Source organism: Haliotis cracherodii, unplaced genomic scaffold (assembly GCF_022045235.1).
Source record: "Haliotis cracherodii isolate W230 unplaced genomic scaffold, xgHalCrac1.p SCAF_30, whole genome shotgun sequence".
Classification (NCBI taxonomy): domain Eukaryota; kingdom Metazoa; phylum Mollusca; class Gastropoda; order Lepetellida; family Haliotidae; genus Haliotis; species Haliotis cracherodii.
Genome location: NW_027266287.1, coordinates 2,709,191 through 2,781,279, shown reverse-complemented (window position 1 = coordinate 2,781,279; position 72,089 = coordinate 2,709,191). Strand labels below are relative to the sequence as shown.

General features: G+C 37.5%; 1 protein-coding gene, 1 long non-coding RNA gene and 1 pseudogene across 3 annotated transcripts; 1 reads left to right on the top strand and 2 right to left on the bottom strand.

Annotated features, from left to right (window-relative positions):
- Positions 1-26,968: 26,968 nt before the first annotated feature.
- Positions 26,969-28,542, bottom strand: LOC139476963 (uncharacterized; annotated as a pseudogene).
- Positions 28,382-48,563, bottom strand: LOC139477018 (glycoprotein 3-alpha-L-fucosyltransferase A-like). 2 transcript variants are annotated; one of them, XM_071259580.1, is made up of 3 exons: positions 48,510-48,563; positions 40,717-41,941; positions 28,382-28,463 (listed from the first exon to the last, which is right to left on the bottom strand). In XM_071259580.1, the coding sequence occupies exons 1-2, from the start codon at positions 48,518-48,520 to the stop codon at positions 40,765-40,767; spliced, it is 1,188 nt and encodes a 395-aa protein (XP_071115681.1). In that variant the 5' UTR covers positions 48,521-48,563; the 3' UTR covers positions 28,382-28,463; positions 40,717-40,764. The 2 variants fall into 2 exon arrangements, with proteins under 2 accessions (XP_071115681.1, XP_071115680.1); XM_071259579.1 differs by lacking the exon at positions 28,382-28,463 and having other exon boundaries at positions 40,065-41,941.
- Positions 28,686-33,840, top strand: LOC139477062 (uncharacterized). Its single transcript, XR_011654135.1, has 3 exons — positions 28,686-28,890; positions 29,152-29,233; positions 33,578-33,840. It is a non-coding gene; the product is annotated as an uncharacterized lncRNA (long non-coding RNA).
- Positions 48,564-72,089: the final 23,526 nt, after the last annotated feature.

Here is a 72,089-nt window from a genome sequence, read left to right as displayed (position 1 = left end):
GTCGGTTTGTTTATTTATTTGGTTTGCTAGCGTTGTGTCTATTTTGGGTATTTTGAGTTTAGGGGTGAAGATTGTATATTTTTTGCAGTTTTGTTTAAGATTTTGAGAGTGAGAGGAGGGTATCTTTGGAGGCTCCCAAGTTAGAGCCGGTGAGACATCTTAGTGTGTTAAGGTCTTTGCTGCATCTAGTTTTTGGGTTTTGGACGTGAGCCTCCCAGGTGAAGTGTTGATCGAAAATGAGTCCTAAGAATTTGGTTTGTTTTTGGAATTTGATTGTTTGGTTGTTTAGCTGGAGGATTGGGAAGGCAGGTTTCATGTTTTTATGTTTGAATACTACTCCTGTTGTTTTATCTGAGTTAAGGGAGAAGCCCCATTTGTCTGCCCATTGTTGTATTTTATTTAGAGATTTTTGGATTAAGTTTTCTGCCATGTTAATGCTTTTAGTGCGGATCCATAGGGCTTCGTCATCCGCGAATTTTGAAGTGTTTAGTTTAGGGGATAAGCCCTCGAATAGATCGTTTATCATTATATTGAAGAGGGTTGGGCTGAGGATGCTGCCCTGGGGAGTGCCATTTTCTAGGGGACACTGGTCCGATAGCGTATGGTCTATACCCACGGTTATTTTGCGATTGTTTAGGAAATCTTAGATGAAGTTTATTATTTGACCTTTTAGTCCTATTTTTTAAAGTTTTTGTACTAGCCCGTGGTGCCATACCACATCGAAAGCTTTAGAGAAGTCGAGGAATATGCCTATGGTGTATTGCTTGTTTAGCTGTCCTGTTTTTATATCCCGTTCTAGTCGGGCGAGGTTATCGAGAGTTGATCGGTCAGGAGTGAAGCCGCTTTGGTCGGGGTTTATGATGTTGTTTTGGTCTAGGTAGTGCTGTAGCCTATTTTTAGTCATAAGTTCCATTATTTGGCAGAGATTTGAGGTTAGAGAAATGGGCCTGTAGGAGTTAGCCTGATCTGCTGGTTTATTTGGTTTAGGTATTGGGATTACTAGAGCTTCCTTCCACGAGGATGGGACCTGTCCGTTTAGGTAGACTAGGTTGTATATTTTAAGTAAAGTTTGGAGTAGTTTGGTAGGTAAGTGTTTGATCATTTGGTAAGAGGTGATGTCTAAGCCAGGGGCTGTTCCTTTTTTTCTATTGTTTAGTACGTGATTTAGTTCTTCTATGGTGTAAGGTTGGTTTATTTCTAGGTTTTCTTGTCTGTTTTCTTTGGAGAGTTTCTTTTTTTAGTTTATCTTGGAATTTCTTACTGAAGTTACTGTTGCTACTAACTTTAGAGAAGTGTTTGGCTAGGTTGTTGGCCTTTTGGGTGGGGTTAGTTGAGTTGTTTATATTGGGACTTTTTTTTGCCGTTTGATGCCTCTGGTGGCGTGAAGTTTGCGCCATACCTTCCTAGCGTCGGTGTGGTGGTTTAGCTCCTCACAGATTTTTTTCCAGTTTTTGGTTTTAGCAGTTTTTGGACTTGGTGGGCTGTTTTGAGATGAGAGGGGTCTCGTTTAGCTCTGTTGAAAGCCGATTTGCGTTGTAGTCTAGTTAGCTCTATTTCCTCATTCCACCAAGGGACGGTGGGTTTTCCTGGGTTGGATGATTTGAAGGGGATTGCGGATTTGGCTGCGTTGATTATGAAGTTAGTTAGGTTTTGACAGAATGTTTCGGAGTCTTTTGTTTCTAAATCGTTTAGATTAGCTTGGTTGCATAATTCTTGGAATTTGTCCCAGTTGGCGTTTTTGTACTGAAATTTAGGTTCCTCTTAGGGGTTTGATTTGGTATTTTTAGATTTTCTAGAGCAGATATTGTTATACTGGAGTAGAGAAGCCTGTTATGTACACATAAGGGTAGTGATGGCAATCATCGGTGAAGTCAGTGACATAAACAAAGGATGAAGCCAGCAATATAAACAACGGGAGTAACAGTAAGTTTGACGCTTTGAATTTGAAAGTCGAAAACATGGCGACCGACTTGCACGTACAAATTGAGTATATCATGCAGGAGAACAGAATACTATTCCTGTTGTTTTTGGGGGGTTTTTTAACTCAGAAAAAACAACAGGAATAGTATTCAAACATAAAAACATGAAACCCGCCTCCCCAATGCTCCAGCTAAACAATCAAACAATCCAATTTAAAAAACAAACCAAATTCTTAGGACTTATTTTCGATGAACATCTCACCTGGAATGCTCACATCCAAAACCTAACAACTAAATGCAGTAAAGACCTAAAAACCCTAAGATGCCTAACTGGCTCTAACTGGGGAGCCTCCAAAGATACCCTCCTCTCTCTCTACATATCACTAATTAGATCAAAACTAGACTACGGCTGCGCCATATACAACACCCTAAATAACTCTCTATCTAAACAACTTGACTCAATACAATATCAGGCTCTCAAACACCTCCTACACTTCACTTCAGGCCTTAACAGGAGAAATGCCACTAAGTCTAAGCAGGGAACAGCTAAGCTTAATTTTCTGGGCCTCGTCCCAATCAAACCCTCTCATCCACAACTTAATAAACCAAAACATCAGCCCCAAAAACAAGCTCTAGCTCGTAAACACCCCTTACTTACCCCAATATCCCAAAGAATAACAAACTACCTAAATGAACACCAAATTAAAAATCTTAAACAAAACTGCAAACAATCAAATATCTTCACCCCTAAACTTAAAATATCCAAAATAGACACAACACTAGCTAGCCAAATAAATAAACAAACCGACCAAAACAGCTAAAACTACCACACTAGCATACATACACGAAAATTGGCCAACTTGGTGTCACATTTACACACAGGTTTTGGAGTCCATACCACACAACCAACTAAAACCACACAATCCTTCCGACTCCCAAGCAACCAATCAATATTCACAGCAGAACTAATGGGCATGGCCTCAGCCCTCCATAATCAAGAATAAAAAAACCCACAAAAAATCCTAATACTTACCGACTCCCTAAGTGGACTGCAAGCCCCCCAAAACAAAAATACCAAAAACCGACCTAAATTGATAAATCAAATACTTAAAAGCTCCAACGACCTAACTAAGGCAGACAAACAAATAACCTTCTTGTGGACACCCGCCCACGTAGGAATATACGGTAATGAAAACGCCGATAAAGCAGCTAAATTATCCCTCAAAATCCCAGAAATAAGCTTAAACTTACCCATCTCAAAATCAGAAATTAAAAGTGTAAAAAGCAAAAAATCACAAAAAATGGCTTAACCTATATCTAAAGTCAAATAGCCAAATCAAAAAAGTGCTCAGCAAACCACTAACCAAACCAAAAATTCTCCATCAATCAAAACAAATCGACAGAGTAATCACTAAACTCCAAACAGGACACACCAACCTAAATAACCACCTAAAAAAAATAAAAAAACACACTACAGGTAACTGCCCACACTGCAAACAACTAGAAACCCCAGAACACGCACTCATCCACTGCACACACTACCTCACACATCGAACCGCATTACATACCACCCTCAATCTAAACAAGGCTCTCACTCTAGAAGCAATACTAAACCCACAAAATATACTAGAAAACTTCAAAGCCTTAGGCGTATTCATAATCAAAACGGAACTAATAAAACGCATCTAAAAACACAATAACCTACCAAATCAAAATCACATAAACAAACAAACATCAACCATACCCAGCTCCCTTAGTTCTCCTCCCCAACCCCATCGGCATCTATTCCAAATCCCAAAATTCCCAAATTCTATATAAGCAACCCCTAAACCCCCCTCTTGGGTTGCATAGACCACTTTCGCCCCTTTCGGAAACACATTACATGGCCTGGCCGGGCCCGTGTGCGAAATACGCATCAGTGGGAAAGCACATGTTAAATCTTCAAAGTAAGTAAGTAAGTAAGTAAGTAGGAGAACAGACAAGTAAAATCCTCTCTCTCACGTTTTGGAAGGGTTTTGAGGCGCCTAGATGTTTCTCCTATGTAAGCTTGTCCACAATTGCATGGAATGTGGTACACTGCTCCTGGTGGTTCTGGCTTGTGGCTGGATGGTGGTTTCCCTGTGGCTTTAATTGTGTTCTGAATGGTATGACTTCACTGTGGCTAACTGAGGGGAGGCTGATCACAAAGGGTGCAGACTGTTGACGTCGGGATTTCTGAGATTTCTTGGTGGTGTTCTTTATCGTATGTTGTACCAGTTGCTCATGATAGAGGTTATACTGTGTAAATACTTGTTTGAGGTGGCTTAGTTCAGTAGTTAGAAATCCTCCCATCCCTAGACACCCTCCTAACAACTGACATCATCATCCGACTCATGCACTCCTGTATCAGCTCCTGTACCTGTAACATACTTTACCTGGAGAGATAACTTCTATCAACAAACCCACGGCCTCCCAATGGGATCCCCACTATCACCCTTGATCACCGAGATATTTATCGACAGTTCCCCTTGCAAGATGAGCTCACAACATCTGTTCCACGATGCAACATCTAACTACTGAACTAAGCCCCATCAAACAAGTAACATACTTTGTGAAAAGAAATATTGTACATATACAGTGGCATTTGTGCATGAATGTGAATTGCCGCACATAAAGGCGTGTGAATATTTGACAAGTACAAAATAACAACACATTCAAAATTTACCATCCTTTTATTTAATCCACAAAACACACATGCACGCTAAACATTATGTTCTTACCCAATGTGTTTGTCATCCAGTCGATGGTATACTTCGGAATTGGCAGGAACAAACAAGAAGCATGCAACGTCTTTTAGACGATCCAAGACACAAGGGTATGTAGATACTCCTTTTTCTCCAATTTTGTACAATATGATGATAGTAAAAAGTATATTTTTTTCGATTTGTTGTTTAGAAAGAACGGCTGAACACTGCATCCTGACGACGGCCTCATTGATTATAGGAAGGCACCGTTCAGGATACGGATCTCCACTGCCCTATATTTTACAAAAATAACATACAAAAATAATATACAAACACGATTAACGAACGCCGAATTATTAATAATCAAAACACATAAACACAATTCGCTATCGCAGTGCATATATTTATTTCTTAGATGATGATATAATTTATTTTGAAATTTATTCGTATTTAAAGTGTTGAATTTTACGATATCCAATATAGCTGAATTATTTCACTACCAAAATGTATTGGCAATAAAATTAAAAACAAAAACACAAATAAAAAATATATTTCTTCTAAAGGGTAGAGGGGAGCCTTTATAACCCTGAGCATTGTCGCAATTGCCACAATCATGAATCTCAGTCTATTTTCTCGACTGAACTCGGGCTGTAATGGAAAGCTAAAACATTTAAACAATAAACCATCCGAATTAGATATAGTATAATTTTTATCTAGTAATCATAAAATTTATTATCACTAAATATTAAAAGCTAGTGAGTTTCCAATGAAAGATCCCCTCGTCTGTCCACTGGGTAAAGGCAACTCGCAACTGGAAATACTGACAATTCACCTCGAATATTCTTATTTGAACGCCATCTTTGTTAACTTAAAAGTAAAACGCACCAAATTGTTAATTATGTATCTTCTTTTTCTTTTGTTTTTCGATGTAGATTAAGTACAACATTACCCTTTCATTTTTACGTCCAAATGATACCATAGAAACAACATTTTCGTCAGTGAATGTGCGAATATATTCAAACTACCGTGAACAAAATTTAAAAGTTGTATAGAAATACGATGCCATAAGTATCATATGTAGCCCGTTATTGTTAAATAATAAACGTATTAAACTAATCGTACTATTTACGTATTTGTATAATCACTGATCAATCATGACTTGTCTCATCTTAAACTGTTCACTCAGAGGTCTATCAGAGCTATGTGTGCAAACGATGGGAATGCCAAAAGTAGAATGTCACGGGTATAGTAGCAACAAGAGCATGCGTGAATCAGTTTTTGATAGGAAATCTCTGAAAGGAAAATCCCATCTATAGTACCTTTTTCACATTGGCAACTAATAAGATAAAAGCGACAAAACCCTGTCAAAATTGCTGAGTCCATTGTGCAAGTCCGACTATATCATGAGCATGTGTTTATGAATCCCTATCAAATAGTTATGATACCAGATGTTGGCGAAAGATTGAGCGTATCCTGCCAAACCGATGGCAACCCGTCACAAACACGCAAAGGCTAGTCATTTTGTTCACCTGACAGACAACAACACTGAAAGAGCTAATGATAAAGGTTTAATTCCATGGCAGAGAAGGTCCCCCTCCTTGCTGTGAGACTAAAATGGGGACAGCTTTGTTACAATGGTTGATATGGTACAACGTTCATACACCCCGATGGAAAATGCCTGATATCGAACCAAAGCTGTGTCAAACTTGTTGATCAGTCGATCTGCTTACCTTAAAAAGCCTCACGAAAATAACAAGTTGTGATTTCCGTAACGGCAATATATAATATGGATGCGCTTTACAGAACATTGACTGATACTATTATGGCTTCTATTGGTAGAGTAGGTTTATTAAGAAAGCCTAATGATGCCACTTTGGTACCAGATTTTTATTTTTTCAAATCGAAATTTCTCGTTATTTTAATTATTTTCTTGTTGCTTTGATTATGTTCTCGCTACTTCGAGTTTATTTCAAAAACTCAAAATTTGATTATTTTCTCGTTAGGTCGATTATTTTCTCATTATTTCAGTTACTTTCTCCTTACTTCGATTATTTTCTCGTTATTTCAATTATTTTCTTGAAATTTCGATTTTTATCTTCTTATTTCAAGTTTATTACAAAAACTCAAAATTCTGTTTGCTTTTTCGTTTCTTCAATAATTTTCTCGTCATTTCAAGTTATTTCAAAACCTCGAAATTTCGACTTGGCAAAACTTTGTAATGTTTGTTTTGACCGTCATAATGTAACATAAGGACAAAGCTTTTAAGTTTAGTTCTTGTTTGAAACGATCGAGACATTCTTGTTTCACAGGTGATAGCCTGAAATATTGAAATATTGTACGGGTCTGACAATGCCTGCGTTTCTTCATAATTATCTTTTCCCAACAAAACAATAACATTTAAATATTATAGCATTGTGTTTAGCAAAATGATTTGATTGATATAGCCTTGACTGGTGTTTGAAAAAACAACGATAATATTTTATGTTATTCCTCTTTAAAACATGGCCCTTTACAGGGCTTGTATACAAAACTATTTGATTGAACTATGACATAAACATACATTAAAATGATAATGAGTATAATTTGTATTCCATGACTGTTTCCTTTAACAACGTAGGGACAAAACAGTGTGTATTTGTTCACTATATTCGCATATATTTTGCAAGTTTGGTAAATTAAAACAATAAGTACAATAATTAGATTTTGTAACCCAAAATTGAGAAACCAGAGAATATCCATATGTATAAACAGTTAAAAAGATAAATAAAACCATGGATCACTGACGTACTGAAACTGACCTTATGAAATGCTAGTCGACAGTCATCATCACTAAACAGCATGTGCTCGTCATTAAGGGAAATATACGATAGCTGCACATACAACTGCCGTTAAACACTAACACACATCTCTTTCAAAGTTGAGCAGTCACGTTAGGAAACTGAAATTTGAAAGTCGCAGGGACGATAGAGGGGTGCTCACAGAATATATTCATTGCTACTCACAGAAGTAGGACAAGGTAATAAAGAACACCTTGTATGTTTGTCATCCCGATGTTAGCTTTGAGGCCTTTTCTGTGCAGATCCGGGCTTCAATGCATTTATTCAACGCACTAGCAAACAAAGCCAAAAGGAAAACTGTAACATGAATCAGTTGACGTAACCTAATTTAATTTTGTGTGTTATTCAAAACCCTGGACTAAACTTTTGCAACGAGGACAGAGGCAGCAAAGCTACATGTAATATATTGTAATGATATCTGATATGATTCTTGCAATGAAATTACTTCAAAATAGAGAAATGTTAACAAATGATCGGATCTGTTCTCGTTATAAGTTAAAATTATATTTATCCTTAATAAAAATGTTTCAACAAAGATAAACATAACATACGTTCAGTTCTCATTGTTAGTTAACTTAATATTATTCCTTAACAAACGATCGGATCTGTTCTCGTTATAAGTTAAAATAGTATTTATCCTTGATAAAAATGTTTCAACAAAGATGAACATAACATACGTTTAGTTCTCATTGTTTGTTAACTTAATGTTTTTAAGTTAACAAAGAAGATTGCGTTATGTCAACAAAGCACTTGTTCTATTCTTTTTGCTAGTTAACGCAACAACATCGTCATAAAACGTATAGGCTTTGGTCAGAGCTAGTTAACGTAACGACATCGTCAGAAAACAAAGAAGATTGCTTTATGTCAACAAAACACTTGTTCTATTCCTATTGCTAGTTAACGTAACAACATCGTTACAAAACGTGTAGGCTGTGGTCAGTGCTAATTGACGTAACAACATCGTCACAAAACGTGCAGGCTGTGGTCAGTGCTAGTTAACGTAACAAAATGTATAGGCTGTGGTCATTGCTAGTTAATATGATGTATTTTCTCAACATAATTTCCCAATCCCTTCCACATTCCTCAGAAAAAAACAGGGGCTGAGATGTTTACTTAAATACAGGATCTTCTTCGCTCTCTACCTATAGGAAATACAAACGTACCAATCCAAACAGAAAACCAAGAACCAAAATTCCATTACAATAAAGCTAACTGGGACCAATTCCAAGATATCTGCAACGAAGCTAACTTAAACGAAATAGAAAATAATGATCCAGAAACCTATTGTAAAAACCTAACAGACTATATAATAAACGCAGCCAAAACCTCCATCCCCTTCTAAACATCTAAGACAGGCAAACCGACCGTACCATGGTGGAATGAGGAAATAGAACAGACTAGACGAAAACGTAAATCGGCCTTCAATAAAGCAAAACGCGACTACAAACATCTAAACATAGCCCACGAACTAAACCACCAGGTTCAAAAACTAGTCCAAATAGCCAAAAGTAGAGACTGTAAAAAATTCTGCGAAGGTATAAATAACCGTACAGATGCCAAAACGGTCCGGCGCAAAATCCACGCCATTAGAGGCTTAAAACGACATAAAAAAAAACTAACATTAAAAACTCAACCAACCCCGCCCAAAAAGCAAATAATCTCGCCAACCACTTTTCGGCCGTTAGCAGTAACACCAACTTCAGCCAAAAATTCCGAGATAAACTTAAAACAGAAAACAAACCCACAAAAGAACCAAACAATAACAATCTGGAAATTAACCAACCCTACACAATGGAGGAGCTCCTCTACGTCATCCAAAACAGGAAAAAGGGCACAGCCCCAGGATTAGACCTAACTTCTTACCAAATAATTAAAAAACTTCCCCCGAAAACTACTCCAGGCACTACTGAAACTATACAATCTCATCTACCTAAACGGACAGTTTCCTACTCCCTGGAAACAGGCCCTAGTCTTACCAATCCCTAAACCTAATAAACCAGTTAATCAAGCTAACTTATATAGACCAATATCCCTAACTTCAAACTTATGTAAAGTAATGGAATCAATGGCTAAAAATAGATTACAACATTACCTAACCAAAAAATAACATCATAAACCCAGATCAAAGCGGTTTCACTCCTGGGCGCTCAACCCTATATAACCGACTAGAGCACGATATTAAGACAAGACAACTAAATAAACAATATACCACAGGCATCTTCTTAAAGCTTTCGACATGGTATGGCACCACGGGCTAATACAAAAACTTAAAAAATTAGGACTCAAAGGTCAGATAATAAACTACATCCAGGACTTCCTAAACAATCGTAAAATAACCGTTGGTATAGACCAAACACTATCGGACCAATGTCCCCTAGAAAATGGCACTCCCGAGGGCAGTATCCTCAGCCCCACACTCTTCAATAAAATGATAAACGATCTATTCGAGGGCCTATCCCCTAAAGTAAACACATAAAAATTCTCGGATTATGGAGCCCTCTGGATCCGCACTAAAAGCATTAACATGGCCCAATATTTACTCCAAAAATCTCTTAATAAAATGGGCTGACAAATGGGGCTTTTCCCAGAAAAAAACAACAGGAATAGTATTCAAACATAAGAACATGAAACCCGCCTCCCCAATCCTCCAGCTAAACAACCAAACAATCACAGCACAAAAAGTGTAGGTTTCCGTCTTGCGGAAACCTTCCGGATACCTTCCCATTTTGGAACCGCCCGGATACCTTCCGGAAACCTTCCCAAAAAATGTCAAAATTTGGGGGTGCATTTTATTCACTTAAGTGTGAAACACATAAAAAAGTTATCTTTAAAATACCAAGCCATTTGAAGGTTGCTGAAGGCATCTGGAAGGCTTCCGGAAACAGAAAAATGTTCAGAAAATACAAAAATGTATCCGGTCTTCTAAAACAATACCTTAAGCGCCACAAGGTTCACCTGAATTTTGCTTAAATGTTTGCATAACATGAAAATGTAAGGAAGGGTAAACAAGACAATGCAAAACTAAGTTACATAGGTTCTTATACATAAAAACATAACTATTCATAATAATCAAAACACATGTCATGTAAGTGATCTCAAAATACAACATAATGAGCGAGTGAGTTGGTATAGTTTCATGCAGCTTGTTAGTAATATTCCAGCTATGGGCTTCACACATTGTACCTATGTTGTGAATTGAACCCGGGTTTCAGAGACTGTTTTACCCACTAGGCTACCCTAGCACACCAAATACAAAAGAAAGTAAATTAGGAATTCAGACAATAGATATTCTCTCCAAATTCATTACTTCATTAATGGAAGCTATATTGAAATTCAAATTTTGACAAATTAGGATGAGACTGTAGAAGTATTTATCTATGTTATTATGGATATTTAATATCTACCGTTAATTGGTAGTCCATCATAGACAGTGATAAGAAATTCAACTGAAAAGTACAACCTCAACTAAAAACTATGTATATTACTAAAGGGGCCGGTCATGTATTACCGGTGTGTTCTCATTCATTTTTAACACTACCCTCCCTGAAAGAAAATGCAAAGCACTTTATATTTTATTGTCCATTTTGTCAAAAGCCTCCCCTAGAGACTCTCACATTTTGGGGTGACCCTCCCTGTTTGTTCTGATCTGAATTCAAATATTCATGACTCATTATCATATTTTATCATTTATCCTATCTTTTTTGAAAATCATCTTAATGAAGATTAACAATAACATGCAAATCTGCCAAAATATTGGTCTGGCAAAGTTTAAATTAATCATAATTACTGTTATAAAGTTTTGGATCCATCGTCTGTTTCTTAATACAGTGAAACCCAACTTTGACTTGCGTGGCATTATTGAATCTACCCAATGTTTTGATTTTGCTATTTGAGTTTTGATATTGATTATGCCATTTTTTGGTTATTTTTTGTTTGTTTACACTTTTAATTTCTGATTTTGAGATGGGTAGGTTTAGGCTTATTTCTGGTATTTTGAGAGATGATTTAGCTGCTTTATCGGCGCTTTCGTTGCCGTAAATTCCTACGTATGCGGGAATCCACAAGGAGGTTATTTGTTTGCCTGCTTTTGTTAGGTCGTTGGAGCTTTTAAGTATTTGGTTTATTAATTAAGGTCGTTTTGGGATATTTCGTGTATGTATGAAAGTGTGGTGGTTTTAGCTATGTTTGGGTCGGTTTGTTTATTTATTTGGTTTGCTAGCGTTGTGTCTATTTTGGGTATTTTGAGTTGAAGTGAAGATATTTGATTTTTTGCAGTTTTGTTTAAGATTTTTAGTTTGGTGTTCATTGAGGTAGTTAGTTATTCTTTAGGATATTGGGGTGAGTAAGGGGTGTTTGCGAGCTAGAGCTTGGTTTCTTGGGCTAATGTTTTGGTTAATTAAGTTTTGGATGAGAGGGTTTGTTTGGGACGCGGCCCAGAAATTAAGGCTTAGATGTTCCCTGCGTAGATTTAGTGGCATTTCTCCTGTAAGTGCCTGAAGTGTGGTGTAGGAGGTGCCATGTTGGGTGCGTGTCATTAGTTTAAGGGCTTGGTATTGTATTGAGTCAAGTTTTTTAGATAGAGTGTTGTTGAGGGTATTGTATATGGCGCAGCCGTAGTCTAGTTTTGATCTAATTAGTGCTGTATAGAGTGAGAGGAGGGTATCTTTGGAGGCTCCCCAGTTAGAGCCGGTGAGACATCTTTGTTGTCTAGTTTTTGGGTTTTGGACGTGAGCCTCCCAGGTGAGGTGTTGATCGAAAATGAGTCCTAAGAATTTGGTTTGTTTTTGGAATTTGATTGTTTGGTTGTTTAGCTGGAGGATTGGGAAGGCAGGTTTCATGTTTTTATGTTTGAATACTACTCCTGTTGTTTTATCTGAGTTAAGGGAGAAGCCCCATTTGTCAGCCCATTGTTGTATTTTATTTAGAAATTTTTGGATTAGGTTTTCTGCCATTTTAATGCTTTTAGTGCGGATCCATAGGGCTTCGTCATCCGCGAATTTTGTAGTGTTTAGTTTAGGGGATAATCCCTCGAATAGATCGTTTATCATTATATTGAAGAGGGTTGGGCTGAGGATGCTGCCCTGGGGAGTGCCATTTTCTAGGGGACACTGGTCCGATAGCGTATGGTCTGTACCGACGGTTATTTTGCAATTGTTTAGGAAATCATGTATGAACTCTGTTAGCTAACTTAGCTTGTTCTTTCGTAGCGAAATTCATGTCCAAGTTTTCTTCGAACCACAGACCAAGGTACTTGTATGCATTTGTATAGCGCACATCCTGTCCCGAGATTGAGAACTAATGTCAGATTTGTCTTTCCCTTTGCATCTGAAATGGACAACATTAGTCTTGTTGATGTTTACTTGTAGTCTCCATCTGGAACACCAGGCCTTGACTGTGTCCAACATACGCTGTAAACTTCTTTCATCTGGAGCAATAAGGGCAATATCATCTGCATATATGAGTATACTCAACATACTGTCATTGACCTTGATTCCCCACTGCAGGTTATTGATTTCAATTGCTAAATCGTTTACAAAAACGGAGAACATAGACAGTGATAAGATACAGCCTTGACGGACTCCATTGGACACATCAAAGGTTTCCGGAAGGTATCCGGATGCAATTTTTCTTCATGACTTGCTTTTGGTAAAAAATATTAGTCTGTGCATTACAGGTAGCTGTTGTAATATTCTGGGCTACTTTAATGGTAAATATCCTCCTAAAACGTTTTTGGAGAAGACAATTGTTCAATTTCATATATTGTCCTTTACAGATGTTAATGGTATTAAATTAACAAACATCAGTTCTCGTATAATGATATCCTTAAATTTCATGTCCAGACTTCCAGTTTGTACTGGGAAAAAGAAAAAGTCATTGACACTTGGGCCTTTGGTCCTAGTGAGATGATAATAAGACTATTTGTAACGGTACATGTACTTGTTATATCCAAAATACTAACTTCATTGAAATTTGCCTCACCCTAGTTGTATGGTACTACAGTAAGCTCTTCCTCAGTTACTGTGAATTCTTTTATTAAAAGGGATTGAGAGTTAATTGACACTGGAGTTGTAACCACTGCACATATATGTGTAGTCAAATAATATAACAACTATGTGCTTAATACTTCACAAATATCTCAAGAAATAGGCATTTTAGTTATGACTGCAGAAATACTTTATGAATGACCCCTTCACTATTGCCTTGATCTTACACTTCAACCCTTCAAGAGTTATCACTTTTGAGTGTGAATTTGACAACAAAAAAAAAACATTTCAAAGAGCTATCGAGCACATAAACCAAATATGCAGTCCTTTGGTAGAATTCACCATATCATTGACCAAAATATGGAAGTAATGTAACCAGTATATGTATAAGAGTTACTAAGACTTCTGCAGAAAAGGCAATTTAGGGGAAAATGTAGTATATATAGATCACACACGACCTTTTTCCAACTTCGACCCCTGTCCAAAGGAAGAGTTAGACCACAAACAAACTTTTTGTCTGGTTGTGACTTTGACCTTTGACATAACAGATCAATGTGTCATCAGACGTTTTCAGAGCAAAGGAAACGTGTTATTTATCTTGAGATGCCCAAGCAATGCATGGTTTCATAAGATAAGTGTGGCTATTAAACTGAGGCAAAATCATGAAACATCCCCATTTACACAGCTGGCAAATGAAACATAAGCAACAATCAAATTATCAATTTCTTTTATTCATATGCCTATAGTATATCACACATTGAACAGTGTTCACATGATGGTTCCTGATGCAGTATGCAATTTCATCCTATTCTTCAATACTCATAACAGAGTGTGATAACTGTTCGCTTGACAGTACCTACGGATTAAGTTCACCAGTTCAGAGGACTTACTTTCCCTCAATCCTCCTGTTCTTTCTATATTGCCATGGACGAACAGGAACCAGGATGAGGGGATACCAGTTAGACTCTATCTCTGCTGCATTGTGTTAGTAGAATTGTGAACTTTCCATTTGGTGTTTGTGTCCACATTTAAAGACAATAAGTCCCATTTATCATTCCTTTCAAGTGTTTACCATATAGCTCAAGACAAGAATTTCCTGAATGTCCTTGAAGAATTCCACTCCAGCTTGGCATTGGTTGGTCTTCTCACATTAGCCAGACCAGCCTTTGTGTGTCCCAGTACCATTTGGCATACAACTTCTCAGTCGGCCTCCATTGAAATAACAAGACCCTCGTCATCGCTGTCTGCAAATCACCTCTGATATCTGAAGGGGTGCAGCCTCTGTTTAGGACTCCCTTGTCTGGTCCTTCCAGACTGTCAACCTGGAGTACTCATCCAGGGATCTCAAGCAGGACTTCAGTTTCTGCAGCATTATGTAAAAAGATTTTAGCAATCAAAAAGAATTGTTGCCACATGTACTTACAGATAGAAGGCAGCAAAATCACTTTAGTTGTCATATGTGAGTCTTGTTATATGCTAAACATTTAAGATAATCACATCTCAAATCTCAACTAGACAAACCAGTGACTAATGTTATGAATTCGGTCCAGACAAACCGATGATAACTATTATGGACAATATCCCACATCACTGTGGTATGATTACATGCGATCAGTGAGCCTACTCAATCACTACCTTATCTATTAATTAGGCTTGGAATGCTGGGAATCTTTTTAAGAGATGTCATTTAGTGATTGTTTCAACTCATCAACATGGAAAAATATTTTACATTTGGATAGCCAAACTATGCTTTGAACAGTATTCCAGATATATCACCGAATGTTAGCTTGATGTGGGAAGAAAGCCCTTAGTGATGCAGGTCTTTGATGAATCCCACGAGCATGTGTACAATGCTGACAAACCTAGCAACATAATCGGGGAGAACCAGGATTTGAACCCATGACTATAGGTTTCTGCTAAGCCCAAGAGATGCAACTCTGCACAGAAAATCGTAGTGCCTCAGATAATAGGACATCCGTGCCCAGAGCGATAAGGAACAAACTGAAGACATATTTGCAAAATAACCATATGAACCAAACAGAATAATTTCAAAATATTTACCACTCACTGTTGCTCTTCTATGGTCTTTCTTTGCATTGATGCTGCACAGATGACTGTCTCTTTTATTGATCCGGAGATTCTATAAACATAAGTAGCATTCACATCACAGAAAAATGTCCAAACTGTACATTTGTACATTTGATTCAAATGAAAAGACCCCAGTTGTGATTCTGACTTAGAACTACCCTAATCATAATAATTCATGTCAAACATTCAGAGATGACATTTATCCCCATATTTAACAAATGTCAAAACATTATTTTGACAACAAAGTCAGGGTCATTCAACACATACATTACATAGGAAATAACTTGTTCGACAATGCAGAGAGATCCTCACCGAGATGAATATCATTCCATGATTTATTGCCAAATTTTCTTGAACTGCAGATTAATGCAATGCAGTATTTACTTTTATTTCTAGGCTATTTGTTTGGCTTTTCCATGGCACTGTTTTGACAGAGATCTAACCTTGATATGACACTTTGTTCAGAAATGATATGAATACGAGAATACTTTATTATTCCCGAGAAAATTTGGGTTACATTGTAAAAGCACAGAGAAACAAGTATAAGATTCATGATTTAAGTTACATACACTCGACCCGTGAAGATTCCGGGGTAGAATAGGTCTTCAGCAACCCATGCTTGCCGTAAAAGGCCATTATGCTTGTCGTAAAAGGCGACTAACGGGATCGGGTGGTCAGGCTCGCTGACTTGGTTGATGCATGTCATTGATCTCAATTCCGTGGCTCGATGCTCTGATATCAATCACTGGGTTGTCTGGTCCAGACTCGATTATTTACAGACCGCCGTCATATAGCTGGAATATTGCTGAGTGCGGCGTTAAACAACAAACCAACCTAAATACACACACAAACACAACATCCAAACACCAGAGTTAGAAATTGGCACTAGTCATTTTGACATTTTAAAGGTTTTGCTATATGCTATCATTTTAGGACTGAAAGTGTTAGTTCCTACCGCTGCAAACACTAATCAACTAATGAATTGGGTGGTCAGACTAGGTTGTCATCATACTCTGAGGGCATGGATCTTTGCTGATAATAACAATCACTAGATTGCCTGGTCCATGTTCAATTATTTACAGGCTGCCATCACAGAGCTGGACTATTGTGAGTATGATGTTTCACATTGCATTGAAATATACCATGATGAATACATGTAGTTTGTATTTATCACAAACAAAAATACTCACTCAATACTTGGTATCCTCCCTGAAGATGTTTGTGAACCTCCCCACAAACCCTGAACATGCTGAAACAGAAAACAACTAACTTGTCTTTATCGTTTCAATGTTTCAGTGTGAATTTGTTAAAGATTGATAAACTGTCATTATTTATTGTGATCCATATCTCACTTTCAGGCGGTTCAGGTGGCAACACATGATTGGAATTGAATGCCACATTTTGTTTGACATGCACTTGGTAACTAACCCTCATCATCAAATCCCAGCGTTATGTTGAGAATAAGGACACGACCCTTAAAAGTCCTGCACCTGTAGCTCTTCTTAGGCAGCCTAATGACGTCACGGGATTCCCCGGGTCGCCATGAGCGGGCTTTACCAACTGCAAAATGGCTTGAAATAAAAGCTGCAATACTTCTTTAATATGCACTTATCCGACAAACAAACAATCTGAATAACCAATAATAGCAATACTTAACATAATTATCACGAAATCAGCATATCCCAGTATCCAGTTAATGTCAGTAGGATCCAAACGCAGAGCGCCCATCCCACGTCCACTCAGACTCGGCTGTAATGGCTGCCGTTTGTGCTGATCGATCATTCACATCGGCTCAACTTGTTATTCCAGGCGGAATTATTCTTACGGTTTACATTGATTTTAATTAGATGAAAAAAAGTAAATATTATGATTTATTTCTCCATGTCGGTACGTAAGAAAACTATCATGGAGACAATCTTGAAGATAAAGGCATTTGATAAATACAACTGTAATAAAACAGGAAGATCGCACGCAACATTATTTTTTTTGGATGTGTAAATAATAACGGCTTTAATTAATTTAAAGAATAAAACGAACCGGAAATTACATGCCCGGTATTATTTTGCATGGGTATAAATGAAGTGTCAACACGGATCGCACATTCAGCATGTGGTCAAAATATGATGAGGAGTGCTTAATATATGAGTAACAGATACCCTGTAAGTTTTGTATTGATTTGTAACCATTTGATAATGTAATAGTGATATAAAATATTAGTTTAGATGTATAATAATACATTTATTGTAGGTACAGTTATGACCATTCCGGGATAGAAAAGTGTTTACATTTCGGTTGAAAACATTTGCATTGAGCACGAGAAACAAATTAGTTAAAATTAACACTGAGGTCTATGAAACTGTTTATGCTGTGCTATTAAATAATTCGAAATTTCTTTGTTTTTGTTTCAGGCTTGTTTGACCATTCTCGTGCAAACTTCAAAACTGTGTACCAACTGGTCCCGTACCTGGAGTGTCTATTAATAATTTGTCTGGAATTCCCCCTTTTAACGTTGTCCGAAATATTACCATTATAAGTATAAACAGGTATATATACAGTTTTTAGTCATTAGAAAATCGAAAAAGCAAAAGTGTGTATTTGGTACGTACATTTTGAATATAATACTAAGTCACTAAATTTATTATGATATGGATGTTTAGTGAACAACATCATAAATACAGGAATGTATTTAATAATGAAGTATGCAGGTTTTTAAAAAATAGATGTGTTAATTATAAATAATTGAGAAGACATTAATATGCACTTAGCAATACATTAACAATTAGATTGTCATGGCAAACAGAAAAGGAAACTTGTCCATGTTACGAACAAGTGCAGGGTAAAATTTGGTATTTCCCTCATATTCTCGCAATGCTCACGTCGAGTATCTGTACCATTTCTCCTAATACTGATTTTCATGTATGTCTCCCACTTTTGGGTGAGATCGTTCTGCCACTGCCTTTATCTGTGTGGCACAGCTACATCTATAGGGAAAAACCCACTGGACACTTCCCTCTAAAAAATAATGTCATCCAATATATGACGTCATCAAGTTGAGAGCGCATATTCGATTCACAGAAATGATGTCATGATAAAAGAAGATGTAGATCGAGACATAATTCTGAAAAAACTAAACACTGTGTAAACATGTACAAAATTTAAAACATGCCTGTTCACAGTATTTTGCTGACTAGATGATTACCAATATATATCTCAAGTTGTCACGGTAATATCAAATCCAGTTTAAAGTTGATCTACAGCAACCCATGCACGTCAGAGGCTACTAACGGGATTGTGTGGCTTGGCTCGTAGACATGATTGGTGCATGTCATTGTATCCCAAATGCGTAGATCGATGCTCATGATGTTAATCACAGGATTGTCTGGTCCAGACTTGAGAATTCAGAGGCCGGCGCCATATAGCTGGAATATTGTTGAGTGCTGCGTTAAACAGCAAACAAACAAATCATTTCATTTGAAGGATGCTGTGAAACACAGGCATATGAATAGTTAAGTGAATGCTAAATGCACTGTAAATTGATAGCCATTTTCTTCAAACATATGTTGAAATGTTATGCCAAACATTAGAAACATATATATGATGTATAGACTTAAAGTAATAACAGTTAAATAAACCGTAGTGAATAGTAATATGGATATTCTTTTATCACTCTTGAAACCACTCTGAAACACTTCAAGTTTATTACTTTCTATTTTATGATAATTGGGAAAATTAATATGTTAAAATACACTCTTAATATTTGACCATAGGTTTTATATTCGAAACATGCACTTTGTGGTAACTGGTTTGGTGAGAGGATGCACAAATTGATGAGCCATGGTAACTTTATTTTATTAGGTTTGGAAGATAAAAAGATCCATAATGTGTGGTGAAGGTATGATTTAAAGTCCTACATTATCTGCATAATTGTCCAAACAGAGGGTTCATTTGAGGTGCATTAGGCATGAACTGCTATAAAATAAGTTGTCAAGAAAGTAAGGGGATATAACTCTAAATACTATTCTTCTGAGGCCACTGTGTAATGAAGACCAAGTCATTCATTAATAGTTGTAAGGAAATATCATATTTTGGTGTAGCAGACGCCCCTGAGCTCCATACAGTGGTGGACCATGGACTTGTTTCGGCAGAGTTTGGTGTCTTTCATTTTTCATAAAACAATGCTTTCTTATTATTCAAAGTAATTCTTATTGTGTACTGAGGTGAAAACATATTTCATGAAAATATTAATTGCATAATTTCGGTTATAAAATCTGTTTTTGTATTTTTTTAAGGTAGGTGAATAAGCAAACTGTAACAGACAGATACAAGAATTACCCCCCTTTCACTCAAGTAACAGTTAAAGAGGCACTGATCTAACGCAATTCCCCGGGACTGGTTGTTGCCTTTGTTATTGTTTTTTCCCAGTGAGTACCCGGATGTAGAGCAGAAATCTAGACTATCTCGCGACCTCTGTTGCGCAATTCGTAAGCGCATTAGTCACTTTTATGGATACCGGTAGTAATAAGAGCGTATGGTCACATTGATCAACAAAATGAAATGCAGTTTTCGAGATAATAAGGAAATGTAGGCATCTTTGTGGGTAGCATCGGTAATGGTGACGAAGTTTTGATAAGTCACTTGCTTGGTAATTTTGCGATTTTCGTTTACACTATTTTGACTTGCAACACAAAGTAAATATTTCACCTGAGCATTGCTTTTTTTATAGTGTGTAATTTTTTTTACTGTCAAAATGTGTAACATATTTATTAAACGTCTAAATATTCAGTTATTTTACAAAGTGACTGAAAAACATTTCCATATGTATTATTATGATAACGAATTCCAAACATTTTGATGTTTAATGTCATCACCAAGAGACTGAAAATGTTACGTTGAAAAGTACATTTCTATGTTGTTTGGCTTCTAATCCTACATAATAATCTGTTGTGATGTTTGTAGGCCCTTTTGATCGTCTTAATCAATCTGGACAGATTTTTTAGTCAAAATGACTGAAATATTTACACATTTCAAAAATTTTAAAAAATCCTTGAGAGAATCACATTTTACAAATTGACGGTAATCTATACACGCTTACAAAGGAAATGACCTGTGAAAACAACGCCTATCGCGCATTGAAGAATTTCCCAACCAAGACGTAGAAAAACAAGAACGAATCGGTTCAAATGAAGGAAAACAAAATGCAAATACCATAATTGCAACTTACCAAATTTATGTGTATGAATAGGCAGCTTCCTTATTCGAGGAATGTATCCGTGAATATCCACACAAAGGAATAATATCCCACTCGTCTGCAGCTATACAAAATAACTTATTCGATGTCACGTGTCTCTGTAACTATCAAATATTCTAAAAGATATATATCGTTTCGGGTGTCAAGTCTCAAGGGTCGGCTGAGAAAGGTAACGTGACAACTATTTTCATTACGTCGACGGTTCCTAAAAAATCCATTGAGTTTGATAACAATGAGCAACCAATCAACGTATTATCAGTTAACCCTTTGAACAAATTGTATGTTGTTTTAACATCGGCACTTCACGCCATGATATGAGTGTATTCCCTTTGTTTTAGTAAACCTAGACATGTAAACACTCACTTTTGACATATCCACTGTGCAAGATAACAGTGATTAATCAATCAACGTATTTTCTCTTAATCCTTTGATGACTAGGAACGATCCGTTGATTTACAAAAAAAAGTAAATCAACTGATCATTCATCTCTTGCTGGGCTGCCACGTGCATATTACATAACCTCACTTCAAACCTGGATTTAGATTGAATAATTACCCCAGACACAATAAATGCCAAATGAGAACCTTTGTCAGGTAATCTAAGTGGTGCTACCACTAATTGAACCTGTAATAAATTCATTAACTGAGCATCAAGTGAATGACGACAAATACACAAGTGTGGGGTTATACGAACAACTTAACTAAGGTAGGTAAACAAATAGAGTTCATTTGGATCCCCGCCCACGTAGGAATCTTTGGAAATGAAAAGGCAGATAAAGCAGCAAAATTATCCCTTAAACTCCCAGAAATAAGCTTAAACTTACCCAGCTCAAAATCAGAAATCAAAAGTGTCACTAAACAAAAAATTAACAAAAAATGGCAAAATATATACCAAAACTCAAATAGCCAAATCAGGAAAGTACTCAAAAAAAAACTAAATAAACCCAAAATACTACACCCATCCAAAAAAATCGACAGAATAATTACCAAACTACAAACAGGCCACACCAAACTAAATAATCACCGTAAAATAGCTAAACTACACACAACAGGAAACTGCCCACATTGCAAACAACAAGAAACACCAGAACACGTACTCATTCACTGCACACACTACCAAACACACCGAACAACACTACAGACCACCCTAAATCTTAAAACCGGACTTACACTAGAATCAATCCTAAATCCACAAAATAAATTAGAAAAATTCAAAGCCTTAGGCATATACCTAATAAAAACAGGACTAATTAGTCGCATTTAAACCCCAAATAAAATATTAAAACCAAAACTACCTTATTTGATAACCACCCAACACACACAGCTCCCTTAGTTCGTCCCCCACCCACTCTTGGCATTCTTTCCAAATCTCAAAATTTCAAAATTACTATATAAGTAACCCTTAAAGCCCCCTCCTGGGTTGCACAAACTCACTTTTCCCCTTTTTGGAAACACATTAAATGGCCTGGCCGGGCCCGTGTGCGACATACGCTTGCAGTCGGAAAGCGCACGTTAAATCTCCAATATAAGTAAGTTATACGAGAAAACGTGTATGACAACAAGGGAGTAGTAATCGTATTACACAATCCGAAATCCGAAAATGCTTTCACTGCATGGATACTTTTTTTAGTATTAAACTATAACCATCTGGGGTATTTCCAAATGACGACTTCCGATGAGCTCCGTCGTTCTTTTTGTCTGTTTGTTTAGGCTGAAGAAATTATTTAACATGCACCCTTTGTCGAATCTTTATAGATCACAGTTAACCAATCAGTGTTTATGCAAAAATGCGTAAAACAAATATTGCCTCCAGCCTCCAAGTTTATTTAGCTGTCCTTGCAGACGGTAGCCCAGTCTCTGGTCACGCTCAGTTGCGTTGCGTATCATCCGGGTACTCACGGGGGAAAAAACAATAACAAAGGCAACAACCAGTCCGGGGAATGGCGTTAGATCAGTGCCCCTTTAATTCTCAACACCTATCAAAGTCATTTATCCCACAATGAGTGTATATTTAAATCTTTTGGGGGGGATGGAACCTTTTTTCAATGGTAGATCTAATAGTGGTCTTCTTTTTATTGATCAGAAGGCAACATTACACAATCGTTTAGGATCCCTACTCTTATGCAAGTCCAAAAAGAAATACCATGTCACAACAAACACTTGAGCATAATAATAACAAAGGGTTTCCGAAAACAACAAAACTGAAAGGCCCTTGACGTTTACAGTAGTAACATGGAGATCGGGGAAATATCTAAATCAATTTTAAGATCTCTGTATAGAAATCATGGAACATTATGTCTCGAAGCCCTGCTATGTACCTAGCATCTGCAAGCTGCTCTTCCTTCCTTCGTCTGCCAATCGAGTTTTCGAAATACTTGACGTCCTCGTTGTGGATGGCTCAGGTGGATTTCGACCGGGATTTCCGTGTTAGAGGTGATTGAGAACAATGTATCGATACATGAGGTAAGCATATCGCAATCAAGCATCACGGTGTACATCGATTACACGAGGTTTAAGTGTTTGTTTACATTTGTGTTCCAAAATGGCGCCCTCGGTCAGACAGGGAGTTATGGGTAGACTTGCTTGTCCCGGAATAACACGAGATGGTCACGAATGACGTGCGGTCATTTCTGCAGCAGTTACGGAAAGAAACGAGGTTGGCCGATTCAGAGGGCTCCGTCCTTTGTGCTAAATATAGTAACATTACCCACAAGCCCGTGCGGCGCGACATGTTGGTAGGCTCGCATGACTCTCTGCTATCGGCGGCCATTATCTAATCCAAGCAAATATTGTAGAAAGCGCACTGTGAATGCTTTGAGCATCTGTTTTGGGTGACTATCAAGATATCGTACGTCATGGAGAAGTATGTGGGTTCCTTAAACAAACAAGCACATGCGAGGTATTTGGAAAAGATTGCATTTATCGGTAAACAGGACCCTTACCAGATTGATGAAAAAGAATGGAATAGAGATCACAGCTTGTTTCCCAAACTGACTTACCCGGACCTGGTAAATTATCTGATTTTCCATCCCTGACCCTTCTACACGCTGAAAGACTTTCAAAATTACAAGAGTTTAGATGCTTACGATCGTTTTATCTGTGGGTGGGTGAGGGATGTTGGTGTTTACATCTACAGTGCAAGTGAAAATCCGAGGAAGGTGATAAAAGCAAGAGTGATGCATACGCCAAAGTTATCAGATCCCAGTCTCCATCCATGGATAATTATTGATGACCAGTCTAAAATAACTTCTGCACATTGTGATTGCAAAGCTGGACTTGGAGAAAGCTGTTCTCATGTTGCTTCTGTGCTATTCTACATTGAAGCCACAGTTAGACTAAGAGAAGCCAGTACAGTGACACAAGCCCCTGCATACTGGATGTTGCCGACGTCACGCACTTCAGTCAACTATTCCCCTCTTTTTGGACTTGACTTTACATCATCTAAAACTCTGAAAAAACAACTTGATAAGACAATTAGCCAAGTTCAAACACTGGAAAACTTAGATCTGAAAATTGCCAGCCATGAAAGGACATCTGTAAAGAAACCAACTGAAATAAATAAATCAAGAATAGACCTTTTCTTCAACGCCATCAAACCTGACATGCCTTCCTGTTTGTCTGTGAACAGAGAATATAACACAGCTTACATCCCAAAAAGCCTTCAAGCCAAATATCCATTGGTATTGACTGAACTGTTTGATGACAAGTGTGTGGTTATGGACTGTGAACATATTCTCGAGCACTGTCAGTCCTTGTTACCAAAACTTGCAGTAACAGAAGATGAAGCTTATAACTAGAGATCAAGCAGATTCTAAGCTTTGGCATCGAATGAGAACTGGTAGAATAACAGCATCAAGAGTTAAAGCGGTCTGTTCAACATCATGTGAGAATCCATCAATGAGTTTACTGAAATCGATTTGCTATCCGACGGAATGCAAGTTCTCCAGTGCAGCAACTAAATGGGGTTGCAAACATGAGGAAACAGCATGGAACAAGTATCAGCGAGAGACTGCTCCAAACCATACAAACTGGAAGTCTGAAACCTGTGGTCTTTTCCTCAAGTCAGCGTATCCGCATATGGGAGCTTCACCTGATGGTTTGGTTGAATGTGATTGCTGTGGGAGAGGATGTCTGGAGATAAAGTGTTCCTTTTGCATGCGGGATGAGAATGTTTGAGCTGGGAAAGGATCCTGTTTGGAAAACACTGCCAGTGGTTTTCAGCTGAGAAGAAAACATGATTATTTTACCAAATTCAAACACAGCTATATCTTTCAGATGCTGACTATTGTGACTTTATTATGTGGACCCGTGAAGATATGTTCGTGGAAAGGATTGAACCATGTCCTGACACTTGGAGTGACATTGTTGACAAGTCGGCTAGATTCTTTGCCACTGTGGTCATGCCAGAACTTGTTTCTAAACACTACAGTTCAAGGACAGTAATGAAGGAATTGACAGCCAGCACTTCAAAGACTGACAGACCCAATACTATGAAGGAGGTGAAATCTACTAGGAAATCAAGGAAACAAGATAAAACCCTGAAAAAAGGTGAAAAGGTTCTCCAAGCATCCAGCTCTACTGCATCAGTAAATACAGATACTGTTAGATCCTCAAGTCACCATGGCCCTGTTGAAAATCTGGACACTACTGACGAAAACCTAAGTCTGTATTGTATATGTGGTGGAGCAAAACATGGGCGGATGATAGCCTGTGATTCTACTGACTGCCCCAACCAACCATTCGAGTGGTTCCATTTGACTTGTATGAAGCTGAAGAAGACACCAGTGGCTGAGTGGTTTTGTCCTGACTGCCAGGAGCTAAATTTTCTGAAAACTTTGAAGAAATAAAATCATCGAGACATTTGCTTCCCTCATCCTTGGTGTTCGAACATTTGTAAATTTGTGTGAAAAAGAACTCGGGGAATTTATTTTTTATATAAAACATTCCTCTAGATTTGTAAACAAACAACCCCCAAACACGTCTGCAGTTTTCTCAGCAAAGTTATTTGATGGGAAACCCAAGCTGCACTGATGAGCCTTGGGAAGGTGAAACGTGTTCATAAGATAGAATCACATTCTTGACCATTTTTATTGAATGTGCAGAGTAACACAAATACTTCATAACAAAATTCATTGTAGTTTATGTTGCATACTCGTATATGCAAGGGGCCGCCGTATGGTTCCTGTAGGAAGTGACAACTTGGAGACGATACGCATACCAAAGACACTATGTGCTAGGTCAGCACATAGAGGTAGTGGTCTAGGTGCCCTTGAGCACCCAGCCTAACCCTATCTAGGCTAAGGGTAAGACCTTTCTTTCTTCTCCTCAATCTCTCTGGACCAAGGCTTATATAGCCAAGGTCATCTGACATTTTGTAAGTAATAAATATAAATGTAAACAGTAATTCATCATTGACATACTTGCAGATCTCGTTCAGGATGGCAGATGTCGATGTACACGAAAATGGGGATTAACAAATAGGATTCGCATCTTATAAATAACAGCAATTAAGTGTTTCAGGGCATACAGATGTCATGGCTGCAGGGTAACGAGCCTTTTGCAATTAAATGTTCTTCAGACAATGGGTGCAGTAAATCACTTGCTATGACGATAAACTGCAGACATGTTTTTTTTAGAAGTACATACCATGCACTAAATAAAACAATCTAGAAATATCATCAAACCATTTAATTCCTCTGTAAAATCTGTTTACATTGACAATCCTTAGTAAAATGGTACAACCGAGGGGCATAAATTTGTGAGAGCACAACACACAAACACAATTTTGTCTAAGACTGGACAATCATCAGTAGATTTTGTTATAAGATAGTCGATTGGACATGTTGCACCAAGAATCATAAATTTCTGTCTAACAGTTCCTATAATACGTTCCACATGAATGCGAACATTAGCTATTTTTCTCGTGGACTCCACTTCAGTCGCACTAAGCTGTTGCTTTCCTCTCATGAATGCAGGATATTTGACTTCTGCTCCAACAAGAGCCACTAAATCCTGAATTTCAAATCCTCTGTCAGCCAGTATCTCATCACCATTAATTAGGTTATCAAGGAATTTAGAGTTAGCTGTTAAGTGTTTATCACTCACTCTTCCGCCCCAGCCCTGCAGATATGAAGCTAACTGTCCCCTGAGGTGTGATCCCTATCAAGTATTTAGCTGTATTGAGGTGCTTGTAGTTTGACCATGTCTGAGCTCTTGCCGTCATCATAGAAGGCCTGTCAATGAAAATTTCAAAACAGTCAATAATGCATGTTATAACCTCGACCAAAATACTTTCTGAAAACCATTGGCATTGTTTCATGCAGTTCATCTCTATCTGGCCATCTCACTAAAAACTGGAGTGACCGGTACATCATATTCAAAGTTTCCAAAAATGTCTTTGACACTGTTGCCCTTGACACACCAAATCTGTAACTGAGATCTGTAATCGGTAGGTTAAGTCGAAGCCGCATAAGTGTAATAATCAGTTTCTGAAAATTGTTCAGTGATGAATTCTTGTTTTCACTCATTTCAGGGGAAATGAGGTTAAACAGTGACATGAGGGTAAGAAAGCTAGGCAAACCGGTGTAATACTTCACTTTGTCATTGTCATTTTCAAAATCTTCAGGCATGTTAGCCTTCATTTTATGCACAATGTTTTTCAAACACTCATTTTGCTCCCGAAGTTTCCCATTTTCATCCTTCAATTCCAAAATTTCTATATTTGCAAATTTCAACTTTTCTGTGTCAGATATTTCTGTATTTGTATCGACACAGTCAGTCTCCGGCAGAGGTCCACACACATCTGCGCCTGTATCGATAGCAAATGATGCATTTAATTTCAAAAGGCTCATTGCAGCGTCAGTTGCTTTTATTGATTCTTTCCTCTTCTGCAATCGTTCATGCCTGACAGCTGATACCACTGGTAATTTCACAGAATCGTAGCCCAGGTTGATGCTCGGTACATAGTCTGGATTTGTTTCATCATACAAATGTGGTTTACCCGAAATAAAAAAGCAGGATGAATATATATATGCAAAAGTTAAATACTCAAAAGTTAAAAATTCAACTCTCCTGAAATATGTATATAAATTAGGATAAAGCAGGATGGATATATATATATATATATATATATATATATATATATATATATATATATATATATATATATAACATAAACATATATAATATATATATGCAAAAGTTAATAAATCAAAAGTTAAATATTCAACTCTCCAGAAATATGTATAAATTAGTGGAATGACTGGAGGAGTGTCATCAGGTCATTGCAATATGATACATGCCATCTACCAACCTATCATCTGCATGAGTGAGAAATGCATGTGCATGGACTGTATATGTATAGATATACACCCCTCCTGCTTAGATGTATCACTGGTCAACTAAAGCCATTATTTACTTCGGCCAGTGATTACCACGACTACGATAACAGTAATACACACGTGAGGTGTTTATTTCTCTCTGACAAAATCTTACACCATTTTAAACTAAACTGTGAAATAAAAAAATCATACCCGAAAGGAAGTGGTCGGAACAAACACGGAGTTGATCACACGTTTTCATATCGGACCTGTTGATAGCCGCCAACCAAAGGCGTCTCCGCCGCTCGCTTTTCCTCTGTGTGTCCTCGCCTTGATGACAAACTACCTTTGGGATCCGAAAAAAAGTTCTTTTGGTCTCTACCAGATCGGTTATGACAATTGACAATAGCGCAAGTAGTCGGCATTTTCACGTGTTGGATGACTGAGCATTAACAATAGGACAACCCGAGCGTGTTTACAAAAATAGCCTACCGTAATGGCCGCCGGCGATGCATTGTGGGTAATCGGAAAAAGCTCGGAGCCCTCTATTGGGAGCTGCGGGGATTTCGACAGTGTGTATTAGGAAGTATATCTATGTGGTGTATGGAATATGCGTTTGCCTACCATGCCAGGCAGTGTGACAAGGGATATCCCAGCGGATTTAATATTCCTACAGCAGAAATGTTTCACAACCTCGATTGCAGGGAGCTGAAGACGTGACATATTCAGACAGAGACCATAATACATAGACTGTTATATGGTCTCTGATTCAGGTAAGGAATATGTTAATAATATTGATCACGTATTAAAGTTATTTATCTTCTGTAAGCCACTTATTCTGTTTTATATATGTTAGTAAATGTGTGATTTAATTTTTGTAGGATAAGCAATCTACCTAACTTATGTTAATCCTTGCTAATGTATATGATGTAGAAATATGTTTGCTTACTTATATTCCTTTATCTAGATACTCTAAACTCTAAAGTGACTCATTTTTTTAGTCCATACCGTACCGACTAAACTTACTTTTGCAGGTGTGAAGAATCAAGAAAAAATTAAATATCAGGAGTTTTGCAACAGTGAACATTGTGAAGTGGAAGATAAGACATTTGAAAGGTATGGATATTTTCACTTGAACTTGTTGAAGAATACCGTGATGACAACTTTATCATGTTGGGAATTTTGGCGGTGGGGTAGCCTAGTGGTTGAAGTGCTGAAGACCAAGGTTCGATTCTTGTCATGGGTACGATGTGTGAAGTCTATGTCAGGTGTCCCTTGCTGTGGTATTGCTAAAAACAGCGTAAAACCATACCGCCTCATGGTCACTTGTAAACACAAATAACTACATTAAAAACTAGCATCTACTCGCCGACTCTGATTTGGAGATGCAACTAAACTAAATATTGTTTTAAACTTATTTATTTCACAACTTGTGAACTGGATGGGTAAACAAGCAAAAACTTATTTGAATACCGCTCCAGAATTAAAATACAATATGATATGACAAAAGTACAGTCAAGGAATACAGTTATATACATGTTCTTATTATAGAAACTACGTTGTCGGCGCTGTCAGGTCGCATTTTTAGTAGTAATAGTGTACTGCAATATACGGCAAGGAATAGTATTATAAATTTAAGATGCTATGTAAAATCACAAAACTTATTGGATAGCTGAATGTAGTCTTGTACTGATTTAAGAATTTCTAAGTTTATTTTTGACGTCCTTTCAGGATTACCTAATAGAATTGAATTTAGATCATATCCCTTAACATAATAGTACATATTCTGTCTTAAATCATTGTTTTTTGGGCATATGAGAAAGAAGTGAAGTGCATCTTCAGTGTGATGGCCACAGCTACATGCAGGATTATCTTATAAATATTGCCTGCGGATGCACATTTTATAACAAGTGCTTGTTTATTTTCTATATGCTTTTATCTCATTTTTTACTTATTACAGTGGTTAAAGTGATTATAAATATAAATTGAAACTTATAATGTGCAATAAGCGGGTTATAGCTGAAACGACACCATAGGAAAACGGCACTGACTGCCGAAATACTCGCCGAAAGCGAAAACGGCGATTATTACTTGACGAAAATGATACCTTATTTTTTTTTTTACCTTGGTAAAATAAATGAAATTAAACTTTGATTGATAACTTGCAAAGACCAATAATTGTGAAATGTTAAAACAAGTTTACATTATAAATTAGCCTCTACTCAATTTATTGTGATAACATGCTTTGAAGTAAAATATATGGAATTAAACACACATCGTCTCATACAAACACAAATGCATGTAGTTGTTAAACGTTGAAACAAGTTTACCTTCGAAATTAGTCCCCTACTCCAATTTACTCACCGACTCTGATTGGCAGACACGGCTCACTTGTTGTGAATGTACTCAATGTCAAGCTGAAACTGTATTTAAGAATCCTAACATGGTGCTGTCAGATTACAATTTTTCACAATGGCCCTCGATGTGTCATTTGAACATGTTGAAAGGTTTTACAAGGGATATTTGTCAGTAATAACTGATGCTATTTCTGCCCTTACATTACAACAAATAAATCAGCCAATATGGAACTATTTTATTGATATGTGGCAACAAACATACTTCAGGCTGTACAGTTTACAAATGGGTAAATATCTATGTCATCTTGTTCCTCCTTATGTCTGGGCAGTTGCTCGCTACAATTTCAAACCAAATCATAAGTACGGGATGAGTGATTTGAAATTAGCAAGTTTTATGTGACCTTCAATCACTACAACCTGATCTGAGTCTTGGAAAGATATGACTTTGATTCAGTGAAAATTTGCATCATGATAGTTTCAACTGTAGATACAGTTAATCTGTTTTTTTGTACAGTTTCTGTTTATTCAATGTATATGTTGTTCAAATAAGCTTTGCCTCTTCACCAACCCTATTCCTCTTTTGGAATAAATAGTGTCTAATAATTCAAACACCATCACTACTAATCATCCTAGTAAACACAACAAAGAAATGCACATAAAAAAACCCATTATTATTATTTCTGATCTCTGATAAATTAGAAAAAACTGTTATCCAGCAAGATACATTTCCTTGGTACTTACTTACTTTGGAGATTTAATGTGCGCTTTCCGACCGATGCGTATTTCGCACACGAGCCAGGCCAGGCCATTTAATGTGTTTCCGAAAGGGGCGAAGGTGGCCTGTGCAACCCTAAGAGGGGGCTTTAGGGGTTGCTTATATATAATTGGGAATTTTGAGATTTGGAATAGATGCTGATGGGGTTGGGGAGGAGAACTAAGGGAGCTGGGTATGGTGGATGTTTGTTTGTTTATGTGATTTTGATTTGGTAGGTTATTATGTTTTTAGATGCGTTTTATTAGTTCCGTTTTGATTAAGAATACGCCTAAGGCCTTGAAGTTTTCTAGTTTATTTTGTGGGTTTTGTATTGCTTCTAGAGTGAGAGCCTTGTTTAGATTGAGGGTGGTTTGAAATGCGGTTCGATGTGTGAGGTAGTGTGTGCAGTGGATGAGTGCGTGTTCTGGGGTTTCTAGTTGTTTGCAGTGTGGGCAGTTACCTGTAGTGTTTTTTTTTAAAAATTTTAGGTGGTTATTTAGGTTGGTGTGTCCTGTTTGGAGTTTAGTGATTACTCTGTCGATTTTTTTTGATGGATGGAGAATTTTTGGTTTGGTTAGTGGTTTGCTGAGCACTTTTTTGATTTGGCTATTTGAGTTTAGATAAAGGTTATGCCATTTTTTGGTGATTTTTTGCTTGTTTACAATTTTAATTTCTGATTTTGAGATGGGTAAGTTTAAGCTTATTTCTTGGATTTTGAGGGATAGTTTAGCTGCTTTATCGGCGTTTTCATCACCGTATATTCCCAAGAAGCATGTTACATAGTAAACTGACTCGATAAGTTGAATAGCAGTCAGCGTGGTTGTAAAGGCACAACTGACTAAGCCGTCACTACTCAATTAAGTAATTAAGAGACAATTGCAAGTACTAATACCCACCCGACACTAATTGCCCTGTTAATCCCTAGTCCACAATGAGTTGACATTGAGTGTATTTTGCTAATTAGCTGCTTTTAGAGTAGCAAGCTTACAAACATCAAAGGTGGGGCAGGCTTTGATCATGTGTTCTGTAGAAGAGATGATGTCACTTGTTTTACGTTAATTTAGGATGAGCTACATCCCTTGATGCTACCAAGGCAGCCCTTGAGATTATCAGACAGTTCGGCTAGACACAAACTGATGTCTCCCTTGTAGCACACTATGTGTCAGACACAGACTTTGACCACTCAAAGAACATTGGGTAGATGATTCAACAATGCCACACAAGTCAAAGTTGGGTTTCACTGTATTTAGAAACAGATGACGGATCCAAAACTTTATAACAGTAATTATGATTAATTTAAACTTTGCCAGGCCAATATTTTGGCAGATTTGCATGTTATTGTTAATCTTCATTTAGTTCATTTTCAGAAAAGATAGGATAAATGATAAAATATGATAATGAGTCATGAATATTTGAATTCAGATCAGAACAAACAGGGAGGGTCACCCCAAAATGTGAGAGTCTCTAGGGAAGGCTTTTGACAAAATGGACAATAAAATATAAAGTGCTTTGCATTTTCTTTCAGGGAGGGTTGTGTCAAAAATGAATGAGAACACACCGGTAATACATGACCGGCCCCTTTAGTGTAATATACATAGTTTTTAGTTGATGGTTTAGGTCGTACTTTTCAGTTGAATTTCTTATCACTGTCTATGATGGACTACCAATTAACGGTAGATATTAAATATCCATAATAACTTAGATAAATGCTTCTACAGTCTCATCCTAATTTGTCAAAATTTGAATTTCATGAATTAATGAATTAATGAATTTGGTGAGAATATCTATTGTCTGAATTCTTAATATACTTTCTTTTGTATTTGGTGTGCAAGGGTAGCCTAGTGGGTGAAACAGTCTCTGAAACCCGGGTTCAATTCACCACATGGGTACAATGTGTGAAGCCCATAGCTGGAATATTGCTAACAAGCTGCATGAAACTATACCAACTCACTCGCTCATTATGTTGTATTTTGAGATCACTTACGTGACATGTGTTTTGATAATTATGAATAGTTGCATTTATGTATTTATGTATAAGAACCTATGTAACTTATTTTTGCATAGTCTTGTTTACCCTTCCTTACATTTTGATGTAATGCAAACATTCAAGCAAAATTCAGGTGAACCTTGTGGTATTGTTTTAGAAGACCGGATACATTTTTGTATTTTCTAAACACTTTTCTGTTTGCAATGGCTTATTTACATGTTCAAAGATTGGTTAAATATCAGTTGCAAGATAAATTGTCAATAACTCACTGTTCGAGAAAACAACTTTAAACATTTGTAAATATGTGTGTGTTTCATAACTTTTGACTAACAAGTTTCTAAAGATGTTATGAAATGTTTCAGGTACCTGGATTTCACAATCTGACACCAGCTACATTTAAGAAGATCTTGCTCACACAATTCAGACAAGGGACTCGCCAGATGATGAACAGTACTCCTGATAACAACCAACAGATTCACCTCAGAAAGTGATGATTCTGAATGAATAATGCCACATCAGTGTTACTATAGGTGGTTTTATTATGACACTAATGAAGTCTGAATGAATTTATGCCAAAGCACTGTGACTATGTCCAGTTTGTGTACACCGATGCTGACTATACAAATCTGAATGACTTTTGTGGTTTACTGCAGAGACATAATTGACTTTAGATATTCTTCTTCAATAAAATTCTTCTGAGATTTGACTAATTTGTTTATTTAGAAAATGGCATTGAAACGTCTGTTCTGTAAGTCCTTGCAAACACCACTGGTTACTTTATGCTAGTTCCTCTTCTTGCTTGATCAAATTTCAATTTGTGATATGTACCAATGAAATGCCATATAATAAATAAATAAGATTTTTTTCCAAAAACATGATTTGCTTCATTAGCATAAAGAAATATAATACTGATCAGCCATAACATAGGTGCTGAACAAATATAAAATGTACTAATGCCTGAATGTTTTCTTACTATAAATACAGCTCACTTAACACAAGTTGTAGTTCCACATATGACATCGTTGTAGACAAATGACATTGATATTTTTTCTGTACTTTATTTAGGTGTTTTCTATGGATGTCATTAGTCTTATGCACCAATTTGGGACAATTGTATTCTGTTTTATATTCCCATAAAACTACACTGTCCCGATATAGCAAGTACTAATACCGTTCCAAACTAATCTGTTAATCTCACCAGGACCAAATGCCAAAGCACATAGCCAATGACTTTCCATTTTTTTCTGAGTGAGAATGCTGTTTTGCTATAAGCAATAAGCTTCACACATTGGACCCATGTCGCGAAACAACTTGTGAACAATGCATGCCACATATCTCAGTTTGAGGAGGATATTTACAACTAAAATAACACAGAATATTACAACAGGTACCTGAAATGCACAGGCTAACATTATTTACCAGAAGCAAGTCATGAAGAAAATTTGCATCCAGATACCTTCCGGAAACCTTCCAGATGCCTTCAACAACCTTCAAATTGCTTGGTATTTTCAAGTTAATTTTTTATGTGTTTTACTCTTAAGTGAACAAAATGCATCCCCCAAATTTTGACATTTTTTTTGGAAGGTTTCCGGAAGGTATCCGGGCCGGATCCAAAATGGGAAGGTATCCGGAAGGTTTCCGGAAGACGGAAACCTACACTTTTTTTGCTGTGCTGACTCCGAGACGACCAGCCCTTGTTCTAGTCCATTAATGCCGGATTGAAAGGATAACAACATCTTTTAAGGTCTTTTGGTATGAAGCAGCCGGGAATTGAACCACATCTTCCACTCTCCGGGCGGACGCTCTACCGCTAGACCACGAAGGCAGTCATGAAAACAATACGATGTCAATCGTAGGTTAATAAGTGTCCATAGGTGTAATTAGCTGTGACGTAATTGTTTACATATATTTTTATGTATTCTAAAGTAACTTAACAAAAACAGTTTGGGATAATTAATACGTATGGGAATATTTTCTGCAGTGTAGACTGAGCACACAATTTCATAAAAGTATCCCCAAACGTGTTTGTTTTAAATTTTGAATGTAGAACGAAGGTCGAGGCGTTGTTTATTTCACGATAAAACATAGTCATGGCGTCATTTCTTGAGATTCACATTTCATGAGCTCACAACTTGATGACATCGTAAATTGGACGACGATATTTTTTAGGCAAGTATCTAGTGAATTTGTTTCTTATAGATGTAGCTGGACAACGCATATGAACGTAATGGCCGAACCATCGCATTCAAAAGTGGGCGAGATATAACAATCGGTATTTGGAGTAAGGATAAGAATTTATGGATGAACAACTTCTTTATTACAATTGAGAGCAACGTTTCGGCGTAGGTTCTATCACCGTTATCAAGCAAGAGATATCCAGAGTGTGGTTGAATGTACTATTTTTAGTATAGTATTATACAGTCGATATTACAGTCGAGCAATTCCCTTTCTGCTCACATGTATCGAATGGACAGGACATTTAGCCAAATGCATGCATATACATTGTCCAAACAACCCTTTGAGACCGAAAGCCCAGAAGGAATTAAACAGCAAATGTGCAGGCTTGCAAGCCTGTTTTTCCCCCCACTTGCCTGGGTTCCACAATTTCATGTCCTCGTGTTGCATTTCTAATCCGCCTTTTTCCAACTATGTCTTCACATTCTCATGGAACTAATGTTCGAATCTGACTGTAGCTGACCATGGCATTTAAAACAGCCGCCTTCTCCCGGACATACTTGTTCCGGTTCGTTACAGTGTGAATGGTCTTCTCGACTCTTGCCTTGATTGACAGGTCCTATGAACTTTGTTTTTATCCTACTCTCCAACGATTTGTTACTGACTTTGTGGGCGTGTCAACGTTTGTGCATAAATTAAACAATCCCCTGATTCATGTCAATCCACAATATGTATTCCTACACAAGAAATGTTTATCATTCTTGTCATTTCTGTCTGCTTTGATATGTGCAACTTTCTTTGGTTAAACTATTGTAGATAACACGTTTACGTTGTCGAGTTCAATTATAAGGATTGACTGTCTATTGTTTTCGGTTTATTGAGGTATGCAATGTGCAAAACTTTTGTAAGAATCCAAAGTAAATACTATTGATGTTCAGTTATTTCAGCGGAATGCCATTAAGGTAAATTGGAATTATATTATGAATGATGGATACATTAACACAACTGGCAGTCAGTAGATACTATCACTGGATTCTGCCAAACAAATATTCCCCCAGAGATGCTCCCCGGATGAATGGGAATATTAGAAAGCTCATGCGTAAGGGAAATGGGATTCATAACAAAGCCAAACGTAGAAATTCACATGATGATAAGAATTTTATTTTAGAAAATATCGTAATTTAGATATAACTGTGATAAAGAACAAAGATAGAAGACTTAGATAATGTGATAAACACGGATCACGGTAGCAATTCATGGTGGCGTATTTTCGAGTATTATCCTAAACAGACTCATAGAATTAAGGACATTTTCCAAACAAAAAAATATGATTTTGCGGTTAAAGATGATGTTGATGAAGCAATTATATTGAACAATTACCACATAGGCATTGCAACTGTTGATAATCCTAATGATGACATTAAGATGGTGACACAGTTGAAAACGCTGACTATTGCCTTCAGAGTATGTCACCTAAAATCTGTACCGAGAGACATTTTGCTTCCTCTCAACGTTTCCAAGCAACTTAGGACTGACAAATTTAGTAATCGTTTTCTAAAGTATTTTGCAGAACAAATATCATTTCCGTTATGTAATTTCTTTAATTCCTCTTGATTAATTATATTCTTATTGTAGAACTGTCTCTCTTACCAGTTCGTTATCACCTGTTTGAGAAATGTGTGTTTAAACATGTCAAATCATTTCTCAGATGATGGAATTATTACTTCTTTGCAATCGTGATTTACAGCTGGTGATTGTACTGTGTATCAACTGACCCATTTATATAAAAATAAAAAGGCAAAGTGAACGATGTTAAAGAAGAACAGAGAATAGGTATAGAATAAAAAGAAACAATTAACTGTTATAAATGGATGTAACACACTTGATTTGAAACTAAAATAGGACTATATGTTTGCCCTCCTTGAGCAATAGGGGTGTACAAGATATTAAAACTGTGCGTTACTCATGGTAATGTGGTAAACAGTGCACTGATTTTGGGTTTTTTACGTCAACTTCATAAATATTTTATTTCGTCGACGGGGACAGGGGTTTTAGAAACAATCAAATCCCCCTGAGTGAGTTGGGGTGGGTGGGTCGTTGATTGAGTGCGGGACAATTCAAGGTCGCATCGGCATTTTTACCATCTTCCCGAGGCTAGAGAGTTAACTGACCACTTAAAAAGTCCACTTTCCACCCTTGCCGAACTAGACCTATGTTATGGAGTTACATTTTGGCTGGACTAACGAGTCTTTGCATAGTCCAATCAAAATCGTGCACCGAAATCGAAATCTGGTTCGTAATGATGGTGCTCACGTGATTTGATGATTTCGCGATGTAAGACCCGTTTTATCACAATATAGATCTTGATTTTCGAGCAGATCGTCCTGACTGGGCGCCACCCTTTTGTGTGAAGCAAACGCAAGTGATACGAGAGGTGGAATCTGATTGGTCCATAGGAGAGGCTTAGAAGGGACATCACTGGTAATAGCTATAGCCACTGGTGGCTACGATCGAGTCCAGTCAAGTTCGGCATTGGTGGAAACTGGACTTTTAAAGTCAGTTAACTCTCTTGCCTCGGGAAGATGCATTTTTACATTCATATAGTATTTTGAGTTATTCATTAATAATAACACATAATCTTCACTTAAAACCTGTCTATCATGGATAATAAAGCAACTAGAACTTTACAGATGTATATTTAAAACCAACATGCGTCCATAAAAAGATATCGCTATGTGTGACAATACATGAAAACAACGAGCTAGAGCATCTTCAGCAACCAAAGTTAGGCCACCATCCTGGGCACCACGGAGACTTATAGTATTTCTGCTACCTGCATGGTACCCTAGCAGGATTTACACCATCCCTCTGGCCAACAATTATATATAGATGTACGTGAAAACACACATCAAGACAAGAGAAAATAATACAAGTTGATAAATTTCACTGAATGTTCATGTCAAAAAGAGAATAAAAAACCTTTGGAGTATAAACACCTTTATAAATCAAATTCAAATATAAATACTTTTAAAGGAGAAAAAGTACTAAATAGCGTTAAAAAGAATAAAGTTATACTTCAACTGTTTTAATTTGTGGAATAAAGGAAAGGACAGCCGGATTTTACTACCTTTTTAAGGGCATGATTATTAGACATGTTAGAATGTTGTTAAGAATTAATCAATTAATTAACATTCGTATTACTAATCTCTGTTATACATTTTTTTTTTGTGGGCGTATATTGTAGAATTTCGTCATGATAGGGTTTGGATATAAACATCAGCCCACTCATTAAGCTCATTATGTAGATGTTGAAAATGAGAGTCATGTCATTTTATGTAAAATTGAAATCAACTGTAAGGAAACAAATATTTAACTCGTTCAATTGCTATAAAAATGGGAGAAACGCTTTTCCCATATTCATCAGAAATCTCAGCCACTTTCACTGTTCAGTTTGGACCTGGCAAAACCATAAGTAATTCTGATTTCTCATCGCGTTTGACACACCAACCGGATTTGGTTGATTTATGCAGTCGTGTTCCCTGTTTGTTTGATTGTACTGATAAGAACAGTGTTAACACTGACCTCGCCCTATCCGCGTCCAGATAACGTTTAAGTATTAAGTGAAGCATTATTTTGCTTTCATTGCAATATCCAATCATTCTTAATGCTGAAACCAATTTAGATTTTTTTTTACTGTCATGTTTGCAGTTTGGTTTGTTATGCTTCTCAGGTGTTGGGTTCGTATAAGGCTAGATGTATTTAAAAAGAATAATCTTGATTCTTGTGAGAAATATGAAAGATATATCAGAATGTTTAATAAGGATAGAATAGTGGATACTGATAATTGTATGCTAAAAGATTGCTATGGATTTGTGTATGTGAAAGCTGAAAATGGAAAGTTATTAAACACTACAGGATACAGTGATATTTTGATAAAGTAAAACCTGCATAAATAAAGGTTATCACGCGAGTGTGTTTGGGGATGGTAAATATCCTGTATTAGGAATAAATTCGGCGAGCTAAATACATAGTCTTTATTCCTAATACAGGATATTCACTATCCCCAAACATTACCAGTGATGACCACTTTATCATATCCAACTATGTTGGTGTGTGGAAAGGATTCCAAGCCGCAGAGATCTACAAGCACAGATATGGCTAAAGATCCTGCTTGGCCAGGCATAGTGCCCTCACAAAATTGTTTCGCAATTTATATCTCCAAAGTTGCCAGAACTTGTAAAATACATCAGCTACGTCACAGTTAGTCTCATATACTGAAAATCAGTGTCTAACTTCTTTTGATAATGATAGCAATTATGCCAGTAGTTTCTCCAGATTCCCGATGGTTACTTGTGTATCGATGGCTGAATGACAAGGGCGACGTCATGTTTGTTGACAAACGCTGAAAGTAGTCCCTACTTGACCTTTGATATTTGCATCTCAATCCGCATATGACCCCAACGGATATCGTTTTTATCAATTGCCTTTATCCTGCCGAGAAACTCACCTATTATATGATAAAAGCCATTTACGTATTGTTAAACAGTGTGTATTTGCCCAATTTATTCATGCAATAAGATAGCAGAAATCAACGTCAGCAAAATGTGCTTTATATAGCTACTTCCTCTAAGGCAGACATTTCTCACAATTATATTTGATGTAAAAAGTCAACGCTTGAGAATAACCAGTCTCGATAATCCGACGAAACAAATAAATCCATTTGGCGCCAAAGGAAAAACAGAAAATTGATACCCCTCCTTATAAATCAATATCTTGTAAAAATTTGACCATCCTCACAGATGTTAGCAATAGAAACTGAACATATAAAGGATTAAATGTTACTGAAGGAAAAAGTACTATTTGTTTTGATGTTGAAAGGGAGTCATTTTATACTAAAATGTTTCATTAAATTCTGAATGTCGTCTCAACAATAGACACATTTGCCTCATGTCTACAGTTGAGACCAGGAAACACGTATTTTTTTACATGTTACAGGAAATGGGGAATATACAGCATAACATCCTCGTAACTCAGCTTTTACACACGTACCCCACCTGGGACATCCCTTGATGCTGTTTGGCTTTTCTCTAAATACACGTACATATGTTGGCATATTTCATAGACATATGATTCCTTAATCAATGATGTTTTAATCCCGACTGAACTGAACTGAACTTTATTTACACTCAGGCCACTATCAGCGGCATCAGAGGTACACAATTATTTCAACAACACAATACATATACATATAAATGTGTATAGAATATATACAAAAACATCTTGGCCGAGCATGCATGCATATTTATACAGAATTATGGGTACTCACGAGCAAAGTCCCGATTTTCACTGTGCATGTAAAGAGGCAAACTCTGGTTTAAAAGGGTTTTGTAGGATTTCTACAAATACCATCTTTCCACCATGGAATAATGTCTGGTATTGTTTTCGAGTGATTTTCAATGTTTTTTAGCTTCCTACAAATTTCACATAAAGACTCCTGTTCATAGTAGTGCTCAAGGAACAGAGATCCCCCAGGATCCGTGTAGAGGTACTCTTCTGCTTCATAATAATATTCCCCTTTGCGTTTAAGGATGTCGATGTACTTATCAGTATTGTTGTGTAGAAACCATAAGTACTCAGCCAGATGCTTGGGAGACTTGAAGTCGTCAACGTTGATGTATGTACCTGGTGGAGCATCTCGACTGTAGTTACCGCCGCCACGAACCACAGTCACAAGGTCAAGGTTAAAGTTATTGAAAAACTTTTCAGTTATGTAGTCCTTACAATAATTATTTTCAAATCCAATGTAAAATTTGTAGGTTTCGTTTACAAGTTTTAGCCAATCCTTATTTTGTTCTCTGCGAAATGTCATTTTCCCACATAGGCCATAAATATCCACTGGAATGTGTTTCTGCAGTTCCTTGCCATACGCCATTCTTTTGCTCCAGTCAAGACAATTACTGACCATCCATGCAACCAATTTCGTCTTCTTCTTGACAATAGCACTATAGTTCTTCAGAGGCACTGTTCTTCTCTTCTTCAGTAAAGCATACGGCCTGAATATGTCAGAATCATGCCTAAAGGTCATGGTCCAGTTGAATGCGGACGACCATGGTTGTTTGTAAAAATCTCTGTCATCGGCAAACAGATAAGGTGGCTCATTGTTGTGAAAAATCCACACTTGGCCTGCCTTTCGAGGTGGAAGGGCGCCCTTGATGTACTGTGCGTTAAATATCACTGCATCACTGCTTTGCAGAAATGTTCTATTTCGAGTCACAAAACAATTGGATTGAGGGCAGGCACTTACAGGGACCCTGCTTGTCAGATTCATGGGTAAATATCTCGGTGTAAAGTACCAAAGGATTGTCTTGGAATCGTTTGGGACCACCTCGTTGGTGGCTCCCGGCCCCGTGTGCTGAAGTCCATTGGATGCTTGTTTGGAATTTAGGATGATTTTGAAGAGCAGTTGGGTATCACTTCGAGAAGTTACGTATAGTATTAAGATACACACGAGCAGCATTCCTCCACATACTGTGAACGCCCATCGATTTGCACTGAAACAAAGAAGATTATATATGAATGTTTGTCCGAACTTTTCCTGTTTTATGTTCAAGCAAGCTTCATTTATAGTCGACTCTGTAGTTGGCGGAGAATTCTTATTAATATCGAAAGGGTTTTGTCACTTTTATTCTATTGTACAATACAAACTGGCAATGCATGTTATATTATATGTTCAAGCTTTGAAACACATATCTACCCTCTAGACATCATAACATAAAATTTGTATCCTATATTATTAATATTATGGAGCTGTACCACTTGTCGTTTGCATGAATAGGTCAACTTTGAATTTCATTCAGCTGAATCAATATAAACAGTAGATCGTTGTGTCGAACTCTGATGTGTCAGATTCACGGTCGGATTCCTTTATACTACTCATTATTTAACCTCTGATAAGTCAAAGTGGATGATGCTCTCGTCAATCACATTTCTTTGTCCGAAAAGACAACTGGAAGCACAAAATTACCCTAAGAAGTCCGCCCATCGTCCATCTTCCATCATAATTATCTTGTCATCAGAAACCACCGGACAAATGAAGCTAAAACTCCACACGCTTGTTCCCACCAAATCAAAACAATGATCCCAATTTGCAGATATATCCTTTTCACTTTTCTTCAAATATAGGGTTCGTGATGTGTGCTAAAGTAGACCGTTTACTTGGAATTTTTTATTACTATATGAGGGCAAGTTATCTTATAAAAAACGGGGAAGGAAAAGAATTGGAGAGGGATATATATGGTATGACTGAACGAGGGCAGTTCAGCCAAGTATTATTCCTGGAGACAAAGTTAGACAAAAAGGACAAGAACTATGTGAGACTGAATACGTTGTGAATGTGATGTCAAGGATTCTGAGGTGACTATTATCTATATTGTACATTTGCCATATCGCTTTGCCTAAACAGATTAACTTTGTATATGAGTGTCTTACCCAGTAACTGAGAATTGCTGTGAATTTCCTTTGTTTTAATTATTAAATCTAGCTTTAAACTTAAGAAATTATTGTGAGATGCTTGTAATAGTTATTCGTGGTATTAGCAGGAACCCCTGCCGTTCATCCCACGCGTAACACAACTACTACTACTATAGTAATAATATAAATATAATATTCCTTCCACCTATACATACCGCCTCCGTGGTCTTGTGGTAGAGCGGAAGGTCCGGGGTTCGATCCCCGACCGCGTCATACCAAGAGACGTTAAAAAATGGTACTTGTTGTTACCCTGTCTGGTGCTCGGCATTAAGGGGCTAAAACAAGGACTGGTCGGTTCGGAGTCAGTATACTGTGTCTGAGTGGGGTATTCATGCTAAACTGCGGCATGGTATCTCAGTGAGCTAGCACTATAAATCGACATCAGTCCGGACTATTACAAGCAGCCACACAAACACACACACACATGCACGTCACTATACAAGTGCAATAATCTTGGACGCGACGATAAACCCCATTTCACCTCACCTCAGATAGGAATTGTTATCTTAACAATCACTGGGGATGGGTTTTACTTCACATTAGGGGTTGTGATTTTTACAATTGCCCAAATAATCCTGCTGAGTATTGGTGCTTAGTGATGTCACAAGGTAACATTTCATCATTAGAGGAAATTAGTAGTGAATACTTCATACCATGTATACCGGATATCTATAGGATTGTTAGCCCTGTCACTCAATCTGTTCATGCATTCAATGGTAAAAGAAGATCAGACTTGGTTAGAATCTTCTCTAAAGCTTTCGACATGGTATGGCACGATGGGCTAATGCAAAAACCTTAAACATCATCGCGCTAAAAGCATTAACATGGCCCAAAATTTACTCCAAAAATCTCTTAATAAATACAACAATGGGCTGACAAATGGGGCTTCTCCCTTAACTCAGAAAAAAACAACAGGAATAGTATTCAAACATAAAAACATGAAACCCGCCTCCCCAATGCTCCAGCTAAACATGAAACAATCAAATTTCAAAAACAAACCAAATTCTTAGGACTTATTTTCGATGAACATCTCACCTGGGATGCTCACATCCAAAACCTAACAACTAAATGCAGTAAAGACCTAAACACCCTAAGATGCCTAACTGACTCTAACTGGGGAGCCTCCAAAGATACCCTCCTCTCTCTCTACATATCACAAATTAGATCAAAACCAGACTACGGCTGCGCCATATACAACACCCTAAACAACTCTCTATCTAAACAACTTGACTCAATACAATATCAGACTCTCAAAATAATTACACGCACCCAACATGGCACTTCCTACACTTCACTTCAGGCCTTAACAGGAGAAATGCCACTAAGTCTAAGCAGGGAACAGCTAAGCTTAATTTTCTGGGCCTCGTCCCAATCAAACCCTCTCATCCACAACTTAAAAAACCAAAACATCAGCCCCAACCATGCTCTAGCTCGTAAACACCCAATACTTACCCCAATATCCCAAAGAGTAACAAACTACCTAAATGAACATCAAATTAAAAATCTTAAACAAAACTGCAAACAATCAAATATCTTCACTCCTAAACTTAAAATACCCAAAATAGACACAACAATAGCTAGCCAAATAAATAAGCAAACCCACCCAAACATAGTTAAAACCACCACACCAGCATACATACACAAAAATTGGCCAAATTGGTGTCACATTTACACGGAGGGATCTTCAGATCCGACCTCCAAACACACAGGTTTCGGAGTCCATACCACACAACCAACTAAAACCACACAATCCTTCCGACTCCCAAACAACCATTCAATATTCACGGCAGAACTAATGGGCATGGCCTCAGCCCTCCATAATCAAGAATCCAAAAACCACAATAAAATCCCAATACTTAACGACTCCTTAAGTGGACTGCAATCCCTCCAAAACAAAAATACCAAAAACCAACCCAAATTAATAAATCAAATACTTAAAAGCTCCAGCAACCTAACTAAGGCAGACAAACAAATAACCTTCTTGTGGATACCCGCCCACGTAGGAACATACGCTAATGAAAACGCCGATAAAGCAGCTAAACTATCCCTCAAAATCCCAGAAATAAGCTCAAACTTACCTATCTCAAAATCAGAAATTAAAAGTGTTAACAAGCAAAAAACCACCAAAAAATTACATAACCTATATATAAACACAAATAGCAAAATCAAAAAAGTACTCAGCAAACCACTAACCAAACCAAAAATTCTCCATCCATCAAAACAAATCGTAATCACTAAACTCCAAACAAGACACACCAACCTAAATAACCACCTAAAAAAAATAAAAAACTCACTACAGGTAACTGCTCACACTGCAAACAACTAGAAACCCCAGAACATGCACTCATCGATCCACTGCACACACTACCTAATATAACACATCTAACCGCATTACAAACCACCCCCAATCTAAACAATACAAAACCCACAAAATAAACTAGAAAACTTCAAAGCCTTAGGCGAATTCTTAATCAAAACGGAACTAATATTAAAACGCATCTAAAAACACAATAATCTACCAAATCAAAATCACATCAACAAACAAACATCCACCATACCCAGCTCCCTTAGTTCTCCTCCCCAACCCCATCGGCATCTATTCCAAATCTCAAAATTCCCAAATTCTATATAAGCAACCCCTAGAGCCCCCTCTTGGGTTGCACAGAGCACTTTCGCCCCTTTCGGAAACACATTAAATGGCCTGGCCGGGCCCGTGTGCGAAATACGCATCAGTCGGAAAGCGGTTAGAATTCATGTTTATCCGTGACAACTTCCCACTGACATTTTAGTGAACTTGGCTAGTGGTGATGAATTTTTGTATATTCATATTATTATAAACTGTACATAAATATGTAATTTTATGTTAAATCATAAAATCCAAAGGGACTGTTCCCTACACCCATCGATATCTTAATGAATGGTCATTAGTTTATTTTATGGATTATATGTAGATCTCACTGAGTATATGTTTTGCGTATTGCATGCATGAAAGATGGGATTAAGGGAGAAAGGAAATATTTTTCTGAACGTTTCCAATAACGAGTGGAAATGGCTGTACCTGTAGATGGCACCAAATCCGTGATAGATTTGACAGATCTCACAGCGTAACATTCAACATGATCACGTTGTGATCATGTCAACGTTTTTCTTAACTGTTTAGAAAAAGAGAAGAAATTTGAAGGGAACTGCATTGAAAAATGAGAGAAGAAATTTATAGTCAATGATTTATCAGAAAAGAACTCTCTATTCAGTAAATAACAGTTGTTATTTTAGTACTTTAGTTCTTTCAAGAGGAATTGTATATCCGCTTACTGTTGATATTTTTCAGATTAATTAAAACATATACTATATCAACTATAAATTTCTTCCGTGTGTGAATGCGTGTAATACTTGCTTTAATGTTTCATCCCCGCGATCTAACGTAATAACGTTTCAGGTCATAGACATCCTCTTATACACAACAGATGTCATCTGGACATATTATCTCTCCGCTCCAAAGCTTGTACTGTCTTAAAATTGTCTCTATTAATCTTCGGATGTTACTAGAACACACAAACAGTACCGTTTAACCCATATAAGGAATGTAGCAGTCAGTGGGTATGCCAGTTAGCTGACTTACTGTTGGTAATATCCGTTTTCTTATAGCAAATACGAGGATAGTAAGTAACAAAAATATACGATATACAACGAATATTTGCACAACTATCACAAAACCATTCGACACTGACGCCACATCAAAGCCCGCGGTAGACTGGACACATGTATATGCGCACTGGATAAACAAGATTCTTTCTTGTTGCATATCAAGGCATCAAGTCATCGGACATGGGGTTTTGTTATGTATGTGTGCCCAGTGTATCCACAGTTAAGTAGAATGATTCATATCTACAACAATGTATATGCGTCAGTGTGGTTTATCAACAAATGTACTGAAATTGAACTTTATGAAAGTGCCAACAGGGATACTAGCGGTAATAAGACATAACTTTATTTGCTTTTCTGGTCACAGACCGTGACATATGAAGATCATACATAAATAAGTTTAAGTTACATGGGCAGCAGGCTAGATTATTTACATCAACAGTGAGACAACGTGGCTGTTCACATTCATTTCCAATATCCTCTTAGAATTAGTGATAAATGTTAGCGTCACACAAAAAACTTTCTCTTCATAATTCTTACAAAGTACCAAACAGAAAGTGGGGTGTTTGGAAATGGGACATAATCCTACGTGAAATAATAGGACATAAGTTGTGGTAACTTTTCTATCATAATTGTACTATCTAAAGCATAAATTTGGCGAAAGAAAAACGTTATATTTGTAGTCACCTGGGATGACTCACGTGGGCAAAACTTAAAACGAATATGTCCGCAAACCACAAACGATCACTATTAAAGGCGAATATTTACCGAAGTCATATAGCTGAAATATTGCTGAGTACGGCGTTAAACATCAAACCAACCAACCAACCGACGTATGCAGGTCGGCGGGATATGTTTATCCCAGGCAGTTGATCATCATTATTTTTGTTTAGAAAGACTCTGTCAATTATCCAACAATGATACAATGATACATTTTGCAAAATTTCTAATGTCCGTGTTCTCAACAAAATTAGATATTACTATATTTTGTACACTGGGTCAATTGGCCTTCATACAAATAATTCTGTCTATCTGTCATAACATAACATAACATAACATAACATAACATAACATAACATAACATAACATACAAATAAATCTGTCTATCTGTTTGTCCGTCATAATAACATAACGTAACGTAACATGGCATGACACGACACGACACGACACGACACGACACGACACGACATGACATGACATGACATGACATGACATGACAAAAATTAACATACTTTATGAGATATGATATAATATGATATGATACGATATGATATATGATGTCAAAAGTTACAGAATATAATGTAGTACAAGTTAATAATATACATGTGCTCAAGATATATATAAACATCCAATTCATTTGAATTTTCGCCATAACATATGTTGAGGTCACCTCCCGCTACAATGGCCGACGGTTGCTACAAAAACTGTTCAGATCTCCATAACACATGCAGCTGCAATCTAACTTGTCTTGTACGTGATGTCTCAGGAATACTCCTCTCTTTTTCATAAGAAAGCCCGGATATAACCGACAGAAAGTAAATTAACTGGACGAGCAACTGGTTATTACATTCCTTTTGTCGTCTGAACGATTCTGTTTATGGAGATATGTAACAGACATACTATCTTAATACAAAGGAAATCAGGCATAAGACAATGAGGGTGCCGAGATGGATTGTGTGGTCAGGCTGGGGGACTTGTTGACCGTATGTCATAATTATCGTATTCCTATATTGTTTGAATCTATGCCGTTTGGAGTAGACTTAAGTATTTACAGACCACGTCATACAGCTGGAATACTGCAGTTTTAAACAAGAAGCAAAAATAATACGTACATTATCTTCATTCTCTGAACCTCTAAATGTTCAATATAACACTATTTTAGAAGAATCCTTCGAGTACATCCCTATTTCCAGACACTGACATGTTAGAAAGTCGAATCAAACTTACAGTTTCGCCATCGCCCTCTGCAATCAGTCTGAGTGCGGTATTGCATAACTATCCATAACTGATTCACGCATGCGTACAATTTAAACAACCACGTGACATATCTTCAACAAAGAACGTTTTATAAAGCAGTTCAACATCGATCAACACAGGTGGGCCTGAAATGGAATAATTTTCAGTATATTGCATAAGATCATAAATCTGTCTTGATTATTTCCCAATGTCTCACCCAGTCATAAAACATTCATGCTCTTTGTTAAACAGTATATTTAAAACAGATACAGTATCGAAACAACCTTAAAGAAAACCGATAATTATGACAATAGAAACCACTTTTTTTAGTTTAGGTAGTGTTTTGATTTATTGTCTCTAGGTACACACGTAATTTGTGAGTTTTTGTGTCCTCGTTTTTGAGAGTATTCAAACGTGAGAGATCTTATTAAGTAATTACCTCTATCACCCCAGAAGACCTCCAAGAATCCCTCAGTACACCCATCCGGTCCAGGACTTCTCCCATTTTTCAGACATTAACTACTTCGAGGACCTCATCCTTCTTCAGTTTGACTTCATTTTTGTGACACAGTTAATAAATAGTTTTCGAACTAAATCCTTGACACATCGTGTTTAGAGTAGAGTTTCGAACTAAATCCTTCACACGTCGTGTTTAGAGTAGAGTCTACCATACAACTTGCTTACTTCCTAAAAAAATATCCTCCTGTTGGTCCACGATGTTACCTCGATTTTCTTCTATTTATAGATTTATTGGGGTAGTTTCTAACTTTAAACGTAAGAAATATTTGGATGGACAAACGCCACCAAGAAGATAAAACGTTATCTCATTGGCAGTAGGCAGTGGCAGTCAGTATATAACAACTACATAGGGCTCTTCTGTAAACTGATTTTGTTATATTTGCACAACATGCATATTTGTAAGGACTGAAATACCCCAATATGCTGCCTGCGTTATGTATCGCCTTGATGACATCAATGTAAACACATTGTCTTCTGGCATTCTGCATTAGGTGTACATTTTAGACACAGTCATTGTAGACAAATTCAGTGAAATTGAAATTCTTGTTTCTCTTTAATAAACTGTAAATCAGATCACCATCATGTTGCAAGAACATGGTTTAGGTAATTTTTCTTGTGTCATTTAACATGAATGTTGCCTAAAATCCATCCATGTCGCCTCAGTTTTTGTGTGTAATATATGTTGTATGTAACAATGTCACATCAAACACACACACGCACCACACACACACACACATCAAACACACACAAGCACTACACAAACACACACACACACGCACACACACACACAAACACACCAGACACATACACACAGCTCACATATGCACCGTACACATATCACACACATGCACATCAACTCTCGTACACATACATACATTCTGCCGAGGCTAAACCCCATTTCACCTCACCTCACCTCACCATCGCCACAGAAGAGCATTTAAAGCTGTTGTTAGAACGGGTTTGTTAATATTTTACGTCCGTTTCAGTTACTTTTCTCATTTTATGACCCATTTAGCAATACTCTCACCATATGATGCTTAAATATCGCACTGTCGTTTCACGTCAACAGCTGTCTGTAATTAATCGAGTGATTGATATCATCTTTGACCTGGCTAAGTGGGTTTTACAACTTTAATTCACAGATAATCTGTAAATACTCGTAGCTCGGAGGCTATTCTCTACATATACAGTAGTATGCCCTATAGAAAGAATCGAGAAGCCTAGGAGTTGGAAACTTGCTGATATGTTTGATATCAAACGACACTCGGCAAGCATGGGTTGCTGAAGACCTATTCTACCCGGATCTTCATGGGTTGCCTGACAATGATCTACGTCCTTGGGGCACGATACACTTCTGTCTCACACCAAAAGAAACAGAATCCGAAAAAATGCTTGAGACAAGAGGTAAACATGAAACCATCTTCCTTAGAGATAAATATGTAATTGTTCGTTATTTGTTCGCATAAATTGACAGTTTGGACAGTTTCGGTTAGTCTTTACAACATAAAAACAAACAAAGACGGTTTGTATAATAGGCATTAAAGGTATGATATATTGGTATCGATCACGAATAGACAGCACACGCGTTTGCACGAAGGACACAACCTGCTCAGGACAACCTTGTTTCCTTGCAAAATGATCTGGTTGCTGCCTTAACAATCGATTCTACGGCAGATATTAAATCATTTATGCACCAGGTTCACATTTCCAAGACATATCCATCGGTACACAAATTAACCAGCTGCTAGGAGGTCGATTGGCATATTTACATGTACAATATAAGACCTTGAGGCTTGATCACACTGAACTACTATCATACAGAAACAATGCATATTTTAAAAACGGTGGATACATCATAACAAACAAACAAGCAAACAAATACTATCATTATGTCCCTAGTGTTACCTCTGTTTTGAACTTTGCGACATGAATGGCTATTTTTCAGCCAGCAGCAGTCCGGGTGTACGGCAACTGAGCTGCAGAGTGTTTCTGTATATCTTATCCATTCAATTAATACAACTTTCATTACTATTTTTTTCTTTTTACGCCATAAGAAATCTGTTTTGGCAATATTCGCAGCTCATTATCCTCTGACGCTTTGAATAAGTAAAACAATGGTAAATTCGAAAACATCATGTAGACAAATAAAATAATATTTTAGTTAATTAAGAGCAACATTAATACCTGTGAACGTACTTGGAACACATCCTGCTTCCTCGAGTTCTATGCCACAATAATCCTTAACACTGCACGACTATCTCGCTGGTGCCATGGATCAATAGGGGGCGTTTTGCCTGTTATGTGTAATGGGCCCGTTTGCTATTGTCACAATGACTTACGATAGTCGAGGATTTAATTTGGAAGAGCTGACTGCTCGGTTATCACCTTGAAACAGAAAGAAGGCTGTGGAGTCGAGTAGTCTTTATTCGTGGCAGTTAAAATATATAGAGAGACAATTTTCAAACAACATTTAAATGTACAATTAAATATGATGAAATGACTTAAATGTTTTAATATAAACATTAGTAATCATAGACCTTGGATGATAATGATTATCTAATCCCGATTTCCATGTTAAGTAACATCAGTAACTTTAATTGGCATAACTTTTAAATAATCAAGATTTCGACTAACACCTAATTTACATAATGTATAATATAATGTATAATGCAAATTCAATAAATAATGCATTAATAATAGATCACAAACGTTATTTGGATATGTACGGTGTGGGGAGGGCGGATGGATTGAATGTTTCTGAACGGTAATGGTTATTTTAATAGATACGGTAATGTAAATACAATACGCGAATGGTGCATTAACAATAGACGTTTATATTCAGAGGCAATCTGTTGATCATGTGACCTTTTTCTTATCTGAAAAGGAAGTAGCTGATTGCTCGACGAACATTATAAGTTGTGTACAGTACACTACAACCCAAACGTTTGTAGTTTGCAGTAAAATTACGAATAATCCGCGGACAAGTCCAAGGATTTCAGCGAAAACTATTTTATTACTTTATTGCACTAATTAGGAGTTTAATGGGTCTATCACGCCGTCAACGCGTGTCGGGCCAGGAAATAGTCTCCATGCATACAATGTACGCTCTGGTGCTACACTGTTAATGGATTGCAGGTTCATGTAATGTTCGATAAATACATGGAATATATTCCTGCAATAATAATGCTCTAATTAAATATTCTTATTAAGATGCATATTTGTGATATGATCGACTTGCGTCGTTCCTGTCTTGTACAGATCTACATGTATACATGTATGGACTAGGATATACTTATGTAGTGGTTTGATGAATACCACTTCGACACTGGTTATATCACAGTTGATGTATGTACATGTACCTGAGTACAAAACACATACCCTGTACATGTATGGAGGGACGTCCTGATTAGTGTGGCCACACAGTTAACGTTGATAACAATTTGAAGTGAATGACATTGAGTCCTACAAAACTGATTACTGTCCCCCGCCGCGCGAAAGCGCAAGCGGGGGATAAAGTATTCACGACTGTCCGTACGTCCGTACGTCCCACCTGTTTGTTGCCACGATATCTCAAGAACTAGACACTGGTTTGTCTTCATATTTGGAATTATGGTGTATATACACACTGCACAGACACCAGTCGGTTTTGGTGACCTTGACCCCATTTTCAAGGTCACAGCAGGCAAATCTGCTTTTGGAGTTGGAAAACGGTGTTGCCGCGATATCTCAAGAACTAGACACTGGTTTGTCTTCATATTTGGAATTATGGTGTATATACACACTGCGCAGACACCAGTCGGTTTTGGTGACCTTGACCCCATTTTCAAGGTCACAGCAGGCAAATCTGCTTTTGGAGTTGGAAAACGGTGTTGCCGCGATATCTCAAGAACTAGACACTGGATTGTCTTCATATTTGGAACTATGGTGTATATACAGACACCACAGACACCAGTCGGTTTTGGTGACCTTGACCCCATTTTCAAGGTCACAGCAGGCAAATCTGCTTTTGGAGTTGGAAAACGGTGTTGCCGTGATATCTCAAGAACTAAACACTGGATTGTCTTCATATTTGGAACTATGGTATATATACACACTCCGCAGACACCAGTCGGTTTTGGTGACCTTGACCCCATTTTCAAGGTCACAGCGGGCAAATCTGCTTTTGGAGTTGGAAAACGGTGTTGCCGTGATATCTCAAGAACTAATCGCAGGATCGTCTTCACGTTTGAAACTATGGTATATATACACACTCCGCAGACACCAGTCGGTTTTGGTGACCTTGACCCCATTTTCAAGGTCACAGCAGGCAAATATGCTTTTGGTGTTGGAAAACGGTGTTGCCGCGATATCTCAAGAACTAAACACTGGATTGTCTTCATATTTGGAACTATGGTATATATACACACTCCGCAGACACCAGTCGGTTTTGGTGACCTTTACCCCATTTTCAAGGTCACAGCAGGCAAATCTGCTTTTGGAGTTGGAAAACGGTGTTGCCGCGATATCTCAAGAACTAATCGCTGGATTGTCTTCATATTTGGAACTATGGTGTATATACAGACACCACAGACACCAGTCGGTTTTGGTGACCTTGACCCCATTTTCAAGGTCACAGCAGGCAAATCTGCTTTTGGAGTTGGAAAACGGTGTTGCCGTGATATCTCAAGAACTAAACACTGGATTCTCTTCATATTTGGAACTATGGTATATATACACACTCCGCAGACACCAGTCGGTTTTGGTGACCTTGACCCCATTTTCAAGGTCACAGCGGGCAAATCTGCTTTTGGAGTTGGAAAACGGTGTTGCCGCGATATCTCAAGAACTAATCGCAGGATCGTCTTCACGTTTGAAACTATGGTATATATACACACTCCGCAGACACCAGTCGGTTTTGGTGACCTTGACCCCATTTTCAAGGTCACAGCAGGCAAATATGCTTTTGGTGTTGGAAAACGGTGTTGCCGTGATATCTCAAGAACTAAACACTGGATTGTCTTCATATTTGGAACTATGGTATATATACACACTCCGCAGACACCAGTCGGTTTTGGTGACCTTGACCCCATTTTCAAGGTCACAGCGGGCAAATCTGCTTTTGGAGTTGGAAAACGGTGTTGCCGCGATATCTCAAGAAATAATCGCAGGATCGTCTTCATGTTTGAAACTATGGTGTATATACAGGCACCGCAGACACCAGTCGGTTTTGGTGACCATGACCCCATTTTCAAGGTCACAGCAGGCAAATATGCTTTTGGTGTTGGAAAACGGCGTTGCCGTGATATCTCAAGAACTAATCGCTGGATTGTCTTCATATTTGGTACTATGGTGTATATACAGGCGGGGGACATTTCGTCACTTTGTGACAAATACTTGTTATATACGCATTTGCACTGGACACAAATACAATTGCCATGTTATTTAGATAGAAACTATCTATTTCTTATGGATCTTTCTGTGCGTAGCATTTGCTCAGTGTCATTATGACATAACAGTAGAACGTGTACATTCAAACACGTTTTACACGTACTGCACATGGTATAAAAATCAGACAGACGGTCAGTAGGACAACTAATTATGTGTTGTGTACATCAGTTGTCGTCCGTGCATCTTTGTGTTTTTCTCCAGATATTAAACAGCGCATTCCAATAATGGTTTCGTAAAAATGTAGGGTGGTAGTTGAAGCATTATTTTGTCACGCTAAAATTAGGTTTGATGTCCCATTTGAGTACATTGTGAACCCTGTAATCTGGTGCATCTACATGTATACGTATCCTGTCGATATATTGCTGGACTATTTAATCACGCAGTGTATATCCATGTTATGTTCAGAACAAACCTACCTGTATATTGCCAATTTTAAAAAACACACACTTATACACCTGTTCTATATTTTTTTCCAATGGACATGGACCATTCAACTCGCTCGCAAAGGTCGTATACGACGTTAAAGTGAATACATTCGTAGAATGTACACACACACACACACACACACACACACACACACACACACACACACCATGTATATGTACATATCTTATATCATATATGCTCTTAACTGCGCAATATTTATTCATGATCCAAGACATTACGCACCAGTGATATAACAGTTGGACTTGCTAAACCAATACAAGTATGAGCATGACGGATGCTAACTTGGAATGGATTGCCAATTCAATTTTCTCTTGTTTAAATTAAGCTGATCCAAGATGGCGTCTAGTTTTGCTGCGGATGATTCATCAGTCATGTTGTTAATTGAACTGCCATGATTGCAAGCAAGAGATTCTTTTCGTATTGACAAACGATTTAGCAGATGATTCTGATGATGATAAGAATATTACAAGGGCTGATTTAAAAGCAGTAAGAAAAATTGAGCAAAAACGAAATCGGAATGCGCCGTATTCGACAAGGTCAAGAGGCAGGTCCACGACTTTCGCTACACAGCCCGTGCAGTTTGCTTTACCTGCTTCTTTTGGTGTGCAGTCGATTCCACCAATCAACAACCAGATTTTTCGAGGCAAAGGTCAGCGACAAGGATCATGTTTTCACTGCGGAGAATTCACGCACTTCAGAAGAGACTCTCCCTATCTCAACGCAAATGTCCAGACTGCAAGGTTATCAAGCAGCGTCCCGTCAGCAACCGCCACGCAGTAGAGAGGGCACATGCCAAGGGGTATCAGTTAAGTGTTCATCTACACAATGTTTCGATACATGTAATCTTAAATTGACTGATAATTATTTTGAATATGAGCAGAGTGCTGCAGAAATTGTTGTTAAAGGTCGTTTGAAACAGAATGAAAACTTTTGGCAACAGATAGGTGCAAGTTTCTTTGTTTTAGATATAATCAAAAATGGATACAAAATTCCATTTTTGTGTTTGCCACCCAAAATGTACTTGCATAATAACAAGTTTGCCTTAAATAACGCTGATTTTGTGTGTGAAGCTGTATCAGAGCTTGTCAAGAAACAACTAGTTGTTGAGTATGATATTCCGCCGTATGTTGTTAATCCTCTATCTGTCGCTATACAGTCATCGGGTAAAATACGCTTGATTTTAGACCTGAGTATCGTAAACAGGTTTGTGCTCAAAAAGACTTTGAAATTTGAAGATTGGAAAAACTGCTTTAGAATATATCAGTGCAAATGATCAAGTTTGACATCCATTCAGCATATCATTATATAGATATCTACGAAGGGCATACTGACTTGTTGGGCTTTGCTTGGAATGCCCCTGATGGAAAAACACATTTTTATAAGTTTATAGTACTTCCCTTTGGACTGACTACAGCTCTATACGTATTTACAAACGCCACTCGCCAGCTTGTCGAGAGTGAGTGAGTGAGTATAGTTTTACGACGCTTTTAGCAATATTCCAGCAATATCACGGCGGGGAACACCAGAAATGGGCTTCACACATTGTACCCATGTCGGGAATCGAACCCGGGTCTTCGGCGTGACGAGCGAACGCTTTAACCACTAGGTTACCCGACCGCCCCAGCTTGTCAAGAAGTGGCGTTTTGAAGGGCATAAGATAGTCACATACATGGATGATGGTATATTATCAGCAGAGTCAGAATTAAGAGCTCTAAATTCAGGTTCTGTCATTAAAAATGACTTGATTAAGTCCGGGTTTGTACTTAAAGTTGAAAAAAAATCTTTATGGGCACCATTGCAGTCCTTGGAATGGCTCGGTTTTCATATTCTGACTACAAATATGACTATATCTGTGCCTCAGAGGAAGATAAAAATGGTTGGGAAACTGTCCATCTTTGGAATAAATGGAATTTTATAGCCATTGTCTATAATATCAATTATGAATTGAGACGCACCAACGTTGTACCAGAATTCAATGCCGACCTGTTATTTCTTAACTCTGTACAGATCTGGACGCTTTTTCCCCGACGACTGTATAAACACCGAAAGAAGGTTAACGATGGAGACTCACATTCAATTATTAATTGTTTCTTATGCAATTCTAAAATAGCTTGGTTGACAAACTCTGCATGTTAATTCTGTAACTAGTACGGATTCACTCATGTCAGACAGACAGCGGTCTAAGTCTCTAATAATGCATTTGCTGCTGTTGAGAGATGTATGTGGTGAAAATGAAACTTCCGAATTCACCAGGTGCTTCGTGGTCAGAAGAGTTGCAGATTGTTTAGCCGTTTTACATTTCATCAGAAGAAATCCTGATCTGATCTTTTTATCAGCTTGCATATGCCCATCGATGCCATCAATTGCTTTTGATGTGGCAAATGGATTTAATCTTAGTGGTTAACGATCAGTTGAAGATACCACCAAAAATCTACTCCACGTATCAGGTGATCTGTATCCTCATCAGAGGACAAACACTCATCCAATGCTCTTTTCAAAAATATATTTTGTGCAAATACTATTTCTTCACAGGGCTTGGCATGACCAGCCAATTGAAAATACCGGGCCCATCCTACCACCCGTCTAGGGGAAGTAAGGGTCGAAGTGGTGTATTGTGCAAAGAAACCCTATTCCTGGAACTAGTGCCCTCAACCACCAGATCCCCGTCCTCCGCCGACACAGTGGCGCAACCCATGGCAAACAGGTTGCCTAATTAGTCGCCTTGTTCGACTTATAGAATTATATAATAATCTTGCAACTGGCCAATACGACATTGTTTTTGTTGGTTACACAGCCATATTGGAATCGTTGGTAACACAATGGCTGATGCTGCAGCTAAACAAATATCGATTACACTTATTTGGGTTGTCAGTCCAGATTTGAAGAGGTCATATTAAGATGATGTCGTATTGGCCATACCCGATATACTCATGACTATTTATTAAAAGGTGAGGATCCTCTACTCTGCATCGCTTGTAATGAAAGAATCACAGTCAAGCATGTCCTGCTTGACTGTATTGATTTTTCCATTACAAGGATCAATGTTTCAAAGTTTCATCATTGAAGGATCTTTTTAACAACATCAGCTCCTATTCAATCCTTGGGTTTTTAAAAGAAATAGAACTGTTAAATAATTTTAAAGCTCTTGTTTTGTAATGAATAATTGATATTTTAATATTGGCAGAAGAAATTGGATAACTAAGATTGTTAGTGGCTGTACCTTGAAGGGGGTTGAAGTGGTGTAAAAGGATTGTCCCCCGGAGATGTAAGTATACGCCATTCACAGTATATTTATTACTGCCTCGGTTTTCATTCGGCAAAATTGTCAATAATCGCCAACACCTGATGGGATTAAGTAAATCCTACTGGGGTTCATGCAGGAAGCAAAAGTACTGTAAGTCCCCACGGTCACTAATATGGTGACCTACTTTCAGTTGCTGGCTAGTTTATGATGCATTGTCCTGTCAAAAGACGTATTTTTATGTCTAGTTATTTTACTGCCCGTTGTTGACGGGTTCTTATGGTTAACATGCATTTATTCTATAATATCCTCTTAAAGTCACGATATTTCTAAAATACTGCCGATGTGACTTTACATTTTAACTCACTCACTCATAAAATAAGCTTAACATCCAAAAGGAACAATATATGAAATTGAAAATTCTCCAAAAGTACATGCCCATAGATCCCAGCTTTAGGAGGCTATCTACAACTAAACTAACACAGAATATTACAACAGCTATTTTATATACCAAGACATGAATAATATTTTCGGATACCTTCAGTAGTCTTAAATTTTCTAGGTATTTTCAAATACTCTTTTATGTGTTTCACACATATGTGAACAAAATTCTGAGGCGCTATGGAGTTCACAGAACAATGGTGCTGTAAAACAATGGTTTACTCTGTACTCATTTTGGACAACATTTTAAAAGGAACAAGACTGAAGTTTGGGGACAATATTTAATGGCGAGAAAGCAAGGGTCTATGTTTACCATATATGTTTATTTGGTGTCCACTTAGACGACAACATGGAAACATTTCATAAATGCATGCAGTATTGAATGGTCTGTTGCTGCAAAGCTTTTTTGATAATGGCACATGGAGGACATATACAAATGTCGCTTCCGTTTCTTTAGACATCAAAGGATCGAACATTCCAAGGAGAATTTGACAAGCCTGAACAGGAGCAACTATCACAACCACATGCACAAAGAGATGAAATGGCTGGAACACACAAGATGTATGATCAAGGCTACAGCTGAAATCCAACACATGAACATATCTTGGGCTGCAAATCATGCTCACAACGACCAATGCAAAGACAACATCGCTTCTCGATCAGCTCTTCTTCCTCTGTTCCAGAACTCTGCTCGAGGATGAAAGCATCAGCCATGGCACTCGTTAAATCGGGACTGCATGAATGCGCTCTAAACCCCATGACAAACTAAAAACTTATTAAGGCAATTTGTATCTCAAAAGATAATGATCTTGTAGCTTGTTTGCTGTCCTGTAAGCCACTTTTGGATACTGATCCAGATACCAGTCGTTCTTACTCGCGAACTGTAATTCGAGGACTCTATCGCTTCCAATAAATGGACGGAATCTACTAAGAAAGTGCGTTACCACATTGGTATATGGTGGTATTCTCTGACAATGTAAATATTTTCATGTAATTATCCGTATGTTATACCTTATAACTCTCCTATGGAGGAATAGTATATATATATATATATATAAACGTATCTTGGGCCTGCATATCATGCTGACAACGACCAATGCAAATCCAACATCGCTTCTCAATCAGCTCTTCTTCCTCTGTTCCAGGATGCCGATTCTCAAAAGCCTCTTAGTGCTACGACCTCCTAAACCACGTCTTTAACCACGTCATAACTTTTAAAGGGGCACTGATCTAACGCAATTCCCCGGACTGGTTGTCGCCTTTGTTATTGTTTTTCCCCCGTGAGTACTCGGATGATACGCAACGCAACTGAGTGTGACCAGAGACTGAGCTACCGTCTGCAAGGACAGCTAAATAAACTTGGAGGCTGGAGGCAATATTTGTTTTACGCCTTTGAACACTGATTGGTTAACTGTGATCTATAAAGATTTCGACAAAGGGCGCATGTTAATTAATTTCTTCAGCCTAAACAAACAGACAAAAAGAACGGCAGAGCTCATCGGATGTCGTCATTTGGAAATACCGAAGATGGTTATAGTTTAATAAAAATAAAAAAGTATCCATGCAGTGAAAGCATTTTCGGATTTTGGATTGCGTCGATAATACGATTACTACTCCTTTGTTGTCATCCACGTTTTCTGGTATAACCCTACACTTGTTTATTTGTCGTCATTCACTTGATGCTCGGTAAATGAATTTATTACAGGTACAATTAGATGGTAATGTTTTTCAGTCACTTTGTAAAATAACTGAATATTTAGGCGTTTAATACATTTGAAAAGTTACACATTTTGACAGTAAAAAAATAAACACAATATAAAAAAAGCAATGCTCAGGTGAAATATTTCCTTTGTGTTGCAAGTCAAAATAGTGTAAACGAAAATCGCAAAATTACCAAGCAAGTGACTCATCAAAACCCACAAAGATACCTACATTTCCTTATTATCTCAAAAACTGTATTTCATTTTGTTGATCAATGTGACCATACGCCCTTACTACTACACATAAAAGTGACTAATGCGCTTACCAATAGCGCAGCAGATGTCGCGAACTAGTCTAGATTTCTGCTATACATCCGGGTACTCACTGGGAAAAAACAATAGCAAAGGCAACAACCAGTCCCGGGGAATTGCTTTAGATCAGTGCCCCTTTAAGGTCGTTTCTCAAAGACAGACCTCTTAGTTTACACAACGTCGTAAAATCACCCTAAATCACCCGACAGGTACTGGGGCTCTCTTAATGTATACAATATAATACATCATGCTGTTACAGATATGCATGTCAACAACAACTACTGACCCCAGTACTGAACCCAGCCAACTCCAGTGAGGAGAGGTACAATAGGGCCCACACTGGTACCCGCAACACCATGTGAGGGCCTTTGGAGTATGTAAATCAAGATTTAGGTAAGTATATATGTGTTATTTGGGGGGTTCTTGATTAAAGTATTCTTGAATGACTAATAATAATTTACAGTAATTACAAATGCAGCCAGTGATGTCAGTTCTGAGACACAACTTATTCTACAGGTGCTTGCACAAATCCTCCGGGTGCCTGTTATTTGAACCTGAAAAATGCATAGCTGTCATCACTGCATGCATGCAGCTTCACAACCTTGCAGTAAGCCTGAGACTTTCAGTTCCTCACGACACGCCTGACACTGGTATAGGAGGTGATGAGAACCACACAGCTCATCAGCAGACCCCTAGTGATGATGGCAAACAAGTCAGGAGACTTCTCATCCAGTCTAGATTTTCAAGTATGACAAAAACACACAATCTATTTAGAATGATTTAAGTTGCTTTTATCATACATTTATTTCAATATTTCTTAAGGTCCATGTATTGAAAACTTTATGATTGAAGACAGCAAGCTCTTACTGTTGTCCATATTTTGCATGAACTGACATTTTTCCCTTTGAGCCTCTCCTGCTGAATCTCTCCTCAGCTCGCACAGAATGCTCCCAAGGATTTGACCTTTCCTGTCTTCATGTAGTCATCCCCTTTATCTGACAAACAGAGATTATATATTCCATTCAGTGTGACAACTTTGTTAAGAGGGTCATTCACTGTGGGACACCAGAAAACTATGTCTGAAGGGAATTTTATGTCAAAATTTAAAGGATTATTCAAAATAATAATTGTTAAGTGAAGGTTAATATTATTATTTACCTTGAACTGATTGTGATAATCTATTCCTTATATTTCCACCAGCAGCTCTATGGGATGGGGTGGCCTGATTGTTTGATGCCGCTGTAACATATTTATACATTCTATGTATTTACATTAAAAGGATGAGTGAAAGAGAATGGTGAGTGGTGTTCAGGAAACACAACTTCCTGTCACTGATTACTGTGAATGACTATTTTCACATTAATATGACTGGTATATGGTGTCTGAACTACGGTGGCCCATACCCGCCACTGCTGAGATCATTTTCACTGTATGCCTCTATATTTTATCTCACATATACATTTTTCGATATTGTTATTTAAATGTTTATAAATAGTTTTAAGGTTCTTCCGCCTATTTGATGGGATTCCCCTTTACCCTTTTGTACATGACACTTAAGCAAAGTCCTGTTACTGTAAACAGATTAGTTTCAAATTCCAAACTGGTGATGTCTATTCAGACTAATGCTTAGTCTCTAAAACTGTATAGTTTTGAAAAAAACAAGTAACGCCATTTACATTGAAGAGGAGCCCCAGTGATATGGGAGATTCCGAGCCTATTCTATGGCTATCTGGCTGCCACCAAAATCGATTCAAACGGGACCCCAAAGCTTGTTGTATACTATATACCCAAACACAAGGCTGTTAGCAAGCGCTAGTGCAGACGTGATACATCTTAAAAACTGTATCGTGATGTCTTCAGAAATACAATTTCTTGCAATATTTATACAACGAGATAGTAAGGCTAACGCTTACGCACTGGTCGAGCGTAGACAATATCGCTAATACAGATATAACGTATTTGAATTTAAACACTAAAGACAAACACTCATTATTTTTGCAGTGACGATATAACACTTATACACCTTTATTTGGTAACTTTCATCAGTTTTGCTCTTCATTTTAATAACTTTGTTTTCACATATACATGTTATACCCGACTAGTCTGTCATATGGGGCAGTTTTCAATCTTGTACTGGCTTACTCTGGTGTTCCTGAGCGAAGCTTATTGGCTTGGTTGTAATACCTCGTTTGTCTGGTAATCCTATTATTACTTAATTTTTTTTTATCTAATGACACCCTGTTCTCTGGATCACGGCTCCGTGACTATCCATAACAATTAAGATGAATGTTCAGTTCAATCAACTCCGCCGCTCTACCGCAGAATGTTCGTCCAACTCTGCAGGGGTCATTCTCAGTGGCTTCAAACGCGCTGAAATGTTTTCTCCTTGCACCCAAGATGGTGGACAAAGTAAATCGTATGATATATGACTATTTTAGGTCACTATATCTTTTTGGATTACCCAATAAAGTCAATTCATAGTTACACGGTAGTGAAGGAGCTTACAACTTTATAACACTTATTCATCTCATTCCAACAGAGCTACTCGTGCTCAAATTAAGTTGTTATTATTTCACAGTTTTATTTATTTAAAATATATTACGTGTTCATCAATAACAATTGAGATGGAACATTCAATTTCTGATCCAAGTAAATTAACAAGTGTGTTTTGCCACGATCAAAGACCAACGTTGTCCGGTTTGATGACACACAATCTACCAGGTAGCACATTGTGTTCACACGATCCCCATTTAAGTCTCCTCTGTGGATATTCCTGGTGCCGAAAAGGTCCCATGTACCTGAGAATCTCATTAATACATTCATGCGCGTCATTCGCTACCTTAAGAAGATCATAGTTAAAATTCTTATCCAACTCGAACTACCACCCCGCTCAAGAGGAATGTTTTATGCAATGTACAACACACACACACACACACACACACACACACACACACACACACACACACACACACACACACACACACACACACACACACACACACACACACACACACATTAATTGTTTTATTAAATGTATCCTCGAGAGTCATGTGTTCTGTTAATCTCACAAAGTTTCAGCTATCGCCTCTTCCTTTGTGGAGTGAGGTTTTACATTTGTAAAATGATCTCTCTTATCTGTCTGTACCATTAACTTAACTGCCCTCACTCCGTGCAGTTTTCCCGTCCCATATTGCCAAACGGGTGACCCACAAGTAGGAACACTGCCCTCCCTCAGTCCAGTTATACTGTGCCTAGCACAATATGTTGGGAATACGTAACGTTGTTGTGGCCAAACATGTTGTACCAATTTGGCAAACTTTCAAACCCTCCTGTTAATAAAATGGATTTATTGCTGCGGTCGGATTCTATTCAGGGAGTCATCATTATGTACGGGTTAATATTTTTAAAGCGTGCACTTTTTCCTAATCTAACAACCTTAACGAGGATGTACTAATGTTGATATCTCATATAAGAAATAAACGAGTCGTGGTCGTTGTTTATCGTACAATAAACAACACCCATTCGCGGTTTGTTTCTTAATTACATGACCATATACACTGTCATTATATTTCATGTAATCAGTTAACAAAAGCGACATACGAGTAAGCCGTTCCATCGTCATAAGAAACCCTTGCCAAAAGTAGCGCCAACTGCACGATTCCGACAACACCAGGAGCATGTTTCATTATTCACCATAAAAATGATGACTCTGGGTGCTCTCAAAAAGGCGAGCTCATCCCGATCCACTAGTGGCACCCGCCACAAACACATGCAAAGGCAAGCCAATTGTTCACCCGAAAAGGCACGGAAACACACGGTACAAGTCAAATGAGAGAATTGCATCAGACACCATTTTTGTCATTGATACGTCAAACCTGGAAATGCCGTCTTTACGTCCAACACCAGGACCCGAATCCTTCAACCCGCCCAAACATCGCCCTGAGCACGAAGCTTGCATACATTTCCCCCTAACTTAAAGTAATCTATACCAGTTCTGAAGTAAATCGTATTTACCCGCATGAATCGCCTTATGTCATTTATTGCCCATAAACAGAATATGCACACTTTCTGACAGTAATGTGTGATAAGTCACGCACCAAACCTATACTCTCGATATCCATGTTGCTCTTACTTGAAAAACTATTTGGCTAACAAGATACGTATATTAAAGTTCCATGCTTTCCTGATGTGCTATCATTCTAATTTGAAAGAATGACATAAATAGTTACTACTCATCCTTCAATATTTTTCAAGGTAGGTATAATCACAAACATATATGAATGTATGCAACAGCTATATTTACTTATCTTTATACTTAAAAGTATTAGGTTTGTCTGTCATACAGACCACGAAACAAATATGTCCAATACAGCCCAGAATTTTGCAAAATGAAGAAAGTTTCTTGGCTAATTATTTATTATATTTTATAACTATTGTTTAACAACTGGGTTTTTTCTGTAAAATATGTTCATTTCAGAGATTAGATGTTATTCTAGCATCAGGTCTGTGATACGTTCGCTGCATCAGCGCTGACATTAAAACGATATTTACATATATAAATACATACAGAGGAAATGCTAAGTATTTATCTTTTAAGGAAGAATGTGGGACATGCTTAATACATATAAATGTGGACATATATGTATGGACATTTGGATGAACATAGATATACCTCCTTATAGTTAGTGATCGTAGATGATTGTAGAACGTGCATGAAGAAAATGGAATAATTATGTGAGTAATCGGGTAAATACCACGTTTAGCAATATTCAGCCATTTTGCGATATTGGTTTCCAACACACACGACGGACCATGAAGTTATGACTTGAATTTGAACCTGGCTTTCTGGTGTGATGTAACACCCCATAATCTCCTGCAGAGAAAGTGCTAAAAGCACGAATAAAGATCACGAGATGAAACTGATGTATACATCTGGACATATATTTGCGCTGTATTACTAAGTTTATTCATCAGTATATATGTATTTTGCGCAAAGGAATATTGTAGGATCGACGCTGACATGCCCATACAACCTAATCACCAGTGCTGTTATATTTAATTCATTTGACTTTTGATACATATCGATAGGAACATGGAGAGTCTGTCTCATTTTGATATTCATGATAACTCCACAAAATCTACACAATGGCGACAAAACGGTACCACCGTCACAGATACCTATAATACATTTTTGAAAATGAGATACATACAATTACTTTAAAGTTAAATCATGTATCTAATTAGTAAATTAGAAGGATTAAAAATATACATTACTACAGTAAACATGTACCTGATCATGTCCTTCGTAATATCAAATACTAATATGTTATTTTGTGATGAATTTAACTTGATCATTGGTGGCATGTGATATTCATATTCCATCAATTTATTTCCTGGTTGGTCTATCCATGTCTACAAAATAAAAATAATAAAATTAAAAAGGAGGACAGAACAATTCTTAATTTCAGACTAGAGCTGTGGAAATCTAGACTTTCCCAATCATTGTAGCCTTGCGTTGGTCTCATGATTTACTTTATTCTCTTGGGTCTACGTCAAAGCTCATAACACACAATAACATGACCAGTTTGCCCCCTCCGCAAATCAGTATGACATGCGGTATACAGTATATCAACTGCAATATACTGTATACAACATGGAGTATACAGTGTGTCGCGAGCTCCGCGCTGGGCTGGAGCACACATTTCCTACCCCTCTCCCTTCGGCAAACACCTCATGGGGGGTGTAACGAGGTCACAGGTCAGTCGTGCTCTCGTCAGTTGTCTTATACGATCAAGAGAAAGATCTTCGTGACGATCACTGCACTAGAGGTACATGTATGTGGGTTTTTGATGAGGTACTACGTGTTTGGAACTGGGAGTTGAACACTAAGCACTGAAAGAGAAGAGCTCACAATATAACGTTATGGACTCGCGGACGGACTTGTGTTTTCAATTCAAGACGTACATGTACCAGGTTGAACTTCTACGACAGATAGAACTTGGTTACCGCTCCCTAACTAACATTACCTGAACTTTAATGCGACAATGCGACAACGAGACATATTTTCGCCCTTTTGTAAAATATAGAAAAAGATTGTTCAGAGAGCGACAATGCGACCACGCGACAATGCGACAAATGACCAAATTGTCGCGTTGTCGAACTGTTGCGCTTTGGTTAATTTTGAGACGTTTTGCTTGTTTTTTTAGGGCGTCAATGCGGCAATACGACAACGCGACAATGTCCTTTCCAAAATTCCATAGTGATCCGTGCAAATAAAGCTGAGTTATGACATAGAAGTCTAACATGCCAATTAAAAGATAAAGTGTAAAAATGCTCTATAGCAGCTTCTGATTTCATAGCTCTTCAAGAAGGATTATCAATAATGGGATGGGTGATGAGTTCATCTTAATGCCGAGTCTATACACCTGTCTAGCAAGATACGCTCACCTTTTCGCGAACACATCAGTCTGATACACCGTGATATAACTGAAATACTGTTCAAAGGGGTGTTTAATGGGATCACCGGAGTGTGTTACTGCAACTGTCCAAATTTTGTGTAATGATATTATTTAATATGTAAAATAAAGCATATTCAATTATCCAATTGATTTGATGAGAATATGCTTGCGTCAGTGAATTTTATTAACGTTCAAACCCGTATTTGTTAAACACATATAATAACAGATCATATACACGCCTTGACATGCTATTAGCTTTAATAGGCCATTTCGGAAAAAAATAGTTCCCCCAAAAGCGAAGAACATCTGTTTTAGTTTGTTTACAAGAAATGTGTTAAAAAAAATGTCCTCATTAGATGACAAGGTCTGTTAAGAACTACCTCAGTAAGTCAATCACAATGACAGAGCGTCGTAATACATTTACATCAAGTACAAGACGTCAAAATGGCCGACACGATAAACGTGACGGGAGATATTTCCGAAGTTGTTAATTAACCCTTAGCGATGTCAAGCCTTTGTCATCACTGATAAATTGTCCGATCATTGAATGGTGATTGTAAAGATGTACCAAATAGATACTAAGGTAAATTCAAAGATTGCTGTAGATTGTCACTACGATAGTTTGGATTTTTATTTTTCGTTTTTTTTTCTCTTGGATGGGTTGTAGCGAGGGTATCCTTGAACGGGCATGCAACCAAACTCTATTACTTATCCCAGAGTATGCTAAGACGCTAAGTCTAAATGATGAGAAACAAGGCTTCTGTATGGATTCAGGAATGTTGAAGTAGTCAGTGTTTGCGTTATTTCAAGAATACAGTCACGTGAAAAACGTCATGTGACCACCTCTCGTCCTATGGAAAAGCCGTATATCGTGTAAACTTCACATTACAAAATTAGTTACTGTTATAACCAAACGAAACATAACCCATTATCCGGTAAAGGTTCGCCACATACCATGAAGTTTGGCGTGGACCGTCTTATACCTGCAGATAATTTTAAGAATTTTAGATGTACCCTTTCGACTATTTTGGTGATATGAATGATCCATATTTCAGAATCAAAGAGAAAGATAGGGACAACAATTATATCAAACGTTTCGATAAGGCAGTCCAGTGGTAAATGTAAATTACTGGAACGTTTTAATAGGCTCATTATAACATTCCTGCCAATTTCAGCAATATATTTAACATATGTATTCATTTTAGTATTTCGGTGTAAAGGGAGTCCTAGATTATTATAAATTAAATTTGTCTTTTCACCTCGAGCTGGTCTAACTAGCACTTGTTTGGCAGATAGGTTTCGTTAAGACTTTTAATCTGTTTGTCTCTTATTACCTCGGACTTTCTTAATGACAAGTCAATACGCTAGAATCCCTTTGGCTCTTAAATTGTCTACAGTAAACTACGGTTATAACGAACATGCTTATAACAAACTAACGGATATAACGAACTTACTGTTTTGGTGCCGACTATTTGCTGTCGTTATGCTGTATATATGCTTATAACGAACTACAGTTATAACGAACTAAAATTAGTAGTCCCTTTGAGTTCGTTATAACCTTACTTACTGTATATGGTCTAGCAATTGTAGACCCTCTTCTTCAGTATTTACTAGGGATTTTTTCCGTAATGGTCACACATCTCATACGAATGAGTTAGTTTTGGTAGTCAAAGCTATCTGACATGTTTTTTATTGACAGTTTATAAAGCTACACACCGTCCAAAATGTGTTTTTTTCTATGATAACACACATGCTCTGTCCATTTTAAAGTATTCTTGTGGTATGAAGGTTGGTATGTGACCTGTCCCCTCCCTGTTCCGAAACATCTTTGTAGATATAACTGATGATATATATTATAACAAGGATAAAATATACTCGATTTTATTAGTATGCTTACATGAAAATACCATGCTAAGTTTTATTCCACTGATTCAAGTATGCACTAGCGCACACGCTAGACAGAAGTATGCACTAGCGCACACGCTAGACAGAAGGGCAGATAACCAACGAAGCATAGCACCGTGTCCTGGCGTCGGTGGAATAAAACGTCATATCAACTGTCAGCCATATAAATCAGGGAAAGAAACATGACAAAACTTAACGATCGTGACATTATTATTACGCATCATTTATCTGACTGGGGGTGATTAAATCATGCTGTAGTGTGATAACTATTTCAGGACATCGTCCGGTGTTGTGTTCATTGTTATTCACAGTTACAAACCAATATTATGAAACCTGTATCCGGTTGAAAAGCAGTAACTTAACTTACTGTAAGAGACACCAGACTATCGTTGTCACAGCAAAATATATGGCTGAAATATTGCCGATGTGACGTAAAGCATAAACTCACTCACTCACCCACAGCAAAATATTTCTTTTACGGCTATGTAAAATTGTATTGTTTGTCGACTGCACATCAACGTTCAAGGTGACGATATAATTTATTCATCTAGAATATATAGAGGCAAACAAGAGTGGTGCATTGTCACGAGAACCGTTATATGGATTATGCTACATTTCAGGGCATTTTAGTGTAAATATTTCACCAAGTACTGTTGTTGTGTTGTTATGGTTGTCTCAAACAACAAACCTTTGGAATCGGTGGCGTTGTCTTTTAGAGGCGAAATCGAGTGCCAACAGTGGCCTGTCCATAGCATTGATCGCTCAGCAAGACTCGACTTCCATTCCAGATATATATCTCACTAATTTCAGAGAAGTTATAATCTTTGTCTGTACATTGCCGATATTCTCAGGGAGAAAATCATTATGGTTTAGTCAGTTATTGCAAATTAAAGTAAACTAGACTTTTATCTATATGGTCAAAATAAAGCGAATATGACATGTGTGCAGTATATCGAGAGTTTCAGAAAAAAACGTGATACAATCAGAAATGAGAATGAAATATTATATGCTTTTGCTTCATGTTAGAAAGCATAATTTATATGAAGTATGTTCAATACTGTATCAGAGTCATTGTAGCTACAGTTCGGTGTGACGAGGTGGTAGAGTACTTAAAAGTAACTACAACAACAACAACAATGCCAGCAAATGAATTATAATGTATCATGACAAAAAAGAACCCTGCACCTATCCTGCCATATTGCGTCCGAGCCATTTCTTCCATGAAAATAAATTAACTATACACGGTTTAGTAGAACTCTTTATACTCGTCCGGACTAATGCCGGTTTTATAATGCTAGCCTAAAGAGATATTCGCCGACGGCAGGTACGAACTTTTAACGTCTTTTGGTAAGACGTGGTCCGTGATAATATTACGAAACATCGCAATGATTAATTAACGAAGATAGCTGCATTGTCCTTATATTCATAAAGGTAAAAGATCACCACGGAGTTTTAATCACGTTGTTACAAAGTGACTGAGGACCGTCAGTCAGGTGACCACAAGCCGTTCTATCGAGCTCTAAAAATCCAAAGGAAATCATATCAATACGAAAAAGGAAACCCTATCAATACAAAATCAGAAACATTATCACAAATAAAACTCACAATTGATGTGTACCCTCCTCAACTCACACGCATGAGTCCCAAAGAGGGACTGGTCAGCCGAAATTGCTGAGGGAGAAGGCGACCTCTTAAACACCTAAACAACAGGATTGACGTTTGAATATGGGACGGACTAAATCAGGGAGTTTGAGAAACATAACTGGAATCCTTTCCACAATTTAATACCAAGAAGGTTGAACACCGTTTTTAAGTGGTTGATTTTTTCTTTGTTCGTATGTAGCAATCCTGACAATATGAATACATTCTCGTCACGTGTACCTTATCACTTACCTTATTTATTTCACGGATATATCCACTTGGTTGATATATAGGATATATAGTTTATGCCATTCGATGTATGAATTCACAACGAGGTAGACTTTTGTAAGGTATCAAAGTAATCCGCCAATCGTCCGGAGAAAATTTACCATCATTTTATTTAATCCACAAAACACACATGCACGCTAAACATTATGTTCTTACCAAATGTGTCGATGGTATACTTCGGAATTGGCAGGAACAAACTAAGTCTGCAACGTCTTTTAGACGATCCAAGACACAAGGGTATGTAGATATTCCTAACTTCTCCAATTTTGTGCAATATGAGGATAAAAAGTATATGGTTTTTTTCGATTTGTTATTTAGAAAGAACGGCTGAACGCTGCATCCTGACGACGGCCTCATTAATTATAAGAAGACACCGTTCAGGATACGGATCTCCACCGTCCTATATTTTATAAAAATAACATACAAAAATAATATACAAACACGATTAACGAACGCCGAATTATTAATAATCAAAACACATAAACACAATTCGCTATCGCAGTGTATTTATTTATTTCTTAGATGATTATATAATTTATGTTGCAATTTATTCGTATTTAAAGTGTTGAATTTTAGGATATCCAATATAGCTGAATTATTTCACTCCTAAAATGTATTGGCAATGATATTAAAAACAAAAACAAAAATAAAAAATATATTTCTTCGACAGGGTAGAGGGGAGCCTTTATAACCCTGAGCATGGTCGCAATTGCCACAATCATGAATCTCAGTCTATTTTCTCGACTGAACTCGGGCTGTAATGGAAAGTTAAAACATTTAAACAATAACCCATCCGAATTAGATATAGTATCATTTTAATCTAGTAATCATAAAATTTATTATCACTAAATATCAAAAGCTAGTGAGTTTCCAATGAAAGATCCCCTCGTCTGTCTACTGGGTAAAGGCAACTCGCATTTGGAAATAACGACAATTCACCACGAAAATTCTTATTTGAACGCCATCTTTGTTAACTTAAAAGTAAAACGCACCAAATTGTTAATTATATATCTTATTTTTCTTTTGTTTTTCGATGTAGATTAAGTACAACATTACCCTTTCATTTTTAGGTCCAAATGATACCATAGAAACAACATTTTCGTCAGTGAATGTGCGAATATATTCAAACTACCGTGAACAAAATTTAAAAGTTGTATAGAAATACGATGCCATAAGTATCATATGTAGCCCG